Source organism: Sciurus carolinensis, chromosome 15, assembly GCF_902686445.1.
Source record: "Sciurus carolinensis chromosome 15, mSciCar1.2, whole genome shotgun sequence".
In the NCBI taxonomy this organism is placed as follows: Eukaryota; Metazoa; Chordata; class Mammalia; order Rodentia; family Sciuridae; genus Sciurus; species Sciurus carolinensis.
The window spans coordinates 17853825-17925913 of record NC_062227.1 but is presented as its reverse complement, the minus strand read 5'-3'; the positions used below and the strand labels follow the sequence as shown (position 1 = coordinate 17925913).

Sequence of the window (72089 nt, the reverse complement as noted above, 5' to 3'; positions counted from 1 at the left end):
TCATCAGCAAATAGTGACAGCTTAAGTTCCTCTTTTTCTACCCGTATCCCTTCAAATACTTTAGTCTGTCTAGAGTTCCAAGGACAATGTTGAATAGAAGTGGTGAAAAAGGACATCCCTGTCTTGTTCCCATTTTATAGGAATGATTTTAGTTTTTCTCCATTAAAAAGGATGTTAGCCATAGGCTTAGCATAAATAGCCTTTACAATATTCAGGTATATTCCTACTATCCCAATTTTTCTTGTGTTTTGAGCATGAAGGGGTGTTGTATTTTGTTGAATGCTATTTATGCATCAATTGAAATAACCATATGATTCCTATCCTTGAGTCTATTGACATGATGGATTATGTTTATTGATTTATGGATGTAAAACCATCCTTGCATTCCAGGGTGAACCCCACTTGATTGCAGTACACAATTTTCTTAATATGTTTTTGGATACGGTTTGCCAATATTTTGTTAAGGATCTTTGCATCTATATTCATGAAGGATATTTGTCTATAATTTTCTTTGCTTTATGTGTCTTTGCCTGGTTTGGGTATGAGGGTGATATTAGCTTCATAGAATGGGTATGGTAGGGTACTCTCCTTTTATATTTCCTGGAATACTTTGAGAAATATTGGAATGAGTTTTTTCTTTGAAGTTCTGTAGAACTTGACTGAGAATCCATCTGGCCATGGACTTTTATTGGAAGGTAGATTTTTAATGGCTTCTTCTATTTCATTGCTTGATATTTCTCTATTGAGATTGTTTATGTCCTCCTGGTTCAGTTTGGGAGGAGCATATGTCTCTAGAAATTTGTCTATGTGTTTGGTACTCTCTATTTGTTGGAATACAGATTTTCAAGGTAGCTTCTCATTATGTTCTGTATGTCAGTGGTTTTTGTCATGATATTTCCTTTATCATCATGAAATTTAGTAATTTGACTTTTCCCTCTCCTTCTCTTTCTTAGTGTGTCTAAGGGTTTGTCTATTTTGTTTACTTTATCAAAGAACCAAATTTTGTTTTGTCAATTTTTTCAATTGTTTTTTTTGTTTCAATTTTATTGATTTAGCTCTGATTTTAATTATTTCCTGTCTTCTACTGCTTTTGCTATTATTCTGTTCTTCTTTTCTAGGGCTTTGAACTGTAATGTTAGGTCATTTAGTTGTTGACTTTTTATTCTTTTCTTGAATGCACCCCATGCAATGAATTTCCTGTTAGTACCACTTTCAAAGTGTCCCACCAATTGTGATGTGTTCTATCATCATTCTCATTGACATCTAAGAATTTTTTTATCTCCTCCCTGATGTTTTCTGTTATTCATGTTTCATTCAATAGTATATGATTTATTCTCCAGGTGTTGGAATAATTTCTGTTTTTTTTATTTTGTCATTAACTTTTACTCTCAGTCCATTATGATCTGATAGAACACAAGGCAGTATCTCTATATTTTTTTTGCATTTTCTAAGGGTTGCTTTGTGGTATAATATATGGTCTATTTTCGAGAAGTTCCATGTGCTGCTGAGAAGAAATTGAATGCACTCATTGATGGACGGAATATTCTGTATATGTCTATGAAGTCTAGGTTATTGCTAGTGTTATTAAGTTCTATGGTTTCTTTGTTTCGTTACTGTTTGAAGATCTATCTAGTGGTGAAAGCAGTGTGTTAAATTCACCCAGAATTATTGTTTTGTGGTCTATTTGATTCCCAAAATCAAATCCCAAAAAAGGATTTGTTTGATGTACAGTGATGTACCATTGTTTGGGGCCTAAATATTTACTATCATTATGTCTTCCTGATTTTTGGTTCCCTTGAGCAGTATGAAATGTCCCTCTTTATCCCTTCTAACTTTGGCTTGAAGTCCACTTTATCTGATATAAGGATGGAAACTCCGCTTTTTTACTGAGTCCATGTGCATGGCAGGTTTTCTCCCTTCCTGTCACCTTTAGTCTTTGGAAGTCTTTTTCTATGAGATGGGTCTCTTCCAGGCAGCATATTGTTGGGTCTTTCTTTTTAATCCATTCTGCCTGTCTATGTCTTTTGATTGATGCTTTTAGGCCATTAACCTTCAGGGTTATTATGGAGATATGATTTGTATTCCCAGTCATTTGGCTCATTTGGTTTTTAATTTGGCTTTGTTTCTTCTTTGAGTGGTTTTTCTCTAAGTTAGTTCCTCCCTTTGCTGACCTACATTATTGTTTTTCATTTCCTCCTCATGGAATATTTTGTTGAGAACATTCTGTAAATTCTTTTAAATTTTGTTTATCATGGAAGGATTTTATTTCATCTTCAAATCTGATGATTAGTTTTGCTTGTTATTGGATTCCTGGTTTGCAACCATGTTCTTTCAGAGCTTGAAATATGTTGGTCCAGTCCCTTCTAGCTTTCAGAGTCTGGGGTGAGAAGTCTGCTGCTATCCATATTGGTTTCCCCCTGTATGTAATCTGATGCTTTTCTCTCACAGCCTTCATAATCCTATTTTTATTTTGAATGATAATCATTTTCATTATAATATGCCTTTATGTGGATCTGTTGTGATTTTTGTGCTTTTGGTGTTTTGTATGCCTCTTGTATTTTATTTTCCATTTCATTCTTCAGGTTTGGGAAATTTTCTGATATTATTTCATTGAATAGATTGTTCATACCTTTGGTTTGTATCTCTGTGCCTTCCTCAATCCCAAAAATTCTTAAATTTGGTCTTTTCATTATGTCCCATAGTTCTTGGAGATTCTGTTTATGATTTCTTACCATCTTCTCTTTTTGTACAACTTTATTTTCAAGATTAAATATTCTGTCGTAATTGTCTGAAGTTCTGTCTTCCAAGTGGTCTAATCTTTTGGTGATGCTTTCCATTGAATTTTTTATTTGGTTTATTTTTTCCTTTATTTCAAGCATTTTTAGTTTTTTTTTTTAGAATCTCTATCTTTGTTGAAATGACAATTTGCTTCCTTTTTTGTGTTATCATTCATTGCCTGCATTTGTTCTCTTATCTCATCCTTTGCTTCCTGAATCATCTTAACCATGTATAATCTGATGTCCTTTTCTGACATTTCTTCTACCATGCTTTCATTGGATTCTATTAATATAGAATCTAGATTTGTTTGGATCATTTTCTTCCCTTATTTTTTCATGTTGTTCATGTGTCTTCCCCTCTAGCAGTGCAGATCTGGGGTATTGCAGATTCCCTCCTCTAGGTTTATAGTGGTCCTATAGGTTTCCAAAACCTTTTCTTTAAGGGGAGATCAATATTAGCAGTGCCCAATTCAGACAATATGCAGTCCTAGACCAAATAGTCCCTATGATGACGTTAGCAATATTGTCATAATAATCAGAATGAGTTCAAATATTATCTTTAGTATAACAAAAAGATTCACAATAAGGTCTGCAGTTTCTAATGGAGGACAAAGAGAATGTAGAGGGATGTAGTATGTAGCTGTTAAAGGGATAAGACAAGAATATACAGATGTTCTCGATAATGGTTAGTGTGAGAGTATAATCAAAAGAAATTGGATAGTAGCGAGAAAAAAGGGAGAAAGAAACTCTGAGGAACAAGTAAACAAAAGGAAAAGAGCAGGAAAATGAAAGAAATAAAAACTTTAAATTTTCCAATAAGGAGAAAAAAGAAATTCTACACTATAACAGTCCTATAGTAGTGAAACCTCCCAGTGTTCAGTAGCCTGATGCATGAGAGGTACCTGACACTGAGCTTCAAGTTTCCAGCAGGCAACTCAGGATGAGATTTGCCCCACCTGAGGATCAGAGCTTCAGCTTCCAGGTCTATCCAAGATGGCTGCTCTGGTTTCCAAATGTGTTGTCAAATGGGGAGCTGCAGCTCAGGGTGTGGATGTGGTTGGCTGGAGGTCCTGGAGTTGGGTGCAGTTGGTCAGGCATGGATCCTGGAGGTCTCGTGTGTTTAGTGTTGTTGTGGGATCCTGAAGTCCAGGTGCAGTCAGTTGGGCTGTGTTCCAGATGATAGGGTGCAGGCAGTTGGTCTGGAGTCCTGGTGATATGGTGCAGTCAGGTGGTCTGGGGGACCTGGCAGCAGGGAGCAGTCAGTCAATGTGAGTGCCCCAGAGGCAGGGAGTAATTGTTCTGGCTGAGGGATCCTGAAGAGATCCTGAGGGGGCTCAGTCAGTCCAGCTCGGGGTCCTATAGGGCTTGGCTGTTGTCTCAAAATGGCAGCAGCCATGTGTAATCAAACCTGCAAGTAATGTCACAGTGAACTTCCAGGTAATGGCAGACAGCTGGCACTCCACTGGTGGTTGGCGATCAGTTTGCTAACTGTTGCTGGAAAATCGGGAGATGAACCTCGGACAGTGGTAATAGATAAGTGTAAGGCAGGTGATGGACAGGCAAGAGGCAGGCAAATGGCAGATAATAGGTGTTAGGTATAAAGCCACCTTCCTTTCCCTGTTACAGGAACCCAGCCTCCCAACCCACCTGTCAATCTGCCGTTATGGCTGCCTCTCCCGTTACAGGAATTTCCGGCTTACGTCGCTGTAAACTTCCTGCCTCCCACATTACGTTCCAATATGTCATTGGTCCATCAGTCAGTCTGTAATAATTCTCCTTCGCGATTGGTTCCTCCCAGCCTGCGAAATTCCAATATCTGACAAGAAACCCTGCACCATCTTCTTCTTTCCCTTTACCCTTTCCCCGAGCGGGCATAATTTGTCCACATAGAATAAAAGTTCCTCGTGTGGGACCTGTATCTGCGGAGTGTGTTTTTTTCTGGGAGTTATCGACGAACCAAAACTGCCCCTAACATTAACTAACATCTGGTGCTGAAAGACCGGGATGGGTTTTTTCTGCTGACTAAGCAAGCAGAATCCCATCTGATTGCTCCTGCGCCCGCAGATTCAGGCTCACCTTCCATTTATCTGGATGCCCAATTTTCTGCATACAACACCGAACTCCAAAATTGGTGAGTTCCCCTTAGGCAGGCCCCTGACCATTTAAACACATCTCAGCTTATTTAAGAAGCGGCTGCACCCCAGTTCCCTCACTGGCTCATGGCCTTTCGCTGATCGCCCTGTGGCTTCACCCCTCGCGGCTCTTGCCGCTCAACTGCCGAGGTGTGGGGGTACCTCCTTGGTCCTCATAATTGGTCTTAGTTGTTGGGTGGATGTCTGAATTTTATGGTGCTGAGATTCTTTCTCAGGGTTGGAAGCTCACTCTCTTCTGCTGCTGCTTGTCCCTCTCACCGCCCTGTGGCTTCCCCCACCCCCTCGCGGCTCTCGCTCAAAATCCTGGCCAGGTCTTCAAACCCTCTCTCAGCTTTTTTTTGCCTGGTTAAACATTGATTTCAGGTGACGACTGAATCATTGTTTTTAACCTCTCGTTGCCTGGCACTGTGGATTCTGGGACGCCAAATCCACTACCCAGGTGGGTCTCAGATTACCATGGAATTCAAAACATCCAACCCAGCAAACTCGCTCCTGAGATGCTTATTAAATCATCTCAAACCCCTTCACCTATTCCCAGAATCAGAGCTAAATTGTCCTTTAGATAGTAAGTCAGAATGGTCTATTTATGACACCCTAAATTCTAGCTTTATACTAAATAAAATTATATGCCTAATTATACTAGTTATAATTAACTACATATATGGGCAACCTGGTGAATGGAAAGGAACTTTTCCCCTTCTTGTTTTTCCTTTCTTCCTTGCTCTTCTCCCTCACCTTTTAACCCTTCTTTTCCTTGCAAATTCTCCTCATTCTGTTTCTCCTTCTGCTCCTCCATTCAGCCCACCAAGTTCCCCAACCACGCGGTCTCATACACACATTCTAGCTCCTTTACTGGAGGTGGTTGACATGGAGGGAGTAAAACCTGAACACATTCTCTTGGCTAATTCCTTATTTTCAAATCTTTTCTTTCTTATGTTAGCTCTCCTTACAGACTCAAGAAATTAAAACGACCTAAGCATCAAGTCTCTGCTAGAACATATTAGCCCCTTTCAGATTCAGATCTCAGTCAAGGGTTATATTGAAATGTAAATGAAGAAAGGCTCAGTAGGAGACCAGTTTCAAACCCAAGAAAAAAAAGTGTCCATTTTAAATTTCTCCTGGGCTACAACTCAGAATACTTTTCTCCCTTTCAAGTTTTCTCTCCTTCTCATTTTCTCATGCTTTAATTAATAACCATTATCATTTTTATTCTAGGACTTTGTTTTTCTTAAATGCTGTAGTTTTTAGCTCACAATTTTGATCCTACAGACCTAGGTTAATGATTTTTGATCAGTTCTTTTTATTCAACTCTAGAGTTATTTTTGAACATCTGTTACATTGCAATGGAGATAAATATTACAAGACCTTTGCTTTTGTGTTAAACATAAGTGCGCATAAAAATTAATTTTTAAAAAAATGGATCCAAATATTTTTAATTCACGTGATTTAATGAGGTTCAATTTAAATTGGGTATACTAATAAAAGTAAAATGTCCTTAAAATTAACTCACAAGTCTCCAAGTGGTCAAACTAATAAAATATTAATGTTTATAAAATGTCTAACATCAATTTTTCTAGGAATTTTCTTCAACAGAAAAGAGACAGCAAATACTGTTGGTACACTTGTCTGATATCTTGGTTTTTCTACAATAAGATGAGAGAATTGGAGTCAACATATATGGGATTACTCAAATGTGTTTGTTAGAGACATCTGATTAATTTATAAAGTTATTCCATGGAGTAACATACTTAAAAACATTATTCTTTGTATATTAAATGTGTTCATATTTTCCAGCTATACAAGCCTTTAAAGCAGAAAATTTATCAAGCTGCTGTTCTCCAAATTAAACTTCTCTGTAATGGTAACCCTATCATTTAATATTCTATTATATGACCTGTCATCAATAGGGTATATGTAAAATGACATTTAAGAAAGAGTGTAATATGCAGTAGCCAAAATGGAACTCAGAGAAAATTCAAGATAGCTATTGCACAAACTGAATGTTTTACTGTTGGTAATTCCATTTTGTATTTTCCTTGTAAACTCTAATTGTTGCCTGATCAATATTTTGCAGAAGTACTGCTTCAAGAGCGAACAGCTAAAATTAACTTGGAATAGTAAGCCATCACCTATAGAACAGATAATGTAAACCCCAATTAGAGAAAAGGGGGTAAATAACTGTAAAGTTATAGACATTAAAGCTAAAGTCCAGTTCTCTTACTTTTTGACTGGTGAAACTGTCTTGCTTGATGGTTAAGATCAAACTTAAAGATAGAAATTAAATACAGAGGCCAAGAAAAGCTCCATATTTGGGTCTTGCCCTCAAAGTCAGCCTGAACCCAGGGAACAAGAGGACTTCTCCAAGGAGCTTTGCAACTCTGGGTCACACCACCTCCTGAGCACGGAAATTGATGAGACTGCTAGAGAAAAAGCCACTCAGTGCATCTGCTGCAGAGGAGGGTCACAGAAAAAGGGAGACATACCTGGCACTTTCAAGGAAAGTCACATCATCGAGAAAACCCTACCTAACCAATTGCACTAATGGAGCTAAGAAACTGCTCTTAAATTCTCTATGAGTTACCCCTGTGGAAACTTAGCTGACTCTTTAACAGACAGGAACAGGTCACTTTGACCAGCTTGATCTTAAACACCTAGCAAATCAGTTAAAACCAAATTATAGTCATTCTTGGGCATTTAAAAATAATAGCAACTATCAAGAGAAACTGCTATAGTCAGAAGTTTTTAGTCAGTTTAAGGCCTACAGACACAAATTGGCTTAATCTATGTTTGCTAGTAACAGAAGTATAGAGATCTCTACTAAATGTTGTGTTCACATTCCTGATGACCTAAATAATGTTAAAGCTCCCAAATGAAGGCCTGTACTCTCCAGCCTTTGCTAGGCCTTTTTATGGTAACAACTTCTCAGTTCTTCCACCCCCTGGTGAGGAATTATTAACTTCTGTCAAGGTACAAAATCTACCAGGATAGCTGCACATTTCTCGGGTTAAGCTCTATTCTCAGTCCACTAACCCTTCTCCAGCTCCTAATCCACAGGCTTCTTGCCACCGATACTCAGCCACTCCTGTGGGACCCCTTCATCTCAGACTGAAGATCATGAAGCCCTCCACCCTTCCTCCCATTCCAGAAACTGGGAGCCAGTCGATACCAGACAACCATGCCCAGCCATGAGAACCGGAGCCCTGCTTACAATTTTCCTAACCACCAAATTTTCTTTCCAATAGAATGCCAGCTGAGGAGGGGAACCCCCTGTCTTTACTTCCATGTCAATTAATCAACTTGTATTGCAGAAATATCAGGATCTCAAAAAATTGGAGCCTGGCTGCAGATGTGCCTCCAGGATGGGAGCCTGGCTTCAGATGTGTCTCCAGAGAAACTATCAAGTCTCCAGTTCTTCCTGCCACAATGATACCAGCTCTACGTCCACACGCAGCAGGAAGTAATTACAGAAGACTGACCTTCATCCATGAACCCCCAAAAAAATTTTTTTATAAAAAAAGGAAATGGGGGAATGTTAGGTATAAAGCCACCTTCCTTTCCCGTTACAGGAACCCAGCCTCCCAACCCACCTGTCAATCTGCTGTTATGGCCGCCTCTCCCGTTACAGGAATTTCTGGCTTACGTCGCTGTAACCTTCCTGCCTCCCACATTACGTTCCAATATGTCATTGGTTCATCAGTCAGTCTGTAATAATTCTCCTCTGAGATTGGTTCCTCCCAGCCCTGTGAAATTCCAATATCTGACAAGAAACCCTGCGCCATCTTCTTATTTCCCTTTACCCTTTCCCCGAGCGGGCACAATTTGTCCGCATAGAATAAAAGTTCCTCGAGTGGGACCTGTATCTGTGGAGTGTGTTTTTTTCTGGGAGTTATCGACGAACCAAAACTGCCCCTAACATCTAACTAACAATAGGTGCCTGGCAGTGAGCAATCTGCACTCAAAAAAGGTGTTGATATGCTGGCAGACTGCAGGTGATCACAGTAGACAAATGGGGTAAACAACAGAGGATCGATAAGCAGCAAAAACTGCCTCACCAAGAAATAGATATCCTCTGCTTGAAAGCGGAGTTATGGAGCAACAAGAAAAACAGCTTCTCTCTAGTCTGCCATCTTGGATCTCCAATAAACATTAATTTAAAAGTTATTTTGTCAAGCTATCTGACCATAATTGAGTTCAGACCTTTAAAATGTTATCAAACAAAAATCACTGACTCACCTAAATCAAGTAAGTGGTTTCTTAGTGTGGCAGTATTTCAGGATATCGGTTATGAATATAGCACAGTTAATTTTTCTAAAGCAGCTAGCAGCAAAACACATTCACTCATGCATTTTCAAGACCCCACTAAAGAGAAGTATTAATATTTTTTAAAGAGCAAACTTCTGTGAAAGAAGATGCTACCTAGCAGGCTTGGTAAAGTTTAGGTGGAAAATTCAGATTTAGTTTGGAAAGTTCTTGCACAAGAGATTGCATCTCCATTTTCAAAAGGTCATTTGACATCAGCAGATCCTCCTTCCCTATTTCACAACTCACGTCTGTTTTCTAAATATAAGTCAACAGAGGGATAAATAGTGGACTGGCAACATTTTGAACACTGAAAGTTTTGCTCCAGGGATTATGCAACACCCACTTGGGATTGGAAACCAGGCCTTGGAGGACAAGGAGGACAGGGCCCAGTGTAGAGGATTGAAAGGGTGTGTTGCTGTGACTGGCACTTGACATTTGAAGTTTATCGAATGTCAGTCATCCTTAGATAACAAATCTATGGTGCTGAGACTCAGACAATTATCAACTCACCATTAATCAGAGTAATTGGATGGGTCTCTGGCATTCTTTGAGGGAGCAGTGGATGAGGTCGCAGCTTTAAAGGTTTCTCATGGGGGAAGGGAAAAAATAACAGAATGAATCAAACAACATTACCCTATGTAAAATTATGATTACATAAATGGTATGCCTTTACACCATGTACAAACAGAGAAACAACACATATCCCATTTGTTTACAATAAAAAAAGGTTTCTCATGACTTTGACTAAGGGGAAAAAAACAGCAACACAGTGCACACTCACTGGGTCAATTTCCCTCCTATGAATGCCTCATGGATTAAAGGCACACCACATCCTCCAGACCTAGTGATGTTCCATCCTGACCTGGTGACTCTGAGGAAAAGGTGGGGACCCAGAAGTTCATGTTCACCAAGTTTGTGATGTTGTGCCCAGGAGCCCACCCCAGATGGAGAGTCCACCCAACCTACACCCACTCTATGCCATTCAGGTGGCACCCTGTGACTCCCACCCTCCTGTGACCCCCACCCCATCCACCATGCCTGGCCCCAAAATAGGCCCACGTCCCTGGTGGCACCAGTTTCAAGCACACACCAAGTTTCCAAGGGTTCCCAGATAATAGCAGTTGAAGCACCAGCAGATACCATCATCTGCCACTGCCAGGGATGAATTTGGCTGCCCACCTCCTTGCACCAGCTTCCCAGGTGTTAGTGCCAGGGTCATGGTTGGAAGGGTCCCCAACACCTTACCAGTCCCCTAGTTCTGAGTGAGCATTGCTGCATCAAACCACAAGGACCCTGCATCCCAGCATTGGAGTGGGCAGGGACACAGTGGCTGCCCTGCAGGAGGTCGTGTTGACTGGCCACACCTGGTGGCCACCACCATCCCACCCCAACACCAATCATCACTGAGAAGGAGGAGTGCTGGCTTGCTGTCACCTTGACCTGGGCAGCAGCCATCGCTCCCCATTCAGGGTCCCTTCACACATGCCACCTGTGGGGAAGCAGATGGATCAGAGAGGTGGTTCTTGCCTAGACTCACACCCTCCCACTGTCCTGCAATTTTACACTGATCTGACAGCTTCCCATGCAGACTTGGACTCTAGGCACTTGCGGTGGACACTGCACACAGCTGCATCTCAGTACTCACTCAAGGAGGGGCTTATGGGTCTGGCTTGAGGGGACAGGGTTCCCAGGTGCTGTGGGCTAGGTGGGACCCATGCAGGTAAGGCAGGGGGAGGGAATACTGTGAGTCTTGGTCCCAGAGCATGTGGGTTTACCCTTGTGTGTACCCAGAGAAGTGCCCTGCACCCACCCACAGTCTCAGTACTTGGTAGTGACACACCAATTTGGTGTAACTCTTAATGAGAAGTTAATGAAAAAAATTTTTTTTATTCCTAGCAACAAGAGGCACCATGGGGCCCAACCCCACCTGTGGATAGCAGTGACAGAGGATGGGAGACCAATGACTGAGATTGGGTGTCTCTGATAACCTCACAGCTGTGGAATGCACAGAGTCTGGGGATGTTTCAGTGCAAGGGCACAGGACGCTTAGCTGCTGTGTCAATGCCTTGCATGAGCAGGCTTTGTGCAAGAGTCCTATTAGCTCTGACCTTGATCTCAGGCACACAGGTCCATGAAAGGAAGGGATTCTTATGCTAGACAACCATAATGCTTCACCAGCTCTGCTTTCCAGGTTTCTGCCTGCCTTATAGTACCATTTAACAATGGACTTTCTTGAGAGCTACACAAAGCTCCTATCATTGCACTTTCCAACTGTGGATTGCAACTAGAGAAAAATTACATAGGATGACCTAATTTCCATAACTTTCCTGAATATAAAGAATTACATTGTCTTTAACCTAATAATGATATATATATATATATATATATATATATATATATATATATATATATATAAAGATTGCTGGCATAACTCTTTAGATCTGCATCTTCATCAGAGAGCAGAGTTCCACCTGATTCCAGTTTAATCTTCAAGGTCTGTGTTTGTGAATCTTTATTTTCCAATCCCCCTTCACCCCTCACCAGACCAGAGAGTTTGGTTGAACCCACCCAAGTTCCCAGGAGTGAACATGACTTTGATAAACTTTGTTACAATTGCAAAAAACCTGGTCATCTTCAAAATGACTGTAAGATTGAAAAAAGGGGGGGGGCTGCAAAAACAAACCAATCAGAAATGTACAATGTGTCATAAAGGATTTCATTAGGCTAGTCAATGCAGATATAAAGCAGACATGTCAGAAAACTCAATTATGTGTCACCTCTGAACCCAAGGTCAAAGGAGGAGGAACCCTTCTCATCTGCAGATGCAGATGTCTCATTCACAGATGTTTCCAGTTCAAACAGAAGATCCTTCCACAAATACTTTTATGCTACTAGAAGGATTAGATTTGATTACTACTGAGGATGCTCAACTCTGTCTTCCTGAGGAAGTTTATAAAATTCTTACCCAAACTCAAGGACCTCTACTGAAAGTAGTTAAGTTTGGTTTAATTTTGCCCCACTCTCACAGTGCTAAAGAAGAAAAATCTATAATTCCTGAAGTGAATGATTCTGATTACTCTGGTGTAATATACATTCAAGTTGGTCTCATATGCCTTTTTATTCTCCCCAAGGATCCTCTATAGCTCAATTAATTGTCATTCTTTATTTTACTGCCCAACAACCCCTAAATGAAAGAGGAAATAAAGGATTTGGTTCCAGTATTACAGGAGCATGTATAGCTTTAACTGCAAATAGATAAAAATTAATCCTTTGTTTAAATGAGCAGTCATTCACAGGGTTATTGAACACTAGTGCTGACACCAGTTATACCTGTCTCAATGTAGCCTTGTTCATGGCCCTTTCACATTTTGTGAATAAGTCTCTCCAGTGTTTCTGACAATTATTCTCTCATATTATTGTTTATCATTATATGGATGATATATTGATTTCTGGACCAATATTTACAGAACATACAAAGTAAGGAAATTTTAAAATATGCAAACCATCTGTGTTGAAACCAGAACAAGAATCCAGATCTCCAGTGTTCTGCTGTAAGACATTTCTCCCAACTGGCTATGTTGCCTTTTCCAAAACCATCAGATTACTATCTTGAGGAGTGTTTAGACTACAGCTGTTGTATAAAAAAAAGAAAATATTAGAGAAACCCCTTTAAAATACTGGGAAGAGGAGCTAGCCAGGGATGGACTTTTTCTACCCAAAAGAGTAAAGTTTTATCTTAATTTTATCCTTCTGAATATTGCTTCAAAAAGGAACATTTTATGTAAAGTGAATATATATATATATATATATATATATATATATATATATATATATATATCAAGATTATAAGAAAAAGTATTATGGGTTCTTTCTGGCACTTATGAAAACTACATTTTATAGATTTGGTGATATGTAAGTAATTCTCTAGCTTTTAAAAATTTGTACTTATTGTGATTTTACTCAGTCTATATATTCAATTCTGTTTTTAAAAAAAATGATTCTGGCCTTCAAAACTCCTGATCCAACAGTGACCAGCCCTCATGACCCTGCTACAAATAGAAGAAAAAGTATACCCAAATTTCCATCATATTGGCTTAGGATCAGACATCCTACCAGACTCCCAGAGAGCAAGAAATAAAATCAAGAATCAATAAATAGGATGGATTCAAACTATAAAGCTCTTCCTCAGCAAAAACAAGAATGTGAAAAGAGACCCTATGGAATGGGAGAAAATCTTTTCCACAGGCACTTCAGATAGAGAGCGATTCTCCAAAATTTATGAAGAACTTAAAATTTTTGCAAGAAAAACACAAAGAACTTAATCAATAATTGGGTTAAGGAACTGCATACTCACAGAAGAAGTTAAACAGGTGATTAACAAATATATGAAAAAAGTGTTCATCATCTCTAGTAATTAGAGTAATGCAAAGATTTTATCTTACTCCAATTAAAATGGCTATTGTAAAGAACACAAGCAATATGTGTTGGAGTGGATGTGGGGAAAAAGGCACACTCATAAATTGCTGGTGGAGTTGCAAATTGGTGCAGTCGCCCTGGAAAGCAGTATGGAGATTCCTCAGAAAATTTGGAATGGGCCCACTTTTTGATCCAGCTATCCCACTCCTCAGTATATGCCCCAAAGACTTAAGATCAACATACTAAAGTGGCATAGCCAGAGCAATGTTTACAGCTGCTCTATTCACAATAGCTAGATTGTGGAAACCATGTAGATGCCATTCAGTAGATTAATGAATAAACAAACTGTAGTATATATATACAGTGGAATATTACTTACTTTTAAGGGAGAATAAAATGGCATTTGCAGTTAAAAGAATGGAATTGGAGAATATTATGCCAAGTAAAATAAACCAATCCCCCCCCAAAAAAAAGGGTAAATATTTTCTCTGCAAATGGGATGGTAGGGGGTGGGGGAAAGAGAGTTAACTGAGACAGACATCATTACCCTGTGTACATATATGATTTCATGAATGGTGTTAATCTACATTGTGTACTACCATAGAAATGAAAAGTTGTACCCCACTTATTTACAATGAATAAAAATACAGTCTGTAAAAATTAAAATTAAAACAAAACAAAAAAGTGAACATTCTAAACTTGTACATCTACCTTTAAAAATTCTGGGACATATGCCAGGCAGAGTGGTGCCTGCCTATAATCCCAGAGACTTGAAGGACTGAGACTGGAGGACAGCAAGATCAAGACCAGCCTCAACAACTAAATGAGTTCCTATGAAACCAACTCATATACTACCTCAAAGTTGTAATAAAAGGGGCTGGAGATGTAGCCCAGTGGTTGATTACCCTTCATTTCCATCCTCACTATCAAAAAGTATGAGAAATATATTCTAAAAGACCAAGAGGTAGAGAAATGTTACTCCATGAGCACTGATGCATTTTTCTTTTAAAAATGAGCTGTGTTTGTCTCCTACTTTCCAGAATAAGAAGTTGAGAATAATAAACTTAAGTAGAGAGATGAGGATTTGCAAACAAATGATAATATGGGATTAGAATGATCACTAAACTCACTAATATTTTCCACTTGTTAAAATGTAGAACCTAGGTATTCCTGTTGTAGTCCATGAACCATCCAATTCACCTGAAAGAACTGAATGCACATTCTCAGGCTTGACCTGGGCCTACTGAATCCAGTCTGTACTTTAGCAAGATATCCAAGTGATTCCTATGTAAGTTAAAATTTGACAGCCACTAAAAATTCCTTAATAAGCATGATAAACATCACTCTCCTGTGTTCTTTCTTCCTCTCTGCCTTAATTCCTCTTATGGCTCATGAGATTAAAAAGAAAGTTTTTCTAAATAATAGATTTATACATTTATTTTTAAGAAAAAACTGCAGCTTTCTAAAAAATTAATAGAACCACCTATTTGTAAGTTGATACATTCTGTTCCATCATTACAGATGTGGAACACCTATAAAATCTTAAATTGTTCAACAAACATATCACTTGTGTTAACTTTGAGAGAATATGTGATTAGTATGTTCACAGATTTGAATACTTAGGACTTAATGGACTAAAAATCAAAATCATCTTTATGAAAGACATGGAAAATATTAATATTTATATAACTAGCTTTCCATCAATTAGAAATAGATTAATGACTTCTATAGAAATAAACAAAGAAGATGAACAGGCAACTCTAAAATAATAAAGAGAAATAAATGTTTGAAAAAGGGACAGAGAAATTGAGCCCTTCAAAAATGAAAATGAAAGTCATAATGGACTTCCTTCATGGTTTCACTGAATAGGATCCAAGAAGTTCACCCAGAATGGAAATAGCAATCCCAACTTGACCCTGGCAAGTTCTTGACTTGCACAATAAAAAAGGAATTTCAGGGTATATCAGAAGATGCATAAATATTTATTTAGAAATACAAGGTGATCATATAGAAAAGTAAAAAAGAGCCGAATATACACTCCAGGGGAGAAGGGGTGCAGGGACTTGAGACTGAGACTCATTTTAGAGGTAATTGGCATATCTTTTTAAAAGAAATTTTGTAGATAGTGAACATGAGAAGTGACAAGGGGTAGCAGGGCAAGGGCATATCTATCTGTTGAGCTCAACACTTAATTATGGACCATGGGGATTGTTACAGTTGCCTGCTCCTTGCAGGCTCTCTATGTTGATGTCATACAGTCAACATATAATGTGTAGAAAATACTAATGAGTCTCTAATGATATTTCCCCTTCACTTTATTTAGTCTAAAGGAAACATTATGAAAACTAGCAATATATATGAACATTAATTTGATTCACAATACTCTGAGATTCAAGTTCTTTTAAACAATTTATTTCTGGAGGAGAATAATCTTGGGGAGTAAACATGAGGGTGCTCATAGCAGCTTCTCATTTAAATTTGCTGTTTCTTTGTTGGTTTCTTTCTACCTATCCTTGTTTATTCTGCCTCTATCTCATGGGACATGGAATCATGTTTTTCTGTTCTTATAAAAGTTCAAATGTGAATATATATTTTATAGTAAACTATTATAGTGTTTTTTAAAAAAGCAGATGGTGATGAATCTAATAAGTCACTTGCTACCTAACTCATTAAGAAATGTCCCTAGTGGATTCTCAGTAGGTTCTCTGAGAAAAATAATCCCCCAAATCATTAGAAGGCAAGTTAAAACATGAATGTGTCCACAATGGAATATTGTGCATTTTTCATGTGCAAACAAAAGTCCCCATTCCCCATCCTAGTGTGGGGGGTGTTACTTACACCTGGACCTGTAAGCTTCTCCTGATGAGACCTCTCCCCTCTGGATACTTCAGTGTCACTCTCAGAACCCTGCCAATATCTAATTCCAAACTTACCACCACTAAACTGGTGAACAGAAACTGTAGGAGTATAACCAGCAGGCTATGGTTTAGTAGATCCTCCAGGTGATTCCATAGCAATTTGAGTTTGATCACCAATGGTGGAAATAAAGTGCTTTCATTCTAAATTGTTAGGAAGTGATTATCAGACACTTTTTTCCAGTCCTGGTGCCAGGCAAGAGAGAAACACATATAGTAATTTTATCACAAACAATAATACTTCCTGGACATATGAGGAGGAATCTTCAGCCTTGAGGAACTAGAAAAAAGATTCCAAGAAAATAATGTCTAAAATGAGACCTATTGAATAAATAAGAGGAAATCAATAGCCAGGACAAAGGGTGTCCCTGGGAAGGGAATGCCACATTCAAAGCAAAGTTTGAATTTTAACATAAAAAACAGAATACGATGAAGGGTCTTAGGGGATTTCCCCATACAAAACATCTTTAGAAGTGGATTCAGACAATGCACTGGGTTGTGGCTAGGCATGAGTGGAAACCAGAAGAGGTACTAGAAGATGATTGCTGCAGTTTAATTAAGAAATTACAGTGGCATATTGGATAGCAGAGAAGCAGCACCTGAAGGAGCTGTTTAGGAGATAGGACGTGCATGATTTGGATCTGCAATGTTCTGCAAAACCTCCCAAAGTTCTCTGGTACAACAATGTTCAGAGGGAGGCTCTTCAGGAAGTGGTTGGATTATGAGGACTGTAATCTCACCAATGGATTAATAAAAGATGATCTGGGGATGTGTCTTAGTGTTTAATCATCCCTAGGTTCATATCCTGGTTCAAAAAAATAATTCATGATGAATTTAGATAAATTTTTGTGTAGAAAATGAAAAGGAGAAGGTAAATGTGAAATGTACGTACTATACATTTTAATTCTATACAAATGAAAAATTTTAAAAAATGATATAATAAATATACACAAGATTTGCATAAGGTCATTAATTTTCTAAAATATTTCAAATTATTATGCATTCTTTCCTTGGTTTATTTCTTCTCATAAATCATAAATAGGAACTCAAAACTATTATAAAAAACAAAGAAATAGCTTTCCACTCTAGCAAGACTAAGCCTCTTCTGTTACAGCATTTACAATTAAGTTGGGGTTTCAGCGGGCATCAGTAGATAGATACACATGCAAAAGTTAGTTATTAATTCTCTTTGAAACATTTTTCCATTGAGGAAATGAGACTTAATAGAATTAGCCAAGGTAATTTTTAGAAGGGAGTAAGTAGGTTGCTTTCAACTTAAGGATGTAGTTGTTTTTATTATTATTATTATTACTATTATTACAGCTACTCTGTAGGAAATGCTCTATGTGATATCAAAACTCAGTATTATAAAACATGATTACAAATAAGTAAATCTTTCAAATATAATGCCTTCTGAAGCCCAGAAAGTATAGAAAACATCATCCTTAGGAATAATAGATGTAACGGACTGAAAAGTTATTTTCTAAAAAACATCAAAATATCATGTTAGATTCAGTTGACACTTATTATCCACATCTCATGGTAGTTGATGCATTTTGAAGCAGTTCTGTGCTCTCATAATTGTCTGGTTACATTTCCGGATGGCACAGGGTGCAAATGCTATGAACATGTACTTCAGGAAAAACCTAGAACAGCAATTTGCTGCCATGATTAAACCAAGAAATAGGTACAAAAAAATCTACTCTAGTTTCTGTGCCAACATCAACTGATGGATAATGTTCAGCAGATGGCACCAGAGACACTGCAAGAGAAGAATTCTGCTTCTGTTTAGGTCACTGCTTGCAGGTGTCTCCAGCACCAGTCTCCTGCTCTCCACCACATCCCACAGCTTCTTATGCACACTCCCTCCTGAGCTTACAAGTCTGTAGAACACAGGTCCTGCTGAAAAACCTTCCATAAACATGTGCCCCTGTTACCAGAGAGGGTGACATTCTAGCAAATTCCATCAGCACACTTTCTCTGCTCTCCAGTAGTCATAGACAAGCCCTCTCTGATGAGGTCTACATCTCAAACCTTGTGTGAGCTCTTTGCTTGGTTACTCAATCACAGTCCTACAAGCACAGTGTACACTGGCATCAATTACTACTATTTTTTACAACTCTCTTTACTTCATACTAGGAAACAGCCTGTGATAGTAATTCTTTACATTCAACATTCTCTGTTCTTGTTACTGTGTGACTTTCCTTTCCTCACTGGACCCAGAGTAGCAGAATCCTGAACACCACCAGAAAGACAGTGGTTGGCAATAAAATGATCTGAAAATGCAATATGAAGCTTGCTAAGTCAAAGCATTCATACTCTCCTGAATTTGACTTTAACTGCTACTTGCACAAATACTCCCTTCCTTTTCGAGATAAAAGGGGAGTTAATCTTACTTTCTTGAAAAAATTTTAAACAATTAACAACAGGATCCTCTGTTAAAAAATCATCTATTCTGATCTCAAAGAAGTCAAATGCCAACAGTGACTAACAGTACTGAGCATAACAATTACCAAAACTGTCATCCTTATGTTCTTGACCTGGAAATTTAACCAACAGTCAAAGTTTTAGAAAGGAGGATGCTTCAAGGATTTCAACTACTGCAAGCAACTTGAATAGTTTTTAACTGAAGCACATGATCTTTCTGGTATCCCTATTTCTCCTTTATAGACCTCTACAATTGTTAAAACACATAGAAAGGGATTAAAAAATCTATTAACAAATTCCTTAAACTTAATCAAATAGGCATGATAGGCAGGCTAAATACAGAAATCCAAAAAGACAGGGAAATTCCTAAAAAAAAATTTCAAAGGCTAAAATTAGTAAGGGTTGTGTTTTCTTGTCAGTAATATTTCAAGTTGAAGAGAATAAGATAGTTAAAAAGAATTCTGAGGGAAAAAAATTAATCCCAGGATTGTAGGAGCACAGGATGAAAAACAAATATATAAGCAGACATTAAGGGATTCATTTAATTTGTTATATCACTTTTTCAGCAGAAAAAACAATTTTGGAATAAAGTAACAGTAAATGACACTAAATAAACCACACACTTTTGTTACTGTGATAACATATAACAAAATAAACACCATGGAACCTGTGCAAGTATACACTGGACTCATCAGCATTATCCACAATACTCTTCCTACCTTACAGTAAGCTGGTTAGCAACCATACTTCATCTGCAATCTTAATTTATCTTTTCCAAATGGTCACACATTCACTATTGGGGATTAGGACATGGACCTATTGGGGGAAGGAAGTTGCATTGTTTACCTACCAGACTACCTAAACTATTTGTTCTCTATTCTTGAGTGGTACAATGCTCTGCATGGGGAAACAAACATAATTCATCTTAAATATGTACACTAACTTGACAAAATGTATTCCTCTGTCTCCCATTTCTCATTCAGGATACAGGTGAAGAATTGAAGATCCTGCAAGCATGGGTAGCAATAAACATGCTTTTATTATTGCTTAATGAAACCTGGAATTCATTTTTGCTTATACATAATGCATGGTCATACTTTTAAAATGGACTAAAGTCCTCTAACTGAAATAACAAGTACACCAGAGATAAACTGTACAAAAACATGAAAGCCCTGACTCTCAATTTTACTTAAGCACCAATGTGAAACACAATAAGCCATCACCTTTTTGTATAATTGTCAAGCCGTGACAACATACTGTTCCCATTTTTAAAATTCTGCATTTCTGATACCTTGGAGCACTGTGAGAAATTGTTCCTAAACATAAACTTCAAGCTTGAAACTGCTTAGGGCTCATTCTAATTACTGAACTTACTTTTTGGATAGTGAAAAGATACCAAAAGGGTTTATTTAGTGTCTTTACCAAAATTCAGTACTGCATGAGTAAAGATCCTGTACAAGACAGTTGTCCACATATTTTCTTAGCTGTATGCAGGCACTAGGATATATGTAGCAGATTCAAAATTCTGAAAATGTTAAAGTATTGAGATTCCAATTTGCCTCAAAAGGAAACATCTTTTAAAAATAAGAAATCTCCTTGGAGGTAAATGCTTTTATTTGTATCACTTAAAATAAATGAGAAGATATACTAGACCAAACACAAACACACACACACACACACACACACACACACACACACACAAATATTTAGGAGCAGGACTGATTTTAATAATGTTCCCTATTAACAGAAGGCAACAAAGTGTTAGAAAACAAGCAGACACTGACCTTTACAAACCTTAAAATAGTAATAAGAAAATGTTCCAAAAGCAAACATATTTATTGAGATCTGAATTCATAACATTTACCACACCACTGACCAAAAACCTTTCTATTGACTTACTTAATTTTTTGAATTAAATTAAATAATAAACATATTCAAATTTAGTATTTTTACAATCAAGTACAATGAAGAGTAAAAGACAGCTGGGCATGGTGGCACATGCCTGTATTACCAGTGACTCTGGAGGCTGACAAAGGAGGATCATAGTTCAAAAGTACCCTCAGCAAAAGTAAGGTGCTAGTAAGCAACTCAGTGATATCCTGCTTTTAAAAAATTCAAAATATGGCTGGGTATGTGACTCAGTAATTAATTACCCTGAGATCTATCCCCAGCATGACCCCCTCAAAAAAATTTGAAAGGAATGAATAGACAGGTAACTGGTATTCAAATTGCAAAGATTAAAACCAACTAATCAAAGTCTTTCTATAGTACATGGGTTGTAATTCAAACACTTCTTGCTAGCTCAAAGTTACTATGAAGAACAGTAGCAATGATGGTATGTCAGGAACAACTAATGGGCTGGGGCTGAGTGGTAGAGCACTCCTCTGGTTTGAGTGGCACCATGGGTTCAATCCCCGGCACCACCAAAAAAGAAAGGAACACCTCAAAATTCATAGACACAGTATTAATACTCCAATGGTTAAAAATTCAAACTTTAGTCATTTCTCATTTCTTCTTTGTGTGGTCAGATGATTCAAAACTCCTACTTTTTTATCTATACTGTATGAAGTCTTATCTGGATCAGCCTCTTCTGGACTATGGAACAACTATTTTCCTTGTTATTTGAGGTTCCTCCTCTTATTTTTTAACTCCTTCCACTCACCGTTTACAATACTGATAAATGAGGTATGACTGGTCCACACTGACCTCTGCTTAAATACATATGACTGCTGTGTGAGGTGCCTCAGTTTCTGCTGCCAAGTAAGTAATCTCATAATATCTGAAAAAACAGCACACAAAATAGCATTGCCTTTATTATTGATTATTAAAGCAACTATAAAACAGTATATAAAGCTTTGGGATGTTTCCAGTACATTAATGCATTTACATCTTCAAAAAATTTTATGTACACAGTATTGTTTTCAATGGTGGAATTAAAAAAAAGATATTAAATTAACTTGCTCAAGCCTTTATAACTACAAGGAACCAAAACAAGTTGAGGTTTAGGTGCATCTCACACAAAACTCTACGTCCATAAGCACTGTAGATCACTGAGTATAATATAATCATTATTTTACAGAAAACAAAAGATTCATAAAAATGCAGTCATTTTGTGTCTGAGATCATGTATCCCATCATGTATAAAATGAGAATAATACTTACATGCCTCTTTAAAAACTTGAAAATGTTGTAACACCAAAGATATAAGGGTCTAAACATACTGCCTGGAAAATCCAGGAAGCATCACTGTTATGGTTTAGATATTAACTGCCCCCCCTAAAAGCTCATGTATGAATCATGCAATGAAATTTAGAGGTAAAATTACTGGGTTATGAGAACCTTAACTTGGTCAATGTGTCAGTCCCCTGATAGGGGCTAACTGGGTGGTACTGTAGGAAGGTAGGATATGTATGGCTAGAAGTGGGTCCCTGGCCATGGCTTTGGGGTCTATATCTTGCCTGCAGTGAGGGAAATGGTCTCTCTCTGCTTCCTGGTGTAGGACCCTGGCTGTTTTCCTCCTCCACGTCCTTCTGCCATGAGGTCCTGCCTCACATTGGGCCCACAGCAATAGAGTCAGCCATCAATGGACTGAGAACTCTGAAGTTGGGAGTTCAAATAAACTTTTTCTCCTCTAAATTTGCTCTTTTCCACAAGCAAGATCGCAACAGCAGAAAAAGCTGACTAAAACAACTCATTGAGAAATATCAGGAGTTCTCCTGAAGCAATAGAGGCTTTGTCATTTACATAGTATTCTAAATGAATGGTTCCTTCTGAGCTGTGTACCAGATGTCCAGATGTATGTGGATGTAAATATATGACTTATGAGAGTGGTATGACTGACATTCATTTTATTAAGTGCTCTACAGATACAATAAAATCAGTGATAATGATAAGTCCCTGTCAAGAAAAAGCAAACTTACTGTTCATCATAAACAATGAGGTTGTTCAACTATGATAAATCCATGCTTATTCCTTACCTTCTTTTCCTTGAAAGCCAAATCAATTGCATGAAAAGCATAATACAGAAATAGATAATAGTATAGTAAAGTAGAGTATAATGCAGTTATAAATGAATATAGAATTTCTATATCCATTTCTAGTTATCATTGTTTCATAAAAGAAGAAAGTTCAAACCACTCTATTAAAGGGAAAAATCAATCCTATTAAAATATTTTTATAATATTTAAAGAAAACTTCTCAGGATGGGATTTATAATGCATTTTAACTCACTATGTACCCTGTATTCTTTTTCTTGAAACCAGATTTGCAGTGACTTCCTTTATGTGTTCCAAAATTTACTCTTATATTTGAGTATGAAGATGAAACAGGATTTTAAAATCCACTCTAGTTATCAAAAGACAAAGAATGAAAACATGAGAGTTCAGAGTAAAATGACTTTCAGGTATCACAAGAATAAATTAAGCAATCATTCTAAACATTGTAAACAAAAGACTGTTTTCTACTAGTCTTTTAAGCTATGGCATTTCTAAATATTTTCTTCTACTAACTTAAGACCTTGCTTTTGTTTTTTCCAGTATTGGAATTGAACTCAGGGCCTTGACCATTATAAACCAGACTTTATACCAGTTATACCCCCAAAGCTTAGTATTTTAATGATTGACTACCAAGATACAATGACACTTATCACAACAAAAGTTCTACACTATTTATCAACAGGCAGTTATAGAGATACACTGACTGATCCACCTTAGGTTTCCTTAACCAACAGTTTAAGCACCAAGTGGTCAGTCATTGATGTGCAGAAATTCCCTGACATGTTAAGTCAAGGCTCTTTCACAACCTGGGTTACTAAAGTGCAAGTTGCTAGGTCTACAAAATTCAGTCAGTCATATTTTTCATAGTTCTATCACTAAATCTACTTGTTACATGGCAGCAGGATTTTAACCCAGTTTTGTTCATGTTGATGATTTTATTAAAACAGAATTAAAGGATATACCACCACTGGGTGGTAACATTACTGATAATCTGTCTCTTCCTCAAACTTTAAAGTCTTTATACAGTGAATTCCTACTGCTATTGTAGGGGGAAAAATCAAAAACCAAATAAATGACCTTATATTTGGTACATTTAAAACATTTATTACAAATTAAGGGATCAAAAGAGAATCACAGTGGTTCATAAATGGGTAAGCACAAGACCTCTTTAAAAAATATCTAAGTCACACTGGATCAATTCTAGACAGAACATAAATACCACTTTCAAAAGAAGTAGCATAGTACATAAATACCTAAAAACTAATTTTTGAGGCCTATCAGAAAAACATTCAAATCCCCTATTACTATTATGAAAAATACACAGCTTGGGAAAATGACAGTTAGACATAACCTAATCAACCATCTATCAGAAGCTAAGTAGCTATTACAGTTGACAAAGCAATACTCTATTTATAGTATCCATTATCAGGAGTCAAAGAACCTAAGTTTACCTTTTGTCCCATCATCATTTTATATCACTTTTTTCAATAAAATTCTGACTTTCATCATTCCCACCAGTTATTTTCAAGAGAATTCTGAAGTTCTTAAGACCAGGCAAGCATATTGTTTTTGTTTAAAATTAAATGACTGAAAGGACATGCACCAAACTGAGAAACCATTACTCTGGCAATCCATAAGGAACAGACAAGGATGGGAAGCCCTGCAGGAGAAATTTGATTAACTTCAATTATTTTAGTAGTTTAAATCTCATCTTAAACATATAATTTTATATTTAAAAAAGGTAATGATCATATAAAATTAAATATGTTGCATTGGATTCCATGACATTTTCTTCTAGATGATACTTGGGAAATTTACCTTATCCACAAACAGGTATTCCATGTTAAATGCACTATTACAAGCTAAATTACTCAGGTTTTCATTGCCATAACAAAATGCCTTGGTTAGACTAACTATAAAGGAAAGAGCTTTATTTAGCCCACAGTTTTGGATATTCAACTGCACAGCACTGGCATCAGTTCACTTATAGTGAAGGCTTTCTCAGCTGCATCACATCATGGAAGATGGCAGTGGTGGTACCCATTTAGGAAAAGAAATTACATCCCAAAAACCAGGAAGTCAAAGAGTTGGGAGGGGTCAGGCTAAGGTTTTTATAATCACTCACTAATAAGAAAGCATTTCAAGAATTAACCCTTTATAGACCTTACCAAGGGGTTACATGAAAACTAACTCAGTGTCTTTCTAGGGCAAGTCCCTATATGACATAAGAACCTCCATTACACCCAACCCCTTTAACGTACTATCACCTCACAGATCTCCCCAAAGACACCAAGCTTCCAACACATGGACAACTGCGGAGCAAACCATATCAAAACAATAACATAGGTCATAGTCTCACACACTATCTCTCAGGTCATTTTCATTTCAAAGTGCTGAACTTCTTAATTCATGGAGAGATGACCCTTGAGGGATAAGCAATTGACCATGGAAGCTGCTACCCATAACCACTGGCAACTTTCAATCAACAGATTCTAAGAAGTGTCTTTGCATGATTCCATATTTCTCTCCATCCAGGTCACTAGTCATCAGGTCAGAAAGGAAACCAAAAGACAGTTGGAGTAACACAGACATATGATCCCTATTACTCAGAGGCTGAAACAGGAGATTGACAAGTTTAGGGCCACCCTGAGCAAATTAGCATGACCCTGTCTCAAAAATATGATTTAAAATCAGGGGGCTAGGGATGTAGCTCACCAGGACATCAATTAGCTTCAGTCCTCCTCTCTCTTTCTCTCTCTCACAATCACACACACACATACACAAAAAGAGTAACCAACAAACATGTAGTGTGGCTCAAAAAAACCTACAGCAAAGAGTTGTAATTCTGTATGATGAGCACTTTGAACTTGAGGTCACCAGCTAGCCTCAAAAACAAATTGTCTTTCTAAATTCAGTTCTTTCCCCTACTCCTTTTTTTATTCCCAAGGCAGGCCACAGAAGTTAGAATTCCTCTTCCCCAAGGTGGGTCATAGAAACAAAAGCTCCTCTCCCCAGGTCAGTCATAACAACCTAGATATTTTACTTTAACCTCCCTCTGCCATTCTGGGTTAAGACTGGTCATAAAGAAGTTCTCAGTCCCACCTTTTCTGATAGAAGACAGTAAAACCCGTCAATCCAGAAGGGGCCTTACCCAATAATGTGGAAGGACTGTAACAGAGACACAAGCAACAAACCTGAACAAATAGGTTTTGCTGTTTCCCCCTTCAGTCTATTAAATCATGTCATATCTTTTTGTGTAGTCACACTTCTACAAAGCTGTACTATTTTTTAGCTGTAGAAAATTTTAGTGTAAAGTCTATTTAAAATAATTTTAAAACATTAACAGTAGACAGCTATATAGTCTTAAGATTTGGACTCTTTGAATAAATTTTTAAAAATCATACATTTTCACCCCTACATAATTTTAGTTCAATATTTATTCTCCCCTACAGGGAAGGATCACCTATTTTTTAAATTTTATTATTTTCCTTCAGTGCATTGCCTCAATAGCTATCATAGTAAAAAATAGAACCAACAAAAATGCCCATTAGTAGAAAATATTGTTAAATAAAACACACAATCTAAAACTGTAGTTATATATAGCATACTTTGAGGCTGCAAGTATTTTTAAAATAATGGAGTGATTCTTTACATATTGATATGGAATTTAAGAGACATGAATTCAGATTAAAAATGCAAGTGGAAATCTGCATTGTGCCTCATCTGTACTTACATGAAAAGAAAAGTAATTCACATTCACTTGTATGTATACAAAGTGATAGTTTCTATTAGATTATTTCAGAGATGAGTGACTACCTCCCAGTAGAAAAACTAGGGGATGAAGGAAGAGATATCTTCAAACTATATATTTTTGTACCACTTAAAATTTGAACCATGTAACTATTTAATCTCTTATTTAAATTAATAAATAATTGAAATGTGCTTAAAACCTAAATGTAGTGTTTGTGATTATCTTTATAAAGTTGAGGGCAGGGAGAGTGACCAACTGATTAACCTCATAACCTCACTCTACAGTCATGCATTCCAACCTATACTAAGATTATGATCCTTAACAATAATATATTTTTAATACCAAAGTAAAAATTAAGAAACTAAATTAACACAATATTGACTTCAAAGGCAAGAGAAAAAACTAACTTTTGCATGGTAGCCATTAACAATGATAGACAACCAAAATAAATCTAAAATTTTTATGAACTCTTCAGAAATCTAAAAGTAATGTATAATCTTTGTTGGACCTTCCTGATATCACCAAAAGGAATAAAACAGCACAGTAAATAGTTTTATTCCATCTTTCATAGCTATATAAACACAAAAGAAATTGTGAAGTCAACTTATTAGAATATTGTAGTTCATTAGGAAGCTTGCTCAACTCAATAACATGGAAAATACATCAAATACAAACTGTTACTTTTAAGCATTTTTACATGTAATTCCAAGAAATCACATGCATACACTCATTTTTTAAATAAATAATTGATACTAATTACTCATCAATCTGAAAAACAAAGAACCCATACAGCAGTTCACAAAAAGAAAACCTGATTGCTACAAACACAAAACTCCAACAAACTTGTGGTGGGGGATGAGTGTCAAGTAAGTAAAAGACAGAGAAAGGGAGACATCCAGCAGTTAAAGTCAAACACTACTTAAATGCCAAAGACAGGGTTACTTTACCAGTAATCATTTTAATACCCATTTATTCATATTTCCTGAGCATCTACTGAGACATACAGAAAAAATAAAACACTGTTTTTGCTTTCCAGAATCTTATACTCCAATTATAACTGTTAGAACCCTCAAAATGAAATTAAGAATAGAAATTATCAAAGATCAAGTAGCTATAGGAACAAAAACAGACTTTACGACTACACAGACTGGAAAGGGAGGAGTGGGGCATGACTATGTATGAGCTAATTTTTTACATGGAAGAAAGAGGTAAGAAAATTTCTAATAGATAACAATTCACAAAAAGCCAAAAAAGGAAAGTAAAACTTAAAGTTTACTTTCTTTTGAGGACATATGTGGAAACCTAAGTTTGATCACAAGAAGAACTAAATTTTGAGAGTGAACTGGGGCCACTTAATGCTGAAAAACTAAAACTTCATCCCAGGGTTGATGAATAGCCTTTAGGCAGAGGCACAGTGATAAAGAACACAGACCTTCAAGGAAGAAAGGCTTAAAATACAATTCTGAGTTCTTCTACCATTAGCAAATCTGTCAAGCTTATGAAGTATCCACCTGTTCACCAATAAAGTGAGGATCACAGCAAATTCCAACATAAATTACAATGATCAAAAGAGAATAAAGCACTCAGATAATGACTGACATTAATAAACAACCAATAATTGTTTCAGGATTTTTGTTCTCATGAGGCAGAGACTACGATGATCAAGGGCTCATGTAGGACTCTTTAATAGGAGTATACACAATGAATGGAATGACAAAATCCTAGGGAGTAGGAATTTCTCATTTATATGTGATGGCTGGAAGAATGGAAATAAGCAAGAAGAATCAGGAAGCACAATGAAATAAGATGGCAACAACATATTTTTTAGGAGAGAGTGAAAAATCCAAGGTGATCTTTTGAGTAACAACAAACCCCATCATAATATGTAACAATAATACACCAATAAAAATGCAGAATAAAAAAGATGACCTTTTGATTTTAAGCTTGGATGACTAAAAAAATGTCAAGTTCATTAATATAATTGAGGAAATTAGAGAAAAGAGAATAAATTTGCAAAGCTACTAATTCAAAATAATATGACTGCCAGTCAGTGTTTATCAAGGAGAATATTTAAAAAAAAAGGCAAAAAAATGAGACTAGTTGTGCAGAATAGGGAGTCTTGTCAAGTGGGAAAAGGGGGACAGCTGAAACCATGGGGCTGTGAAATCACCAGAAGAGAAAACTCAACTCTAAAAAGAAAGATGAGAACCATACCCTAGGTAACAGGTAAAATTTGGCAGGAGAAAGAACATGAACAAAGGCTCCAGGAGGACAATGTGGAGGTGCTGGCATCTAGAAGGCATGGAGAAGGTAGAACTTCACAGCTCTGCACATTCCACAGTTCTTCAATGCTCATTATCACTTCAGATTACAAAATGAACTGACCTATTGTAATATGATTATTGCAGGATGCTTATAAGAGCTTGCAAGTTACAGAAGTGTTACTTATTCAAAGTCATTCCCCATCAGAACAGTGTTAATACATGATAATGATTTTAATTACCTATCTTTTGGTATCTAGAAGCTCAAGAAACTCTAACTCAAGAAGGTTGTCCTGTTTCTTGACATCCATTGGCACATCTGATTCTACCGATTACTCCTCTTGGTAGAAACCACTTTCCCATTCTCTGACAGCCAATTCTCAGGCTCTGTCCCTTCTACCACACTTTCTGGGTTTTTTTTATCTTAACAAAAACAGAACTATCAGGGAACAGAATCATTATGTCATTGCACAATAGTTACTTAATACAAATTAGCTTTTAAATAAGAGTCTAGTACTGTGCATTGGGACTTAATAAATTTTGTGTTCACTTCTCTAAGAAAGAAAAAATTCCAGTAGATTTTAAACTCTGGAGATCAACTCTGATGATTTTAAAAAAAATTTCATAGGACAAAAAATAGTTGATTTGATTCAGACTACTCATGAATACATGTCTCCAAAAGGATATTGCAGTCAAACTGGAAAATAAACTTTCAATTCCTTTCCATCAGCAATAAGATAGCTCTTAATTTTTGAAAATACACAAAAAAGCAATATTTCCCCAGGTTTATCCCCATCCAGAGCTAAAAGTCAGCAGTCTTAATATACTGTATAGAGATTTTGCTCTGCCTAAAACCACTATAAAACCCACTAAAAACCAAAATAAATTAAGAAATAATCAGTAGCAGATATGCTACTTAGATATGACTAATTTTTATCATGAACTGCCAATAAAAGCTTAAATCTTTTATTGTCTAGGTTTCTTCTCAAATACATATTGGTCATACTATATTAACTTCAGTATTTTCCTTACTTTTTTATACTACACAATTGTCACATCTGCTAAAGACCTAAAACAAATTAAAATACTATATCATGACACATCTTATTGATGCATTTTAAGAGACTGTTAAAAGACCAAAAATTAAATAAGCAATTTCAAACTTTCTGTACTTTTTAGGAACCTCTTTGTGTTCTTTTGAACATACTAGTGTATTATAAGTTCAACTGGATCCATTAAAATAATGCTTAATGATATTATCCAAGTTGTAAAAATTAAACAGCTGTGAAAGCTACAATTTTAAATTTACCATAACATAGAACTGTGACTAAAGCAACACAATCTCTCACCTTTATGGTTAACAGCATAAAAACAAGTTTAATATTTTAATAATACATTACCAGAAACTTTATTGTTTTGTTTTGTTTTTTGCAGTACTGGGGATCGAACTCAGGGCCTTGTGCAAGCACTCTACCAGCTGAGCTATCTCCCCAGCCCTACCAGAAACTTTATATAAAAAGATACTATTTTAGTTTCTGGCTATTTATCATTTAGACAATTTTCAGTGCACATTATTATTTGCATCACTATTTTACCATTTTAAAGAAAAAAAACTAAGATGAACAGTTCTGTAAGGCAATTTGTATAAATTGTCACATCTGCTAAAAAGGAAGAGCAAGGAAAAGCAATTCAAGTTCTTGGATTAAGTACACATGGATATATGCAGATATCATTATTAATAAAGCAATGGAACCTTCAACAATTTAATCTCTCAAAGCCTAATTATTAATCTACAGTATTGGGGAAATTCTACTACTTTTGGTGTTATGGGAAAGCTACTATTATCAAGAGCAAGAACTAAAATGCTATGGGTGTTTGTGAATCTTTTCAAGCACAGTTCCCACATAAAATGCTACACAATTTAGCCTAAGATCTCAGACTACATGCTTAGATGCAGACTGCTTATGATTTTCTCAGTTCTGTTTCCCTTGAAATTTCAGAAAACTAGCACCAAGATAAAAACAACAGTACATCTGTAGAAGGCACAATATAGTGATTAAACCAGCTCTCTGTACACAAAATACAGAATTCAACAGGGATTTGCTTCCTGTCTTAATTGTAAGCAGTATAGTAACACCCTTCCACTTCTGCTTAACTCCCTATGGTTACTTTTCAAAATATTTAAACCAGGTGCTTCTCCCACTCCACTCCCTAATAAAAGCTCTGGGCCACTGGTTTTCTGCTTTACCTTTCTTTCACAAATTGGCCACTTTATATTCAAGGAATTAAATGTTTTCATCTGACCATATGATAAATTTATTTAGAAAAAATTAAACTCCTTAGTAACCATTTTTATGAAATAATTCAGCCACACATAAGCTAAACTTTAAGATTTGTGTAAACACATTACTCAGCCTGTTTTATATAAAAGTATCACATCTGGCCTTGGACATTCTAAAGGTTCACCATGTTATGTTTCAAAATACTGGTCTTTTAAAAGCAACTGATAATTGAAAATTTGTAAACCATGTTCAGCAATAAAAAATAACTACACAATTGTGCAGCTTTTAAAGAGATGAGGCATGTTAATAAAATTGAGGGATATTTGTGATGTATTATTGGCCAATAAAAGAATATACTATATATGAAAAAATATATACTATATATGAAAAAGAGACCCTGAATGACTCTATACACTTCAAGTCTGGTTACCCATTAAAAAAGAAAATATCACAGGCTGGGGGGAAGGGGAGAGGCAGGTGATTCCTTTTTTGCAGCTTCATTTTTTTTCTTAAAGAACAAATGGTACTTTGAAATTAGGTAGAAAAAATCTCTTGTTAAAAATGTACTCCTAAAGGCTGGGGAGATAGCTCACTCAGTAGAGTGCTTGTGTTGCAAGCACAAGTCCCTGAGTTTGATCCCCAGTACCGCAAAAATAAAATAAAATAAAAATGTACTCCTCCCTTTCTCAAATTCTTCTGATTTGTTCAAAACATAGTTATGATTTCTCAAAAATAAAAACAGGAAACAAGTAATAACTGAAAGAAAAATCATGAGTTCTACTCCTGGGTCCTTCCCAGGATAGTGTTTAAAGCATCCCAAGCAACAGGACAGGCATAGCACTACCCACCAACATAATTACACTCACTCACACAAGCAGAAAAAGGAAGAAAATGTCAGTTCCTGCTCTCATGTCTTGAGTCCCTCTCCAGTCTCAGGCACCCAGAGTCCTAGGTAGTTTGGATTCTTTTCCATCAAAACCAAAGGAGCAGGACTGGGATGTGGCTCAGTGATAGAATGCTTGCCTAGCATGTGTGAGTCCATGTTGGATTCTCAGCATAGAAATAAACTTGTTAATAAAACAAATGTGCATCAAAAACTGAAAACACATTAAAAACAAAACCAAACCCAAATGCGAAAGTCACTGGAGGATCTGAAAAGGCTGGGCTGCAGGGTTCTGCCACAACAGTGTTGGGGGTCTCCAGTTAAAGCCAGACTTGGGGACAGGCAGTTAGTTTAGAAATAGGGGATTGGGTCAAATGAAAGAAATGGAGACCATGAGAGCCATCTGCCTCTGGAAGTTGGAGACTGCCCCTGGGAGAATGGAATATCAAGGATCTCCAAAGCACATTGATCACCAAATTTACCTGCTCTTATCAAGGACTTCAGGCAAGGAACTTCTAATTAATGTCCTGGGCCCTTGCCTGGCTGAATCACTTTGGCCCTCCCACTGCCCCCTCCATTTCTGACTTTTTACATCTCACCTGCAAAACCGAGCCTTGTAAAGTAGGCAGGAAGGAGAGAAAAGGGGGGGAGAGAACTGGAGAACAAAACGAGACCTTAACCTATAAAAGATGTAGGGCGTGCTCACTTCATGGGATTCTAGAATATCAGTCAAAGCCCTCTTCTCCCTCCCAGGAGAAATCTGTATTATTACATTTAAATAAAACCTGATTAATATTCTTCCCTTGATGTTCTCTAATGTTCAAGCTTCAACATTTGCGGAAGCAGAACTCATCATGGGTAAATGGTGTTACGGTCCCCACCCCAGGCACCAGTCACAGGACCAGCCAAACACTCAGAGCCTGGCCTTCACCCAGTCCCTGACCTCCCTGTGTCCAGCCCAGATTTGGGTGCAGCACCTGCCAATCACCTGGAGTCCTTGACCTCCCGTCCAGCTATGCCCAGTACCTGAAACCTCCCTGCCCCGATCCCCAACCTCCAGGCCCAAACACCTGGGTTCTGGCTGTAGCGCTCCTGCTGCCCCAGACACACCCATCTGAGACCCCCCCAGGACAGTAGCCTTCCCTGAGGGCAGGGCAGTTGCCTCACCTGAAGGCGGTGATTGGTCCAGCATGTGATCCAGGCATTGGGACCCTGCCAGCTCTGAAGCAGACAGACACCAATGCTCCAGTGGACACAACACCAATGCCCCCACAGCACCAGGGTCCACAGAGTGTGCAGGCCTAGACCTGAACCAAGTGGTTGCCTATCCTGCCCTGGCTCCCTGAGAGCTGGGCATGCGCAGAAAGCCACGGTGACCTGGACACACCCTCCACGTGGCTTCAGGTCTAGACCCCCAATCAACACAAGGCCTGCTCTGCGGCCCAGAGGCATCCACCAGAGGAGATCCCAGGAGAGCAAAGCCCTGCCTTGTGCCCTCCTGCCCATATCAGGGCACAAGGGAGCGTGCAGGAGCAGCACGGGCCAGGGTGAATTGCTGCAGAGGTCTGGGGATGCAGGCGCCTCAACATTCCCACCATGCACCAGGGACAGGGCCTCCCAGTGCTGGGTGTTTTCACCATGCTTTTCTGGGTCAGGGAGGATGCTTCAAAGGGGGACTTTCAAGAGGCTTTTTTGGAGGGTCCTTGCTGAAGGGTCTAAAGTGTTCAGGGCCTTCCCATGATGGGGTCATTTTAAAGTATCCCTTCAGGGGACAATAGCTGTGCTGTCCTCCAGGCTGGGCTCCTTTCCCCCTGGTGTGGGAGCAGTCAGCCCTTGGCCCTTGACCCTTTCCAGATGTGCATGCCTACAAGTTGCCTGCCCATCCCTGAACCATGTCCAGCCAGCAGGGATCCATCCAGGAGCCCCCTCCACACCACCAGCACCTCCCGGCCAGTGGGGGTTTACTCTACCCCCTGCACCGCCCAGTCAGTGGGATCCATGTACGAGCCTTCCCCACCCCGTATGGCACTTGGCCAGCAGGGGTCCCTCTGGGAGCCCCCTCCTCTATGACCCCTGCCAGTGTGCACTGGGTGTTCTAGGCCTTAGCTGGTGCAGCTGCTGGTCGGGCAGGGCCAGAGAGAGAGATCTGCATTTTGCAGATCTATTTTTAGGGGGTGGGATGCAGGAAGTGGAAGTCCTCACCAAGTACAGGGGGCGCCACTAGCTGAACCATGCTGAATCCTGCCAAAAGAAAGCAGATCCACCTGGTAAACTATGTGGAGGATTACCTGGACTCCATCGAGTCTCTGCCTTTAGACCTACTGAAAAATGTCTTACTGATACAGGAGATGAATGTGAAATGCCAAAAAAATCCTGAAAGAATTGAAAGTGCATTATGAGAAGTTGAAAAGAGAGGCAGATATAACCCAAAATGCTGAGTGCTGTGCTGCATCCAGAGAGCCCTGATTTGGAACCAGGAGCTGGAAAATGAGAAAATTCAGATCCCGAGTCTGATGGTATAGTTGGCAGAAAGCCGGAACAGACAAATGGACGGTAACATGGAACTCTTTGAGGCACCTAAGAGATCAAGGATACCACTGGCAACAGCTGCAAAGTTGGCCAAGAGAAGGCAAAGAATGAGACATTTGCACTGGCAGAAAAGCCAAATTACAAGCTTACCCTGCAGCTACTCAACAATGTGAATCAAGTGATGAATGTATCTAATAATAATCATGACCATGATGACATCACCTCAGGAACACCGAAGGAAAAAATAGCAAAGACCTCAAAGAGGAAACAAAGTAAAGACCTTGAAGAAGAAAAAGCACTCCACAGGCTCCATGGCCAAAACAGAGAAGAAAGCAAACCCTGCAAACCTATCCAGTGACTCAAATGAGCCTACATAGTATCTGTGAATCAGGTGGCCTATGGAGAAATGATACATTGTGAAAATAGCAAGTGCCCTGTCAGATGGTTCCACTTCTGCTTGGGACTCAATCCTAAACAAAGGGCAAGTGGTGCTGTACCAAGTGTCGGGCCAGAAATGAGAAAATGATGGACAAAGCTTTGCAGAATTTTTTTTAAAAAAGAAAGCCTATAAGAGGTTTGTGGGCATTCACTAGTAGAACAGAATTAGTCAGGTATGTATCGTATTCCCACTTATGTCAAAGTGTGTGGATTGTCAAATGTATATTTTCAAAGAATGTTAGAAAAGGTGCAGTTCCCTTCTTGGGGAGGGCAGTGATTCTCTCTAACTTTTATTTTCACTGGTACATGTGTAAGAAGACAGTGGACTGTAGATCAACATTTTAGGAACTACAAATTACCTGTTCGAATTAAACACTTTAAAAAACTAGTGTCCACATGCTTTCCCAAAGTCCTGCCCCCATGTCCATGGTAAGTGCTTTCTGAGCCTGTGCCCCTCCCCATATGCCATAAGTCTCTCAACTTGAGTTTCTGAATATGAACCTTCAGATCCCTGAGACCTTGGTCTGACTGGGGGATGGAGCTAAGGACATAAGGGCTTGAACAGCCAACGAGTCACACTCAACAGACTGAAGATGCTGTGTGCTCTCAGAATGCTTAAGCATCCTGCAATCCATTACATGAAGGAAAAACTGTTGAGGAGGAGAGGGAGAATGGCATGTTGATAAGGCAGCTAGGAAAGCACTGCCACTAATGATCCTCAATCATAAAAGCCTTACTCCTGCTTGTAAGATTCCTAGAAAACAACACATTTTTTACAGTAGATTATAATTTACATAAAAGGTGTCATGTCTCTCCTAACTACCCAATGTCACATAGTTCTGCTTTTCTGTGTGTGTCTTTCTCTGTGTATTCCCCTCAAAACCACTAGTCAATTAGAGCATGATTGCATCCAACTTCCCGACTGTACTGATTTTCAGTCCTATTAAGAGTGATTGAAGACCAACCTTACAGGTTTCATAAGGTACATTAGAATTAAAACACCCTCAATGCCCAGGTTACTGGTTTACATGGAAAATGATCATGTACAAAGTATTTAGAAAGAACACATGAGCAAGGTCAAAGCTCCAAATCATAAAATAACTTAAGAATCAAGGGTTGGGGAGATAGCTCAGCTGGTAGAGTGCTTGCCTCGCAAGCACAAGGCCCTGAGTTCGATCCCCAGTACCGCAAAAAAAAAAAAAAAAAAAAAAAAAAGAATCAAGTTGCGGGTAAGGTGGCCAACCATTCAGGTTAACATCATTTGAGTCTAAGGTATGAGTTCATACCCAGGACTCTCAACTATGCAAATCTCTACCCATCGGCCACCTGTAGTGTAGTTATGGGCCACAATCTATGTAATCTCATCTCTGGGTCTCTTGCCTATGCCCAGAGCACTCCTAAGTAATGGACTTGCAAAACAATTTTACAAGATGAGTTTTCTGCAATTCCAAGCAGAAATTTTAGCACATGAAAATATTTTACCATAAGCAAACTAAGTACAAATAATAATCTAAGTTAAAAGCAGGGCTAAAGTCATTGAACATCTGTTTTGACTTGCCTTTCTTCATATATTTTCTTTTTTTACTTATTTTTATTGTAAACAAATGGGATACATGTTGTTTCTGTTTGTACATGAAGTAAAGGCATACCACTGTGTAATCATACATCTGCACAGGGTAATGGTGTTTGATTCATTCTGTTATTTTTTCCTTCCCCCTACCACACCCACCCCTCTTTTCCCTCTATACAGACCCTCCTTCCTCCAGTCTCAACTCTCTCCCACCCCATATAATGTGTCATCATCCACTTATCAGCGAGATCATTCATCCTTTGGTTTTTAGAGATTGGCTTATCTCACTTAGCATGATACTCTCCAATTTCATTCATTTGCCTGCAAATGCCATAATTTTATTACACTTTATGGCTGAGTAATATTCCATTGTATATTCATAACACAATTTCTTTATCCATTCATCAACTGAGGGACATCTAGGTTGGTTCCACAATATGGCTAATGTGAATTGAGCAGCTATGAACATTGATGTGATTATATCTCTGTAGTATGCTGATTTTAAGTCCTTTGGGTATAGGCCAAGGAGTAGGATAGCTGGGTCAAATGGTGGGTCCATTCCAAATTTTCTAAGAAATCTTCACACTGCTTTCCAGAGTGGTTGCACTAATTTGCAACCACACCAGCTATGTATGAGTGTACCTTTTTCTCCATATCCTCTCCAACACCTATTGTTGCTTGTGTTCTTGAAAATCTCCATTCTAATTGGGATGAGATGGAATCTTAGGGTAGTTTTGTTTTGCATTTCTCTTACTACTAAAGATGGTGAACATTTTTTCATATGTTTGTTGATTGCTTGTAGATCTTCTTCTGTGAAGTGTCTGTTCATTTCCTTAGCCCATTTGTTGATTGGGTTATTTGTATTCTTGGTGTAGTGTTTTTTGAGTTCTTTATATATTCTGGAAATTAGGGCTTTATGTGAATTATTAGTGGCAAAGATTTTCTCCCACTCTGTAGGCTCTCCCTTTGCATTGCTGATAGTTTTCTTTGCTGAGAGAAAGCTATTTAGTTTGAATCTATCCCAGTTATTGATTCTTGCTTTTATTTCTTGTGCTATGGGAGTCCTGTTAAGGAAGTCTGATCCTAAGCTGACATGTTGAAGATTTGGACGTACTTTTTTTTCTATAAGATGCAGGGTCTCTGGTGTGATTTCAGGTGCTTGATCCATTGTGATTTGATTTTTGTGCAGGGTGAGAGATAGGGGTTTAGATCCATTCTGCTGCATATGGATTTCCGGTTGTTCCAGCACCATATGTTATGTTGAAGAGGCTATCTTCCTTCCATTGCATATTTTTGGCATCTATGTCTAGTATGAGAAAATTGTATTTACTTGGGTTTGTGTCTGTGCCTTCTATTCTGTACCATTGATCTATCTGTCCATTTTTGTGCCAATACCATGCCTTTTTTGTTACTATTGCTTTGTAGTATATTTAAAGTTCTTGTATTGCGATACCCCCTCTTTCATTCTTCCTGCTAAGGATTGCCTTATCTATTCTGGGTTTCTTATTCTTCCAGATGAATTTCATGATTGCTTGCTCTGTTTCTATAAGGTATGTCATTGGGATTTTAATTGGAATTGCTTTGAATCTGTAGAGCACTTTTTGTAGAATGGGCATTTTGACAATATTAATTCTGCCTATCCAAGAACATGGGAGATCATTCCATCTCCTAAGGTCTTCCTCAATTTCTTTCTACAATGTTTTGTAGTTTTCATTGCAGAGATCTTTTACCTCTTTGGTTAGATTGATTCCCAAGTATTTTATTTTTTTTTTCTTGAGGCTATTGCAAATGGAGTTGTTTTCCTCATTTCCCTTTCAGATGTTTCATCACTTGCATATAAAAAACCTTTAGATTTATGCATGTTGACTTTATAAGCTGTTATTTTGCTGAATTTATTGATGTGGTCTAGAAGTTTTCTGGAGGAATTTTTTGGATCCTCTAAATAGAGAATCATATCATCTGCAAATAATGACAGCTTAAGTTCCACTTTTCCTATTCGTATCCCTTTAATTTCTTTAGTCTGTCTAATTTCTCTGGCTAGAGTTTTGAGGACAATGTTGAACAGGACATCCCTGTCTTCTTCCAGTTTTTAAAGGGAATGCTTTCAGTTTTTCTCCATTAAGAATGATGGTGACTATGGGCTTAGCATAAATAGCCTTTACAATGTTCATGTATGTTCCTACTATCCGTATTTTTTCTAGTGTTTTGAGCATGAAGGGGTGTTGTATTTTGTGAAATGCTTTTTCTGCATCAATAACCCATATGATTCTAATCCTTAAATCTGTTGACATGATGGATTACGTTTATTGATTTATGGATGTTAAACCATCCTTGCATTCCAGGGATGAACCCCACTTGATCATGGTGCACAATTTTCTTAATACATCTTGGGATACGGTTTGCCAATATTTTGTTAAGGATCTTTGCATTTATATTCATCAAGGATATTAATTTAAAATTTTCTTTCCTTGATGTGTCTTTGCCTGTTTTGGATATAAGGGTGATATAAGCTTCATAGAATGAGTTTGGTAGGGTACCCTCCTTTTCTATTTCCTGGAATACTTTGAGAAGTATTGGAATGAGTTCTTCTTTGAAGTCTTGTAAAACTTGGATGAGAACCCATCTGGTCCTGGGCTTTACTTGGATGGTAGGTTTTAAATGGCTTCTTCTATTTCATTGCTTGATATTGATCTGTTTAAATTGTGTATGTCCTCCTGGTTCAGCTTGGGAGGAGCATATGCCTCTAGAAATTTGTCAATGTCTTCAGTAGTTTCTATTTTATTGTAATACAAATTTTAGAAGGAGCTTATCATTATGTTATGTAACTCAGTGGTGTCTGTCATGATGTTTTCTTTTTCATCATGAATTTTAGTAATTTGAATTTTCTCTCTCCTTCTCTTTGTTAGTGTGCCTAAGGGTTTGTCTATTTTGTTTACTTTTTCAAAGAACCAATTTTTTGTTTTGTCAATTTTTGAATTGTTTCTTTTGTTTCAATTTCATTGATTTCAGTTGTGATTTTAATTATTTCCTGTCTTCTACTACTTTTGCTGTTATTCTCCTTTTTCTAGGGCTTTGAGCTGTAATGTTAGGTCATTTAGTTGTTGACTTTTCATTCTTTTCTGGAATGTGCTCCATGCAAAAAATTTTCCTGTTAATACCGCATTCATAGTGTCCCAGAGATTTTGATATGTTTTATCATCATTCTCATTGACCTCTAAGAATTTTTTTATCTCCTCCCTGATTTGTTCTGTTATCCATGCTTCATTCAATAGCATATTATTGGTCTACAGGTGTTGGAGTAATTTCTCTGTTTTATTTTGTCCTTGATTTCTATTCTCAGTCCATTATGATCTGATAGAACACAAGGCAGTATCTCTATTTTTTGCATTTCCTAAGAGCTGCTTTGTGGCATAACATATGCTCTATTTTCGAGAAATTTCCATGTGCTGCTGAGAAGAAAGTGAAACCGCTTGTTGATGGATGGAATATTCTATACATGTCTATTAACTCTAGGTTATTGATTGTTTTATTGAGTTCTATGGTGTCTTTGGTTAGTTTTTGTTTGGATGATCTACCTAGTGGTGACAACAGTGTGTGAAATTCACCAGAATTATTGTGTTGTGATATAATTGATTCCTGAAATTGAGAAGGATTTGTTTGATGTAGAGGGATGCACCATTGTTTGGGGCATAAATATTTACTATCATTTTGTCTTCCTGATTTATGGTTCCCTTAAGCAGTGTGAATTGTCCTTCCTTAGCCCTTCTGACTAACTTTGGCTTGACATCCACTTTATCTGATATAAGGATGGAAATCCCTGCATTTTTACTGAGTCCATGTGCATGGTGGTTTTTTTCCCATCCTGTCACCTTTAGTCTGTGGATGTTTTTGTCTATGGGATGAGTCTTGCAGGCAGCATATTGTTGGGTCTTTCTTTTTAATCCATTCTTCCAGTCTATGTCTTTTGATTGATGGGTTTAGAACATTAATGTTCAAGGTTATTATTGAGATTTGATTTTTATTCCCAGTCATTTGGACTTATTTTTGGTTTTTACCTTAGCTTGGTTTTCTCTTTAAACGGTTTTTCTCTAAGGTAGTTTCTCCCTTTGCTGACCTACATTGTTGTTTTTCATTTCCTCCTCATGGAATATTTTGTTGAGAACATTCTGTAGTGCAGGCTTTCTATTTGTAAATTCTTTCAACTTTTGTTTATCATGGAAATATTTTATTTCATCTTCAAATCTGAAGGTTAATTTTGGTGGGTATAGGATTCTCGGTTGGCAACCATGTTTGTTCAGAGTTTGAAATACGTTTTTCCAGGCACTTTTAGCTTTCAGAGTCTGGGTTGAAAAGTCTACTGCTATTCATATTGGTTTCCCCATATATGTAATCTGATGCTTTTCGCTCACAGCCTTCAAAATCTTATCTTATTTTGAATGTTTGGCATTTTCATTTTAATGTCCCTTGTTGTGAATCTGTTGTGATTTTGTGCATTTGGTGTTCTCTAAGACTCTTATATTTTATTTTCCATTTCATTCTTCAGGTTTGGGAAATTTTCTGATATTATTCCATTGAACAGGTTATTCATTCTTTTGGTTTGTATCTCTGTTCCTTCCTTAATCCCAATAATTCTTAAATTTGGTCTTTTCATGATGTCCCATAGTTCTTGGATTCTTTTCATGATTTTTATCATCTTCTCTGTTTAGGCAACTTTATTTTCAAGATTAAATATTTTGTCTTCATTGTCTGAGGTTCTGTCTTTCAAGTGGTCTAGTCTTTTGGTGATGCTTTCCATTGAGACTTTTATTTGGTTTATTGTTTCCTTCATTTCAAGGATTTCTGTTTGTTTGTTTGTTTGTTTTTGAGAATCTCTATCTCTTTGTTGAAATGATCTTTGCTTTTTGCAGTTGCTCTTTCAGCTTATTGGTACTATTTTTCATTGCCTGCATTTGCTCTCTTATCTCATCCTTTGCTTCGCAAATCATCTTAATCATGTATAATCTGAAGTCCTTTTTTGACATTTCTTCTAACATACTGTCGTTGGATTCTATTAATATAGAATCTAGATTTTTTTGGATAATTTTTCCCTTGTTTTTTCATGTTGTTCATGTATCTTCTCCTCTAGCAGTGCAGATCTGGGGTATTGCAGATTTCCCCCTATAGACTTATAGTGGCCCTATAGGTTTCCAAACCTTTTCTTGAAGGGGAGATCAATATTAGCAGTTCCCAATTCAGACAGTATGCAATCCTAGACAAAATAGCCCCTATGAGGACAATAACAAAATTGTCATAATAAGCAGAATGAGTTCAAATATTATCTTCATTATAACAAACAGATTTGCAATATGGTCTGTAGTTTCTAATGGAGGACAAAGAGAATGCAGAGGGATGTAGGATGTAGCTGTTTATGGGATAAGAAAAGAATACACAGAAGTTCTAGATTATAGAAAGTGTGTGAGTGTAATCATAAGAAATTGGATATTAGCATGCAAAAAGTGAGAAAGAGACTCTGAGGGAACAGGTAAATAAAAGGAAAAGAGAGCAAGTAAAGTAAATAAATAAAAACTTAACATTTTTCATTAAGGAGAAAAAGGAAAATCTACAGAATAACATAATATAGTAATGAAACCTCCCAGTCTTCAGTAGTCTGATGCATGAGAGGTACCTGACACTGAGCTTCAAGTCTCCAGCAGGGGTCTCAGGATGAGATTTGCCCCACCTAAAGATCTGAGCTACGGCTTCCAGGATTATCCAAGATGTCTTCTCTGGCTTCCAAATGTGTTGTCAAATGGGGACCTGCATCTCAGAATGTGGAGGTGATCAGCTGGAGGTCCTGGAGTCAGGGTGCGATTGGTCAGGCAGGGGTCCTGGAGATCAAGTGTGTGTGGTGTGATTGGGGGATCCTGGAGGCCGGGTGCAATCAGTCGGTCTGGAGTCCAGGTGATAGGATGCAGTCATTTGATCTGGGGGTCCTGGTGGCAGGGAGCAGTCAGTCGATGTGAGGTCCCCTGAGGCAGGAAGTGATTGGTTGGGCTAAGGGATTCTGGAGACAGGGCTAAGTCAGTCCAGTCAGGGGTCCTAGGGGGCCTGGCTATTCTCTCAAAATGCCGACAGCCACGTGTAATCAAACCTGCAGTTAGTGTGACAGAGAACTTCCAGGCAACATCAGGCAACTGGCCCTCCACTGGCGATCTGCAGTCAGTCTGCTGGCAGCTGTCTGACAATCTGGAGGTGAATATCGGGTGGTGAATCATGTGTAGGTGAAAGTCCCATGTATTTTCTTTTTCCTTCTGCTATAGCACTTTTTCAAAACTGTATTTCTACTGAATTAACATTAAATACAGTTTTTTTTCTCTTTTTTGTGCTGTAACCCATGGGCTTTTGCATGGGAGGCATTCATTCTACCATCTGAGTTATATCTCCAGCCTCTACTCCTTTTTTAATAAGACTACTAATATGTGCTTTGTTAATAAAATGTACCAAGTGTTATGAGAATAGTTGGACTGCAAATAATCAAACTAACAGCTCTTTATCTTTCTGGGGTACACATACCTCAGGGGGCCACCCATCTTCACCCTCATTCCATTTCTGATTTTGTCTCCATTTAACACTTTTAGCACATCATTAAATACTTGTGTATGTGTATTGCTACTCTTTGTAACCCATAAAGAGTGGGTGCATTCCTAATGTGTCCCCTCTTTCTTCCTAAAGCCTGGTACAGGATTTGCTACAATATTAACATTTTACACCCATTGTTTGCTATAATATTAATACCCATTGTTGAATGATAATTTAAATTATTTTATCTTCTAGAATTATAGATCTAGATAGACTTTGATGTAGATGACCCATGGATAATGTATTCCTAGAGTTCTTCATCCATTGTTAGAGCAAGTATGGTCATAGCCATAAAGGTAACACTTGCTCTAATTTTTCATACTGCGTGACTTCAATTTTTATTATTAATCAGAAAATACTCCAAGTGTGGTATAGCTCTTTGGCACTTGGTTGAGAGTACAGTGTAAGCAGAAGCCTTGTTATATCATAAAGACTTTTATTTAAATGCATAAGGCATTCAGCCAATGTTTAATAAACTTACTGTGTTCAACATATAAACTGTTGTCATCATCCTTGGAGTTCACACCTCCTGCAGGCATGACATTAGCATTGCCATGTTTTCTTTACCATAAAACACATAATACCTTCCTGATTCCTTTTTTTTTTTTTTTTTTTTTTTTTTTTTTTTTGCTGTGCTGGGGATTGAATCCAGGGCCTTGTGCTTACAAGGCAAGCACTCTGCAAAATATGCTATATCCCCAGGTTGTTATTTTGTTTTTAATATTTAATAATTTCCTACCACCGAGTGCTATGTTACAGGTTTCAATCATGGTTTGCTTGAGATAAAAGCAGGAGGATCCCCTGAGGTGAAAGTGTCAGAGCCTGTATCTTCCTGGCTTTGGGCTGCTTTTGGGAGAACAGGTAGAGCAGAACAACTTGGAACTTCATAACTTCTTCACCAATATAATGTGTTCCTTGTGTTTCATGATCTTAGAACACACAGGGCATTTGAAGTGAGGGGGTTAGGACTGGAAGGAGCCTGAACCTGCTACTACTGGTTTCTGATCCTAATCCATGGCCATAATCACCTTTTTGCTTAACAACCAAGTTCTGCTTCTCTCATATCCAGGTGACACTATGACATCACAGTGAGCAGAAAGGAATTGATTGGACCCCATGCTTCTCAATTCTCAGTCTGAGCATGAGACAGTGACTGAGGTTGATGTCTCCATGTCTCACTGTGCAGGTCACATTCCCTGTGTCTCATGAGGTTTCCTGGACCTGTGCTGCCCTCTTCCTGCATCGCCTGTAACTTCATACTGACACCTGCTCAAGTATTCTACCAGCTTTCACAAGTGGAAATTCTATCAGGAGAAACATTCCAGAAGCTCTCAGTCGAATTGATACATTTCCAATCCCTGTCTTAAAATATGTAGACAGATTCCTATGAGCCATTAATCACCAGGATGTATGAACCTAGCCCAAAGAACAGCACCATTTCTTCAAAATTACTCCACTGTCCTAATGATATCTAGTGACAACGTGTTCATCATTTCAACCACTTTAATGGAATAGTGCCAGGGAAATCCTTTGGGTCAAGAACTGTTGACCAGAGAATTTCAAAGCTGAGTGTATAGAAACAGAAAATTTAAAGGGGGTCAGTAGGAACAATATAGACGGTGGGAATGAATGCTTGTTTCTAAAGAGCTAATAATCTGTTTTTGGGAGAAACATATCACACAGGGTTAGTGCTTCTGAGCCTTCACCACACAGAGCAGAACAGGAAATCAACTTCAGAGGGATGAGTACCAAAGTAGCTTGATTCCTGTTAGTTTCTCCTCTTTTGTAAAATTTTTAATTTTATTTGTTCCAATTAGTTGTACATGACAGTCTCCTTCTTTTTTTATTATTATTGTATACAAATGGGATACATGTTGTTTCTCTATTTGTACATGGAATCAAGGCATACCATTTGTGTAATCATACATTTACATAGGGCAATGATGTTTGATTCATTATTTTTTCCCTTCCTACCCACCCCTCCCACCCCTCTTTTCCCTCTATACAGTCCTTCTTTCCTTCATTCTTACCACACTCCTTATCCCTAACCCTAAACCTAACCCTAAACCTAATGCTAACCCCTCCCACCACCCATTATATGTCCTCATCCGCTTATCAGCGAGATCATTAGTCCTTTAGTTTTTTGAGATTGGCTTATCTCACTTAGCATGATATTCTCCAATTTCATCTATTTGCCTGCAAATGCCATAATTTTATCATTCTTCATTGCGGAGTAATATTCCATTGTATATATATGCCACAGTTTCTTTATCCATTCATACACTGAAGGGCATCTAGGTTGGTTCCACAATCTGGCTATGGTGAATTGAGCAGCAATGAACATTGATGTGGCTGTATCTCTGCAGTATGCTGATTTTAAGTCCTTTGGGTATAGGCCAAGAAGTGGGAAAGCTGGGTCAAATGGTGGTTCAAATCCAAGCTTTCTGAGGAATCTCCATACTGCTTTCCAGAGTGGCTTCACTAATTTGCAAGCCCACCAGCAATGTATGAGTGTTCCTTTTTCACCACATCCTCGCCAACACCTATTGTTGCTTGTGTTCTTGATAATCGCCATTCTAATTGGGGTGAGATGAAATCTTAGGGTAATTTTGATTTGCATTTCCCTTATTACTAGAGATGTTGAACATTTTTTTCATATATCTGTTGATTACTTGTACATCTTCTTCTGTGAAGTGTCTGTTCATTTCCTTAGACCATTTGTTGATTGGATTATTTGTATTCTTGGTGTAGAGTTTTTTGAGTTCTTTATAGATTCTGGAAATTAGCGCTCTATCTGAGGTATGGTTGGCAAAGATATTCTCCCACTCTGTAGGCTTTCTCTTCACATTGCTGATAGTTTCCTTTGCTGAGAGAAAGCTTTTTAGTTTGAATCTATCCCAGTTGTTGATTCTTGCTTTTATTTCTTGTGCTATGGGAGTCCTGTTAAGGAAGTCTGATCCTAAGCCAACAAGTTGAAGATTTGGACCTACTTTTTCTTCTATAAGATGCAGGGTCTCTGTTCTGATTCTGAGGTCCTTGATCCATTTTGAGTTGAGTTTTGTGTAGGGTAAGAGATAGGGGTTTAATTTCATTCTGTTGCATATGGTTTTCCAGTTTTCCCAGCATCATATGTTGAAGAGGCTATCTTTTCTCCATTGCATATTTTTGGCCCCTTTGTCTAGTATGAGAAAAATTGTATTTATTTGGGTTTGTGTCCATGTCCTCTATTGTATACCATTGATCTACCTGTCTATTTTGTTACCAATACCATGCCCTTTTTGTTACTATTGCTTTGTAGTAGAGTTGAAGATCTGGTATTGTGATACCCCCTGCTTCGCTCTTGCTACTGAGGATTGCTTTAGCTATTCTAGGTTTTTTTATTCTTCCAGATGAATTTCATAATTGCTTGCTCTATTTCTGTAAGGTACATCATTGGGATTTTAATTGGAATTGCTTTCAATCTGTACAGCACTTTAGGTAGTATGGCCATTTTGACAATATTAATTCTCCCTATCCAGGAACATGGGAGATCTTTCCATCTTCTAAGGTTTTCTTTAATTTCTTTCTTTAGTGTTCTGTAGTTCTCATTGTAGAGGTCTTTCACCTCTTTTGTGAGATTGATTCCCAAGTATTTTATTTTTTTCGATGCTATTGTGAATGGGATAGTTTTCCTAATTTCTCTTTCTGAAGATTCATCACTTATGTATAAAAATGCATTGGATTTATGAGCATTGATCTTGTAACCTGCTACTTTACTGAATTCACTTACGAGTTCTAAAAGTTTTCTGGTGGAATTTCCAGGTTCCTCTAAATATATAATCATGTCATCAGAGAACAGGGATAGTTTGAGTTCTTCTTTTCCAATTCGGATCCCTTCAATTTCTTTGGTTTGTCTAATTGCTCTGGCTGGAGTTTCAAGGATGATATTGAATAGAAGTGGTGAAAGAGGGCATCCCTGCTTTGTTTCAGTTTTTAGGGGGAACACTTTCAGTTTTTCACCATTTAGAATCATATTTGCCATGGGCTTAGCGTAGATGGCCTTTATAATGTTAAGGAATGTTCCCACTACCCCAATTTTTTCTAGTGTTTTGAGCATGAAGGGATGCTGTATTTTATCAAATGCTTTTTTGCATCTATTGAAATAATCATGTGATTCTTAACTTTAAGTCTGTTGATATGGTGAATGACATTTATTGATTTCTGAATGTTGAACCAACCTTGCATCCCTGGGATAAAACCCACTTGATCGTGGTGCACTATCTTTTTAATATATTTTTGTATGCGATTTGCTAAAATTTTGTTGAGAATTTTGCATCGATGTTCATTAAGGATATTGGTCTGAAATTTTCTTTCCTTGATGTGTCTCTGTCTGGTTTAGGTATCAGGGTGATATTGGCTTCATAGAATGAGTTTGGGAGGGTTCCCTCCTCTTCTATTTCATGGAATACTTTCAGGAGTATTGGAATGAGCTCTTCTTTAAAGGTTTTGTAGAACTCTTCTGAGAACCCATCTGGTCCCGGACTTTTCTTTGTTGGTAGGCTTTTGATGACCTCTTCTATTTCATTGCTTGAAATTGATTTATTTAAGTTGTGTATGCCCTCCTCATTCAGTTTAGGTAATTCATATGTCTCTAGAAATTTGTTGATGTCTTCGAGGTTTTCTGTTTTGTTAGAGTATAGATTTTCAAAATAGCTTCTAATTATGTTTTGCACTCTCCTTCTTTTAATGCAGCTAAACTTGAATACATGTTGACATCATGGTCATGATCACTCAGGTTTGTTATTTTTCTATAAGTGAGTTGCTTTTTCCAATGGTGTATTATATAAAAATGCTCTAGCATATATTAAACCTCTCTGAAAATCTCCACATATTCATGGCAGCACAGGAATGAAAGCAAAGGCACACACAAGAATCACTCACAGCCTTCCGTCAGGGCCACTGTGGTCATGTGAACATTTGGTGTCTCTCTGGTCCCATGGCGTGGATATAATATTAGGGATCAACAGTGGTCTGCCTTCTTTGTGAGTCAAATGATCACAAGTGCTAGTGGTCTCATGAATTGGGTGGGATTAAGTTGATACTATTGAAATCCAAGCAGGATTTCAGAACATTGTTTCATGAGTCCACATGGAATATTACAAGATGACTATCTACAGTCTATGTGTTTGTTCATGCTAATTATTGATAGTTCCTGCTCCATAATGACTTTTTAATGGGAGATTCATTTAGAATGTATTTATTTAAAATTCTTTCTCATCTTTCAATGTCTGGGCATAGCTCCTTCAAAAGGACATTGTCCCTTAACTTCCCACTGAGTTTTTTGCAAGACATGATAATCTGACAAACAATTTGCATCTCAGTCCATAAAGCCAGAAACCTCAGGAGAGAGACCATAACATATTCCCAGTCCAATGTCTACAGGTCAATGTCTGCAGAGAGGGCAGCAGGTGCACATCCAAGTGAAAAGGTCAAAAACTTGGGGTTGATGCCCATGTACTGTGGGAGGAGAAAGGCATCCTCAGGTCAGAAAAGAATGTGGGAACACAAAAGATGGGTGTCCTCTGTTTCTCTTATATTCCACCTAGTACAGCCACCTACACTGAACATCACACCAACTTTCCTGAACATGCTTTACTAACACTCTACAACTCCAAGCTTCTCTCCATCCAGCCACACTGACACCACACAGTGTCCATAACACAATGATACAGAGGCAACAAGTTCTGCCCTGAATTAGACCAGGAGGAGTCTTGTCTCCTCTCTGCTTCTAGAGCTGAGGAGCAGCAAGGGAACCTTTGGGAAGAGGACCTTTCTCTACCCTTGTAGGAAATCCTCCCAGTGACCTCAGAACCTGGCTGCCCCTGAGACGTGTTCTCAGCAGGTGAGGCACCAGGAGGAGTTGTAGCAGCCCAGCCTCACACTTCTGACAGAGGAGGTTATTCTGAAAATCTTCCTATGTGAGCCTCTCTAGTGGTGCAGACTCCCTTGAACAAGTGAGATCCTTGGTAACCATGAAGGAGAGAAGCTGAGGGGAGAGGGGGAGGGACTGGTGTGTAAACATGGAGAGTTGGTTCTTCAAGTTTCAGGAGGCTGAGTGTGGTGCCGTCAGGCCAGGTTCTCCCCTATCCTGACCTGCCTTGTGTGGAAAGTGCTTGGCAGATGTGAATGAAGAATATTTACATCAAGAGATGATCCTGGATGAACCAGGTGGGCCCTGAATGCAGCTGAGTTTTTCTCATAACAGAGAGGGATGTCTAACACAGAAGAGGAAAGGCCATGTGAACATAGAGACAGACACTGGGGGAATGTGGCACATCCAGGGAATCTACAGCCTCCAGAAGTCGGAGACACAGGAGGCAGAATCTGCCCAGAGCCTGCATAGAAAGAAATCCTACCCCTAGTGGCCTGGACCTGATCCATGGATTGCAACCCAGCCATCTGTAACACCCCAATTGACTGTCTGCTGGCTTAAGTCAAGAGCCTTTTAATAACTTTTTACAACCGCCCTAAGTGACTAACAGAAACAGGGTTCAAAAACCCCAGACTGAAGGTGCTGAGGTCATTTGTAATCTAATTTTACTTTCCAGTGCTACACATAAATGGATAGAAAGAGATTTCTATGGTGGAAAAATGCACATTTTCCCCACAGTGTATGATACCAAGCAAAACTTCACTGCCCCAAGTATGCAGAAGACAGGTAGGTACACACCATTACATGGGATTGTGTCCAAATGAAAAAGACTTCATTGCAGGTTAATTAACATGGAGGCAGTAGAACAGATCACATCTTCATCTCCTCTTGGCCAGTCAAGAGGGCTTCTAAGTACTTTGGGGAGTCGATGATGTCTTGGGTGGTCTTGAATGAATGTAGTTTTATCTTTGAAAGTTTTCACTGCTGTTTTTCTGTATTATGATTTTATGGTCAGCAACCCAGCTCTTCATTTTAGTGTGAAGAGCTTCCAGTTCTTCATCTAAGCTTCTGTTGGTTTGAGAATTTTAGTTTTACCCAGTTCAGGGCCATCCTTAGGTCAGACTTCTAGGTGCCTCCCAGGACATGTTCTATAAAATGTCACACATGACAGCTGGAAATGAGAAATTACTTTAAAGTGCTAGCAGTAGGGGAAAAGGTTCAGCTACACTTTGATTGTATAATTAGGAGTCAGGGGCCTTGTGGATGTTTGGTAGAGGTAAAGAAGAAAATATACTTGGGGAGGTCAGTGCCTGTGGCTGGCAGTTGCCAAAGTCAGGATTCTACCTCTTGTGGAGTCCTGGAGACAGGGCTTATTCTTATGATGATTTTACTCTTAGGAATGATTATCAGGTCCTTGAGAGATGCTTCTGAGTTGCAATGGTTTATATTTGCAATTGTAGGCCTTAGTAAGTGTCCAGCAGTAAGCTTGACCTAGAGCAGATCTTGGTTCCATATAACCAGGTAACACTGTAAATATTGACACTAAGAACTTTTAAAAATAAAAACTGACTGGGAATATCTTTAGTAGCATCTTCATTCCAAGATATTTAAGGGTGCATAAAACTGCCCTGGGCACTTTTCTCCAATAAGTGTATATATGTCATGGTCCATGGTATGGTCCACCTCAGGACAACCTTGGGATCCTTAGTGTTCCATTGACAGATGAGGGGACATTCATAGAATGGGCATTTGCCCACAGTCATATGGAAGGGAAGGGCAGAGAAGAGGCCTGACAGAGCTGTCCCCAGTCTGCTTTCTGAGATGGCCTGAGACCTTCAGCAGCCTCCTTGTGTAGCAGCAGCTGGGGTGAGATTGCTGCCTTAGTGGTGACAGGAGGAGGCACATGCCCTGAAAAAAGCTCAGCTACTTACAGAATGATATATATCCAGTTATGCCAGGCACCACGACCAGGGCAGTGTGAGAAAGAAAGAGATGGATCCAGGCCTGGTTTCTGTTACTGCCAGGCTGGGACATGTTGGTCCTTAGGTAGGTCTTGCAGAGGATGAGACCCTCTCTTCTGAGACAGAAGGAGGAAAACTAGAGACAGGGTCAATTTTAGGAACCCATTAGCCTCTAAGTCAGAAGAAACATGAAGACCCTCAAACATGAACAGCAAGCAAGTGCTCATTCCATGTGAAGTGATTCTGGTCAGAGGCAAAACACTTGAACATCATCCTGTGCAGGAAAACATCATGTCCACACACTGAGGATCAGCATCCTCTTTCCTCATGAGTCAGAGCAGCAGAAGAGGAAGGAGCCAAAATGGACCATGTCCATGGGGTTGGTTCTGAGGCTGCTCCTGCTCAGGGAGGGCCAGGATGCTGGATTAATCTGTGGCTGCCATGGGGAGTCATTTCACCCTGGTCTCAGTGGTTCAAACAGTAGAGATGTGTCTTTTCAATGTTCTGGAGATGGAAGGTTCAAGATCAAGGGGCAGCAGATATATTTAATGTTCCCTTCTTTCTGTGTCCTTAGAGGCTCCTCCTTGATGCCTGAGAGTGCTGGAGAGATCTCCCTAGAGAAAGAGCTCCCTCAGCTTCTACTCAGAAGGATATTCTCCTGTGAAATCAGCATCACATGGGTGACCTTGTTTAACCTCCTTTCCTTCCTGTAGACCATTTCTCCAAACACATCAACAATGGGGTGGGGCATCAACATATGCATGGAAGTGGCATTATCAACACTTAAGAGGTGACCTTAGTGACCCATTAGAGGCAGGTGCAAAGGCAAGTCTGGGTTTCCAGTCTCAGAGCACTACCACAGAGAAGTTTTGCTGTACAACTCAGCTCCCTGGAGGCTTCTCCATATTCTCCTCAACACACAGACCCCTCCCCAACTCAAGTCTGCAGTTCTCTCTGTAGTTAAGGAACAGTATCACTCTATTACTTATCTCCTATTTCCAAGATCAAGCTTCTTTTTGCAAATTATGGTCTCTTCTCCCACCTAATGGTGAACCTGTGTCATTGCATCTCACAGTGAGAGTCAGGCCTAAGGAAACTTCAGTTTCTTCTCTGTTCCTGATGCAGCTCATCCTATTGCATCTGTCACCAGAGGCATTCTGTAGAGAACACAAAATCATTACTCATGTGATCCAGACATCAAGTTGAGGACACAATATTAAGAGACAAGTCTATATTCCGGAAAGTTAATAGTCCTGTGACAGGGGTTGGGCACTGGGTTCCGTGTGAGATGCCACAGGAGTTGATTCACAAAGACTTCTGAGAGCATAATGGCAGGGGTGGCTGGAGCCCTGTTCTCCCAATCTAGCTCTGTCAATGTAGCCTAGTGCCTACCATTCCAGAAGTCTTCCAGACCTGACTCTAGACCACAGCAACTACAATAGCTGGGGAAAGACTTGAGGGCACCAGGCCTGTGCCTAGCAACTGGAGAGGATTGTGTTCTGAGTTTCAGCACCAAGAATGAACTTGGGAATCTTTCAGACCAACACTGAACATCAGAACCTCCTGCCATGATAAAAAAGATCTACATGTGATCTATCACACACAGGGCCACACATGGCCTTTGAGACTAAGCACTCTGAATAACAAAGTACAAATGAAATGCTTAATGTAAAAGTCAATTTAGTCTATTTTTATGGAGTCACTGTGGCTAGCGTGCACCACATGAGACAGCACAGTTCTAAAAGCAGTAGCAGCACAGTCACCGCACCCATCAGAATACTAATTGACAGGAACACAGACTGCTGCATGACACGGCAACAGTAACAGACATTGGCATGGCCTGCCTCGAGGATACTTTTTTGAGGCTGATGTTGCCATCAGATCCACAGTCACTGAACCACAGGGATCCTGGGACTCAAATGGAAGCATGGTGAGCTCAGGTAATCCAGTGGTCTGTTGGACCTAGTTCAGGTACATTTCCCACCTGTTTGCTACTATGGGAGTTGAGTGTCCCCACAGATCCATGAGTTGAAGGCTTGACCCTATGGAGGTGCCATTTGGAGGTGCTGTGGACCTTGGGGTAAGGGGACCTCATAGGAGGCCCTTAGATCCTGATGGCAATATCTCAAAGGGGATTATGGTTACCCAAGGCTCTTATTATGCCTTGTCCTCTTTGTTTCCTGGTTTATAAGGTAAATGGTGGACATTTTCTCACACCCTCCCATTATGTGCTGTCCTTGCACAGGGTTCAAAACAAGAGGGACACCTCACATTGGACAGGAACCTCCAGAATCTGAGCCAAACCAACATTTCCTCCTTATAAGTTATTTTCTGTGGTGTTTCATTTTAGTAAGGTAAAATGAAGTGCAGCATAATAGGTGAAGCTCAGGGAGATGCAGCAGGCACTCTGGAGATGGAAACAGACACTGCCCTGAGGTTTGAACTCTGGAACACCTGTCTCTGCCCTGTGTCCTGCCTGCCTGTGCAGATATCCAGAGAAGGAAGTGTGAGGACTCCCTTCCCCAGGGTCCACAGGAGCCTGCAGACTCTCAGGAGACTCTGAGTAGGCATGGCACAGAGCACACTCTTTCCAGCCATTCTCTTCAGCTGAAGACCTGACCCAAGAGGATGCTCTACTAACACTCTCCAGAGGAAAATGGGTGAGTGTCCACCTACTTCCTAAAGAACTTAAGCCACTGTCTCAGGAGGTACATCTGAGGACTGTGATTCAGTTTTTGTGTAACAAGTCCTAGGACCTGTAGGGAGCACTGACAAGGTGGATTTGAAGGAGTTTCAGTCTGGGTATCACCAGCCGAGTCTCCGATACACATATGCTGTGTGTGTTTTTTCTTATGTTTGACAGAACCTGAATCATTTCATAGAAAGAAATACAGAATGCAAAGTATCTACTGTGTGTATCCAATGAAATATAAAATTCATTACAGTATAATTTATTTTGATCATCAAGAACATCTAAATGGGCTTTTTATATTAAAGAAATCATACCATTAGAGTTGAACTGGAAACAAATTGGATAATAGGTCAGCAGGTTCCCTTGCTTCCTTAAGACCCAGATTTTCCCTTCTTTATTTTGAATATAAAATGTAAGATGCTTAACTGACTGAAATAGGGTATTGAAAGTCGTATCTTTGAAGTGGAAGATGCGATAGTAGAAAATAGCCTAGTTGAACTAACCCTAACAGAGAATATAAAGCATGGTATCCTCAGGGAATTCCTTGAACAGGAGGTGAGGTCAATAACTACTTTAGTTTTGCCATTTGGAGGATCAAGATGTTTATTTCCTGAGATAGAGACTGGATCTCAGAAGACTGGGATCACCAAAGGAATCAGATTTACCTGCACCTATGGTCAGTCAGACACCTCAGAGACACCTCAGGGCATCTGAGTGTGTGGTCAGTCAGGTTCCTCCGGAGAAAAAAATCCACAGGAGATAGAGGACTGAGCATGTTATCATATGTAAGGGCCTTATTATGAAGATTTTATACACACTTTTCAGGAGGCTGAGAAGTCCCAAGATCTGTAGTGGGAGAATGATGGACCCAGGAAAACCAATGATGTGTTTGAGCCTGTGATAGATTCAAGATCCATAAAAACCCATGGTCCTGTGAAAGTTCTCATCACCAGTGTAGGGCTCAAGCAGTCAGGCAGGAGAAGATCTTCCTTACTCCCATGAAGGTGGGCTTGTGTTCTATTTGGCCAAGTTGTGAGGTTCACCCACTTTAGAAAAGGCTCTCTGCATAACTCAGCCTACATATTCAAAGGCTAGTCTCATGCAAAACCCCCTCATGTATACACCCAGGATACTGTTTCACCAGACACATGGATGCCCTATGACCAAGGCAAGAGAACACAGAAGACTGATCATAACTGTTTTGAAGTGAGTGGCCATCAACCCAGCTGCTTTAAGTCTGCTCCCTCAAACTGTCTCCAAGTTATTTCCTTCTTGGTCCTCCTCATGGGGTGATGAATTTATAGACAGTTTACTAGGTGTTGAGCTTTGAAGATGCAGCTGCTGAAGGTCAGAATTGCACCATTGTTGCTTATCACCACTATAACAGAAGCTCCATAGGGGAGATGGGTTTAATTTGATCTTGTGTGTGTGTGCATAAAGCAATGCAAATTATCTGAAATATATTAAATAACTGTTTGTCAGGGTTACTCAATACCAGACCATATTCTTTTCACATGGGGCAATGTCATTTCCCACATTCACATTTTTTACTACAATTAATTTTGTGTAACACAGTTTTTAATGTTTTAAATATTTTTAGGGTACACCTGTGTCACACCTGGTGTGCACATTCTTCTACAATTATCAAAGCCCCATTCTCTGGAATGTTTTTAACCTCCCCAAACTAAAACTCTGAATTCAGTAAGTAATAACTCTTTGTCCAATTCCCTTTTGTTTAAAACCAGCAGGTACTTGTCCTCAGGACATTCTACTTTCAGGTTTCTTATAAAAGTGGAAATCATTCAGTGGATGTCCTGTTACTGGCAAAACACTCCTTACTTGCTGTCCTAAACTTTCCTCCATGGGTAGAATGTGCCAGAATTTTCTTCCTCCTAAGGTTTTTTTTTCCTGATGTATACTCTGCTGTAGTTGATCTCCTCATTCATGCATGGGAACTGGTTCCTTTCCACCTTTGGCTGTTTTGAGCAATGCTGTGAACATTGGTGTATGAAGTGTGCTCAAGGTTCAGCTCACACATCTCTGGTGCTTCTTAGAAGAGCAATTGCAGTAGCCTGGGTTGATTCTGCATTCAACATTTAGGAGTTCCAGGATGTGTTCCACTGTGGCTGGACCACTATACTCACAGTCATGCCCAAGGCTTCTAAGTCATCCACATTCTGCCTAAGGCTTGTCATTTGTTGGTGTTTTCATGAAGCCATGATAATGCAGGTGCAATGGGATCTCACAGGGGCTGCAATCTGGCTTCCTAATGATTACTGATGTTGCACATTTGCTCATGTATTTATTAGCACTTCGTGAGTCTGGTGCAATGCTTGATATTTTGCCCATGTAACTGTTTTTTATTGTTATAGAATTAAACTTCTTCACATACTGTGAACATCTTTCCTCACCTCATGTATGACTTGTCATTTTTTCTCTCAATTTCCTGTTGCCTTTTCACTCTGCTCACAGTGCTCTCAGAAGGGCATTTAGTGTGTGTGTGTGTGTGTGTGTGTGTGTGTGTGATGAAGTCCTATTTATCATGTTTTCTTTTCTTGCCTTTTCAACATTTGAGAAGTTGAAAACCATGATGGTTTCCCTTTGGGTTATCGGTGTAAAGTTTTACTGATTTGGTCCTTAAATTATGGTCATTCATCCATGTGGGGTCAATCCTTGTGTAAGGTGTAGGGTTAGTGTCTTACCTCCTTGTTTTCCACATGGATATTCCATTTTACGCTATTTTTCAGTTTCCATCCCTAATTTATTGGCTTGCTACTTCAAATAAATTGAACCTGTCTATATGTGAATTCTTTTCTGTGTTTCCTTTGATGATATGTTTACATATGAACCTGTATTGTGGAGTGTTGATATGTAGGCACAAAGCAAGTTTTGAAAGGAGATGGTGTGAGACATTCAAATATTTTTTACATGTTTCAAGATCCCTTTGCTATTCAGGCCCCTGGGGATTCTACACAAAAATTAAAGTGAATGTTTTCATTTCTTCAAAAATTATGTTGCCATTTTTATGGTTGAGATAGCAGTGTCTCCCAGAATCTCAAGTGTGAGATAACACAGAAATGTTCAGAGGTGAGAGAAGTAGATAATGAGAGGGGCAACATAAACTGTGGGTTAATCCACTGGTATGGATTAACTGGGTGGTAACTTAGGTAGGATATGGTTGAAGGAGGTAGGTCACTGGGATTGGACCTTTGGGGTTTACATTTTGTCCCTGGTGAGCAGGGTTGTCTCTCTGCCTTCTGGTTGCCATATTCTGACTTGCTTTCTTCTCCCAAGACCTTCTGTCATGATGTTCTCCCTCACCTGGAGCCACAGAAATGGAGTCAGCCAGTCATGAACAGAAGCTCTGAAACCATGAGACAAAATAAAACTGTCCTCTTCTTAGTTTTTGTTAGGTATTTTCATCTCAACAATGAAAAACTTTCTAAATCAGTCACTTTGATAGGGATTGAATTCAGTCTGTAAATAAGGGTGCAAAGCATTTGTGCCTTAACAGATTCAGTTTTCCAGTCTATGAATGTGACTTGAATTTCCTTTATTTCTGTTATTGTTATTTTTTTAAATTTATTTATTTATTTTTTTAATTTTTTTTACATTTACATAGGGTAATGATGTTTATTTTATTTTTCCCCTCCCCCCACCCCTCCCACCCCTCTTTTCCGGAAAACCATATGCAATAGAATGAAATTAAACCCCTATCTCTCACCCTACACAAAACTCAACTCAAAATGGATCAAGGACCTCAGAATCAGACCAGAGACCCTGCATCTTATAGAAGAAAAAGTAGGTCCAAATCTTCAACTTGTTGGCTTAGGATCAGACTTCCTTAACAGGACTCCCATAGCACAAGAAATAAAAGCAAGAATCAACAACTGGGATAGATTCAAACTTAAAAGCTTTCTCTCAGCAAAGGAAACTATCAGAAATGTTATTGTTATTTTTATTCATTGAAATTTTGTACTTCAGATTCTAAATGTCTTTAACCTCATTGGGTAAGTATATTCTTAAGTATTTATTTCTTTTTAAACATCTTGTAGGTTTAATTTTTCTAAAATGTCTTCTTCATATTGTTTCTTTTCAGTGTGGAGAATGCAGCTTTTGATGACTATTGAATTTTTATACATTTTGCTCAGGAGGCCCTGAGTAGACAGGGCACAGTGTCCACTCTCCACAGTCACTGTAGCTGGGACTGTTGAGAACTTTCTTGACTGGTAACCCACCTGATCTATAAACATCAAGTTCTTCTTCTTAGGACCATCCTCCTCTTCCAAAGTTTTCCTAGATTTGGGTAATTTTTCCACTCTTCTCTATGGCTAGTGTAGTCTCAGTGCAAACAATTACTTTCCTTCCCAAATTTTTATTCTAAATAGACCTCTGGCTTTAAGGCAAGTAAGCATATTTCTAGCTGCTATGGAGCTTTTTCACTGGCTGATGCAGGATATTGTCCCAATACATGATGCTGTTGTGATAAGCATCTTAAAAGGAGAAAAAAAATCCCATTCATTTCAGGGAAAGTAGTCTGCACAACTTTGGTTGAACAGGCAGTGACCATCTTCCTTCCCTGTGGCATCCACAGTGACTTTGGAAAGTACCAGGAGGACAGAGGTGCTGGCAGCATAGAACTCTTCCTCAAGTTCTCAGTTCTGGCTGGGTCTCAGCTTCACTGCATTAAATAGTCTTAGTAAACTAGGCTGTGGCCTGCTGATGGTTGTGCAGAGAGTGGTAACCTTCTTCATATTTCTAAACCAAGAACATCCTGGATATCAAAAAGATTGAATCCTACATGGATGAAAAGATTCAAATATTTCCATTATTTTTTTGACTGCAGCATCTGAATGTTCACTCTTCAGAACATAATTGCATAAATAATAGGTTTCCAAGTCTCAGTAAATGGAAATTGGCAGTGTAAATAGTGGTCCTGATACTGGGTTGTTTTCTTTGACATAAGCCTGCTTCCATTTCTCTTTCTCTCTCTCTCTTCTCTCTCTCTCTCTCTCTCTCTCTCTCTCTCTCTCTCTCTCTCTCTCTCTCTCTCTCTCTCTCTCTCTCTCTCTCTCTTTTATCATACTTTGCTAAAATCAACTCCTTTACAAGCATTTTTCAAGGCCCTAAGCAACTTAGCAAGAGTCTGTCTCAAAGTAAAACATGAAAAGGGCCCAGGATATGGCTCAGAAGTTAAGGGATCCTTGGTTCAATCCCAGGTGCCAAAAATAAAAAATAATTACAGACATTGCTAAGGTTTTGACTCGAACTTTTCACCATGATTTCTAGATGAAGATCAGTTCAGTGTGGCCAGTGAAGAGGTGGTGGACCTTTCAGAAGTGGGACCCAGTGAACCTTGACAGGTGACTGGGGCTGTGGTCCTGGAGGGACTAGTCCTGGTCCCATAGAGAAAGGGAGTCCTCTCCAGAGAGGGTTTTCATAAAGCAAGACCACACCACAGGAATGGCCACTGCAGCATGCAGCTGGTTTTCTTCCCACTTACACACCACAGTGTAACCAAGGCCATGAGTCCTCACCTGATGACAACAGGTGGGACTGCCAAGTCATGCACTTTCAGTGTGGAAATCCAAGTTAGACCTCTTTTGTTAACTTGGGTCAGGTGTTTTATTGTAGTAACAGAAGTAACACAAATATAAATTTCCTGTTTTTACTGCTAAAATGACTTTTAATTCAAATTGTCTCATGTGGATTCATTGGAGCTACAGAAAACTCTCTTAAAGTAAACCATTCTAATATTATGTTGAAACTTACAATCATATCAGTCAAAATACTTGCTGAAATGCATGTCCTTACCCAGCACATTTGAGGTGCTTCAGTACCATGAGGACTCTGCTGCTGCTGCTGAGTTCTGGGCAGATTCTGAGTAGCAGGGCAAACACTGCTACATCAAGATTTAGCTGGTTTTGCTTTTATTTTTGTCATGAAGAACTTTTCAGTGGATTGTGCAAGGACCTCATATGCTGCTTGAAATTTCTTTCTTTTAAGAAGTCCTCAGGGCTGGGCAGAGCTGGGCAAAGCTGCAATTCTGGCTCATCTGTCACTCAGCACAGGCCCCATGTTCCAGGTGTCCCAGGTCAGATTAGGACAGCATAGATTTCCCTGCAGAAAACATGTTTCCCCCCTGGGGGCCACAGGACAGATTCATTCCACTGTCCTGTTAGTGGTGACCTATCACTCTATTTATCATTAAGAAAATGGTTTACAGTATTTCTTTTTCCATTCTTCTTTCCTTCCTTTCTACTTCCCTCCCTCTCTCCCTCCCTCCCTCCCTCCTTCCTTCCTTCCTTCCTTCCTTCTTCTTTCTTTCTTTCTTTCTTTCTTTCTTTCTTTCTTTCTTTCTTTCTTTCTTTCTTTCTTTCTCTTTCCATTATTTTGGTGTACTACAGATTGAACCCAGGGATTTTTAACCACTGAGCAACATCCCCAGCCCTATTTATGTATTTTTAAACACTTTGAGGCAGGGTCTTGTTAAATGACTTAGTACATCACTAAATTGCTGAGACTGGATTTGATCTTGAGAGCATTCTACCTCACCCCCCCTAGCCAGTGGAAATTCAGGTGCACACCCATGCATCCAGCTCTAAGATTTCTTAAGGACAATTCTGTTACAGCCTATGAAGACAGGAATACAACAGGGAAGGAGAAATTCTATCATAATTCCAGCCCTTCCTGCCTCAGTCTCTCCAATGCACTTAAACACAGGACACTGCCTCTCTGCAGAAGAGCTGGCCACAAGCCCAGACAGGTGTCCAAGCTCTTTTCTAGAGAAGTTACAATGATTTTAGAAGCAAGTTTTAGTTTCTTTCATCTCTCTTGAGAAGGTTTAACAAATAAACCCATAAGGTCCGAGCATGTGGGAATTTGCAATAGTTCAGTGAAAATGGAAAAGACACAGGTTCACTCTATTTGGGTTTTACAGTCTTCACCACATTGGATGTTCAAACTTGGGCTTAATGCCTCCTGGGCCAGGGAGTCTTATGTGAGTTTCAGTTCATGTCCTTCATATCTGTTCCATGGAGATGTGCTTGGCCAAGAGTTTCTGCTAAATTCTATTCATTAGGATCAAAATCCTCGAGAATCTATATGAACTCTCACTGCTTTTATAGGCCTCTAAGCAGATCCCATGTGCCCCCAATGTCTGCTCCTTCCCTGGGCTGGGAGAGGCTTACCTGTCCTCACCATGCACAGTAGCATGGAACTTGTGCTCAATAAACTGCAGAAGGCACAGTTGTGTGTGTGGAGAACTTGGCCCTGTGAACTTCACTATGCTTCTAAGTGGAATTGAACAGAAAATTAAGGTCCCAAGGCAATCTTTGTCTGGAGGGTTGGAGCAAGCCAGGACCCAAGGATGACTATGGAGTCACATTCTGATTTTCCTAGTGGCAACTTTAGTTTACATTTGTGGAAATGAGCTCTGTGCATTAAAATTCAGCACATTCCTTCAGCCACTGGTCTAAATGGGAGAGGCTGGAGCAGGGGCTCAACCAGGGCTGAGCTCAGGCTGGAGCTGCCTGAGAGCTGCAGGCTCTGGCCCTGGGCTGTGAGAAAGCAGCTGATCTCCAGAGAAATGGTGCTAAGGACCTGGGGAAGCACAAGCCCTGCCCTCAGGCTGACTGGCAGAGGATCTAGTGAAGGAAGGTGCTCAAGACCCACTGTGGCTGCTGAGCCAAGCAGAGAGCCCAAAGCCAGGTTGAGGAAAAGATAAGGAGTCATAACTGGGCCTGGGTCTCTGGGTGACTGTGCTCAGTGCTGACCTCACTGGTCCTGAGGGCAGAGACCCTGGGTGTGCCAAAGAGGAGGACAGCAAATCACAGCCTACTCTCACTCAGAATTCAAATATTCTTGGAAATTAAAGGAGTACTGTACACCATACATATACTACATAAATTATAATTTGTATAGCTATATCTGTATAAATATGCATCAGTCATAAAATTATTTGTATATGTACACATCGTACTGTGATTATTTTTATAATGTATGATTTTCAGGTATTTTTATTTTTGATTTTTTATTTGTTTGTTTCAGTTCTGGTGATCCAATCATGACCTCAGAATTGCTAGGCAATCTAGAAACTCTATAGCAAGTTTTTAGAAATTTTATTTGAGATGGTATGTAATTTGCTCAAACCAGCCTCATACCTGTGATTCTCCTCCTTCAGCCTCTAAAGCATATGGAATTAGAGTCTTGTGCTACCAGTTATGGATGATCATAAATCTGCTACAGTGAGGTTGGACATTGACATTCCCAACTCATGGCATCCTTCCCACCCCAGAAAACTGAGCAATATGGTCTGCCCTGTGCTCCTGCCTCCTGGAACAATGGCCTTCCAATTGTTCAGGACACTGGGTAACCTGAGGGGCTCTAGTTGTGCATAGAAACAGGTATCATAGAGTTGGGTAGAAGTTCTTGTCCCCAAGGGGTCAGAAGTTCTGTGTCCAGAGCTGGGCATGGACCACTCCTCCCTGGTGGCTTTCCCACAGTCAGGGCAGAACAGCTGCTCAGTGACTACATGGCCACAGGACAAACCCATCCACAGCTGCTGGTGGTCACCCCTCTGCCTGGAGAGGCAGAGGAGCCTCTGGCAGCTTCACAGCTCATATGATGCAAGGAGAATGCTCACAATGGACCATGTTGACCACACATACAGTTTCTGCTGCTGCTGTCCTATCTGGTCTCTAAAGATCACCATGCACCATCTTTGACTTTCCCATGAGAATTCAAGGAGTGGATTCATAAAGCAGGCCAAGGGCCAGGATGTGCAAGTAAACAGTGTTGTGACCCATATGAGGACAGCCATGAGTGGGATAAGAATTGACAGGTATGGATTCAAAGTAGGAGGGGGCAGGACACAGAAGACCCAAGCAGGAGTGCAGAGGAGAAAGTCTCGAGGAGCCCAGGAACAAGAGAGAAGGGATGGAAAGGGGAGAGAGTGTGTGATTTCAGAGCTGCCCCCAACTGTGCCCCCTGAGAAGTCCCCAGATTGTAAGCAGATCCTGGGTAGGAGCAGCACCTGGAGGGAGGTTTGTCTGCTAGTGGTGAGAGGAAGACTTTCAGACCTTCAGGGGCCTTGAAGGAAGTGTGACTGCTAGTGGCCAGAATGACCCTGCCCACAGCCCTTCCAGTTAGGCAGGGTGTACATAGGGCAGCAGGAGATTCCGGAGCTCAGCATTCAGGCCATTCATGGGCCTCTTCATTTACTCAGGACATGATTTCCAGGACATGTGGCCATGAATGGGACCCCTCTTCTGGCCACATGTGCAGAGAAACCCTGAGAAATTTACTGTTAGTTGATAGTAATATGTTCTTTCTTGCACACTTGCACACTTACAACACATTCTGTTATTTTCTTGCTTTAGATGTAAAAACCATACATATTTTTCTGAACTGTTCAGGGTTGAGGTTAAATTAGGTAGTTGTGCACAGTTTTCAGGGAGATAGTGACAGCCATCAGTGGGGATTCTGTCACTAGGACTGGAATTCAAGTGCCGCATCACATCTGTCTCTTCCATATGCTCTGTAAGCAGCTGAGTAACCATGGAGTCATTCCTGGAGTCCAAATCATTTAGCTCATCTTCTCTTCCACTGCACTTTTATTGACCACTTCCAGTCATTATTTTTGAGGCATAAGAAAATAAACATTCTGAGATGTGCTAGACTTAATTACAAGGTCAGGAGCATGCAGGGGAAAGAGAGTAGTAGAGTTAACCAAGTGAGAGTTACAGGCAAAGTCAACAAGACTGGTCCATTTTTCTGATTGTGAAAATCAGGGGGCCAAACACCAGGGCCATGGAATCTTAATTCCTATGAATTTCCTTGGCTGTTAATCCAATCCATAATCAACACTGCTCTTTGGTACTGCCTTTTTATCCCTAAGATTTTCTCCTTTTATATAATCTTGCTCCTCATTGTTATAACCAGCATAGGGTCAGCATAGAAAACACAAGTCTTTTTTCCCCAAAACATCCATGAAAATCTTTTCTGTGGCTTCATGGTCAAGATGGCATATCTCCAGCTGCTATAGAGCCTTGCTACTGGTCACTGCAGGTGCAAGTCCCAGGATCTGGTGCTATCCTGAAGATCACTAATCTCTTTTATTTCAGAGAAAGTACAGTGTTATGTATTCTGATTTAAAAGATGTTGATAATTTTGCATCTCTCTGGCATCCTCAGAACTCTTTGGATATATCTGGAAGACAGAATTGATGATCTCACAGGTGATCCGGTAGTCCTGTTTTCAGTTCTGACAATATCTCAACTTTGGGGAAAGAATAAGAATTATCCCGTTTCTAACACCAGCTTCACTAATCATCATCTCAAATAACCAGAGCTTCCAAAAATTTAGTTTATAGTCTCAATTCACTGTACTGAAATACATGTGGCTTAGGATGTGATTATCAGATTACTCAAGGCTTCAGAGGTGAACCAAAGAAACAATAACTTCCAGAATCTGTTTGTGCTTTCCTACAACTTTGACCACCCTCATCAGATTACAGTTTTCCTGTGCACCACTACCTAATTTAACCTCAACCCTGAACAGTTCAGAAATATTACAGTTTTCTCTCTTTTCCTATATTATAAAGTTCATAACCAGGATACCTAGCATGGCTTGTCCATCACTCTCTGAACTTCCATACTCCACAGTTGTGGTGATCTACTTTTTCAGAATTGGTGTGGTCATCTCTGTCCTGCTGGGACTGAGAAGTGATGCAGAGGACCCTCCCTTTTCCCTTCTATCAAAACCTTTCAGAGAACTTCAGAGCCTGGCTTCTTTTGAGAAGTTCTCTCAGCAGGTGGAGATAGCAGAAGGAGCAACTGGTACAACTCAGCCTCACACTTCTGCTTCTCTGGGAGGATTATGTCATGGTCTGTATTACTATGGAAGGGGGACTCTTATACTGTTGAGAGTAATAAGTGGCAACATCTTAAGACTGCAGGTTGCTGGTGGTGACAGTGAAATCTGTCCCAGTTCCACTACCAGTGAACCTCCATGGGGTCCCAGAATGTAAACAGGTTGCATAATAGATAATGAGCTTAGGAATTCTCCTTCATTTCTGCTGATACCAGGATGTCCTCAATAGATGCACTGTGGAAGTGGGAAAAGCATATGTTGTTCTCATGTTTATCATGGATCTGGGAATTATCGGATTGTGCTTTGAATGATAAAAAAATAAATAAAGAGACATTCATTGTTAGATATCACACTGAAAGAAGAAACCAGTGATATTAGGCATGTTGCAGGTTGGAGGTGGTTGGAACCAATCCAGAAATAAAATGCACTTGAAAATTTGCCAGTGCTTGTGGTACAAGTTTCCTGCTCAGTAAGTCTGATCGGATATTCGGATAATCTTGAGCCACTCCAGTTTTGATATTCAGGTTTTACCCAAATTGGGTCTTCACTTTTCCCTTTTAACTGAGCTGTTTCTGTTTACATTTGTGATATTGTGGTGTATTCTTTATTTCAAGAGATGGGTCTCATGGTGCATATTCCAAATTCAACTCGTTTGAATTGTACTTCATGGTTATAAGTGCTGTGTTTTGAAGAATGCCTTTTCTCATGGTTCTGTGCCAGAAAATCTATGAATCAGCATATGTATAATCAGGTGTCCCTTGAGAGCAACAAGAAAGAGCCACAAATTTGCAAGGGCTTTGAGGTCCTTGCAAGGGGAATTAGGGTCTGTAATGATGACTGCTTACAGGATGAACTAACAAGTACTACCTCCTCTATTAATAGAGTATGTTGAACCTGAAGAAGTGTCATGGAATTTGAGGGTAGACCATGATTGCCTAGTAGTATTAGAATGTCTCTTCATTGAAGAAGGTTTTCAGCACCAGCATCCTTCTGCTTCTGCTGTCAACAAAATATCCTTGCTCTCCCTATTAGAATATTAATCTTGGAAGCTTTTCATCATAGCCCTTGTAGCATTGTGCATGCTTCTCTCTGGAATTATGCCATGTAATCCTGTGTTCCTTGTGCCCTCAGCAGGCTCTTATATGATCCACTGGCTTGAAGGTGGTATCTTCCTGGGGCTGCTAAATGGACTGGGGGAAATTTTCCACAAGGCCTTGTGCCAGGCTGGCACTAATCTGCTCAGGAGAATGAAAACATGTGGAAGACAGATAGGCCAGATATTTCTGCATCTACAGATGAGTGTAGGTGGCCCTGGAGTTCCCATGCAGATAAATATCTGAGTGCAGTCTAGTTGTAATGCCACAGACAAGTAGGTGTGGCCTTGCAGGTGTAAAGAGCACAGAATAACACTCCTGGCATGACAGCATCCTCCTATCCTCTGTCCAACATGCTGACTGATTGACCCACATGCTTCCATATTAGCCTTCAGAAGAGGCACCCAACTTCACCTAGAGCACCCACTTCCCAGTTTAAAGCTGTCACCTGACTGAACTTTCTAGGAAAAAAGGAGCAACCCTAGGATTGGGTGTGAAGTGACCCAATTCAAAGATTACCTAAGCCACTATGCTCACTGCATGTTCCACTGCCCTAAGCTCTCACCAGTCATGATTCGATGTGGTTGCTAAGGACCTAGGCTAGTTTCCTGACTAGGTAATTCTGGGTGTGCCCAGTGTTGGAGGAGTGGGATCAGAAGGTGTTGGGAACTGTGTCAGCCAGAAAGGTGGCTGATCACATCGGCAGTAAGGAGGTTAATTGACATAAGCACACTCAGTTGATTTATCACTGTCTGGGCCTACTCATTTTGACCCTTGCCATGATGGGGCAGCTGGCTCCTTGCCTGATGGCAACTGACTGTGGCCATGCACTCCGCCTCCTGGAGGGAATATAAGTGGGTGGTGGGTGGGGGCACAACAGTAAGGAGTGACAGTAAGCAGCAGCAGCTAGCAGCAAGAGGTGGAGAGAAGTCACTAGCAGAAAGGAAGAAGAAGAAGCGGCAAGCAGATAGAAACAGCTAGCAGAGAGAAGCAGCAGACAGCAGGGGAAGGCAGATCACAGAGCGGAGAATTGAGAACACACCTCTGGATCACAGATAGGTAGATTGCTGTATGCAGGATGCATCACTAAGAAGCACCTCAGATAGACGCACCCTTAGCTCACAGGATGCAGGATGCACCTTTAAGAAGCAGCAGAACTAAGAAGATATAGATCTCTGAAAGTGTAGTCTCCCTCTCTTAAGCAAAACCTCTCTTTCTCTCTTATGCAAAGTCTCTCTCTCTCTCTCTCTCTCTCTCTCTCTCTCTCTCTTAGAAAAGCCTTTATTCCTCAATAGCCCAGGGAACAAGTGAATAAGTGAGAAAGCAGCCCACTAAAAGAAAGATAGAAGCAGTTCGTTTCCAATCCATCACTGACAAAGACCCGTAAAAATTTTTGCTGCAGGCAGTGACAAATACCCGCGAATTTGGCAACGCAAAGAGTCAGTGACAGGAAGGAAATAGTCTGGAGGTGGTGCTCAGCTTGGTGATGCATGTGTCTCCAAGCACACCTCCAACCAACCAGGCCCACTGGAAATGGTGGGTGATAGTTGCCCTGTGTCATGAAGCCCTGTGGGGCCAAATAAGTGTAGTGATACCTAGTGGTCTTGCAGCTTAGTGTGAGCTGTCAGGCTTCAGAGGAGTACCTTGTCCTGCCTGCTCCTGGAGGGATCCACAGACCACGAGGCATTGCTCTACTGGACGAAGAGGTTAAAATCTCATTTTGGAAAGCCTGAGTTCCCTGGCACTCAATAACTTCTTCTTGCCTCTGACCTTCAAAACTGAGTTGGGGCATGTTTTCAATCTTTGTGTGAAGCAGCCAGGAGCAGAGGTTTCTCTGGTTTCCATGGCAACCATGATGCCATCATGATGTCAGACCTGCGGTGCTGGCGGCAGGTCACTGAAGCCACTACTTGAACTCCATGTTGCACAAGGCTCAGAAAAAAAACTGTGGAGAGAAACCAACTGATCTCCAACTGGATCCTGGAACCACCCAGTCATTCCCATCTGACCTGCCCAATGACTACCCCTTCCACCTGGATAAAAAGAGTTCTCCCATTTTTGCTCTCATGTCACAGAAGCATTAGTAACCAAGTGAGGCATTGTCCTCAGTGCAACTGAATGCAACTGAATTATTGAGAGATCAGGGATATGAATTTCAGCCCTTATCCTACTCTAATAATTCTTGAGAGTAAATGCTACAAATATACCAAGAGGAAGATTAAAATTGGATGAGGAATGTTTACTATCTTCTAGCAAATATAGGTTCTGGGAACCCATAGGTTCCATGAGAACCATCACCACTTGACTTTGCCTGTTTATATTTCCTGACATTGTCTGGCTATGTTGATGAGGCATTCCCTCATTGAATGAAACTGGCCTTTCCCGGGAGAAACACCTTCCTCTAACTCACCCCTACTTCAAATGATAGGCAATATCCACAACCATCACTGGCTAGTACATTTTGCACAGCACTCTGCTGGTCAGAGCTTTCCAAAGTTAAATGTCAAAAGGAAAATGAAAAAAAAAATCAAGGAATGTTTCAGATGATTGTGAACGTAATGTCTGGGGATGCAATGCCGAATGTTCACCAAAATCTCCTTTCATACTAACAACTTGAGCATATTCTAAAACCCACAAAGACCTGCCTCTCCTAGTGCCCTGTCCTTCATGGATAACTGATAAAATTTTCTGCTCAAGGGTCAACTATAACCTGTTTCCTCCTTAAGTAAAGATGGGATATTTATTTTCTTCAGGACAAACCCCTAGATTGTATGTCTTGAGATACAAAAAGTTTCATTTGCAAGATTGCTGTAAAAAGGAGAATTAAGAATTACCTAGTCATTGATTGACTTTGTCTATGGTTATTTCTCTGCATAGAAGTGCACAGACACAGAACCTCAGTGGATCAAGTCATGTACCTTAAAGGAGCTCATCCTGTGATGACAATATAGGTCATCCCTTGCAGTGCAGACTATGCAAGCTGAAAGGTTGGGGTTTGAATCCCCAGCACCTAGGACTGGGAGAGAAAAACACAAGAAAAAAACTTCTGAGGGTTCCAAACTTCCATCCTCTCAAACTATTTCTTTGTTCTCCTCTGTTATTCAGTGAAATTGACACTGTTTAGGATATACTAGCTTCACCTGCAAGCAACTTCCATTGACACCTTTCAGCCCTTTGAGTGAGATGCACTCAAAGGGAGCACTGAATCCCCATTCCTCTGCAGTGCTTAAGGGTATGTGTTTCTTCACATCTTTCAACTCTCATTAGTTCAGATGTTACATCTCACATGTGACTATGTTATCCCCTTCTTTTCCCAGCAACTTCTCTAGATAGGCAATGTGCACCAGGTGGCAGTGGCAGGAAATTCAAATGACACCTCATTGGCCCTTGCCAATTTTGAGACTTTTTGGACACAATCCCACACTGCCAATGAAGGGGACTTCCACACCTGAGCACTTTCCATGTGAAATGCAAGGTCTAGTGGAAAAGCAACATGTGAAGGCAAAAGACAGCCACCCCTGGCCCTGATTTTTCTGGTCAGTTTTACTTTGCATTGGCTTCCTTATGACTTGAGGAAAAACAGGAAGATATGGAATTGAATCCATGTTTGTACAATAGCATTCAGGAGAAATGGGGGAATTTACCACCTACTCTCCCACTATCACTGGAGTCTCAGGATTTAAAAGAGCAGAGCTAATGTAGAGACTCTGGTTAATTTTGATGCATGTCCTCAATAGATGCACTGTGGAAGTGGGAAAATCATATGTTGTTCTCTTGTTTTCCATGGATCTTGGAATTATTGGATTGTACTTCATAAGGAAAAAAAAATCATTCCAGGATCTCACACTGAAATTAGAAACCAGTGACATTAGTTATGTTGCAGGTTGGTGGTGGGTAGAAGCAAGTCCAGAAATAAAATGCACTTGACAATTTGCCAATGCCTGTGGTACAAGTTTCATGCTCAATAAGTCCAGTCCCACACTTGGATATTCGTAAACCACTCCTGTTTTGAAATTCAGGTTTTGCCCATGTAGGGTCTTCACTTTTTCCTTTTAACAGAGCTGTTTCTGTTTACATTTGTGATATTGTGGTACAATCTTTATTTCAAGAACTGGGTTCAGTACTGCATGTTCTGAATTATACACATTTAAATCCTAGTTTGTTGGTGTACGTGCTTGTTTTATTTAAAGACTTTCCTTATGGTTTTGTGCCAGAAAAAAATAACATTTAGTATGTGTATAATCAGTGTACCTTGAGAACAGCAAGAAGGAGCCACTAATTTGCAAGGGTGTTGAAGTCCTTTCAAGGGGAGTTAGGGTCTGTAATGATTGTTTCTTACAGAATGAACTGGCAAGTACTACTTCTTTTTTTTTATTGTAAACAAATGGGATACATGTTTCTCTGTTTGTACATAGAGTAAAAGCATACCATTTGTGTAATCATAAATTTACATAGGGTGATGTTGGTTGATTCATTCTGTTATTTTTCCACTTCCCCCCACCCCTCCCATCCCTCTTTTCCCTCTATACAGTCCTTCCTTTCCCCATTCTTGCCTCCCTCCCTAACCCTCACTCTAACCATAAAAACTAACCCCTCCCATGCCCCATTATGTATCATCATCCACTTATCAGCGAGATCATTCTTCCTTTGGTTTTTTGAGATTGGCTTATCTCACTTAGCATAATATTCTCCAATTTCATCCATTTGCCTGCAAATGCCATAATTTTATCATTCTTTATGACTGAGTAATATACGATTGTATATATATGCCACAGTTTCTTTATCCATTCATCAACTGAAGGGCATCTAGGTTGGTTCCACAATCTGGCTATGGTGAATAGGGCAGCAATGAACATTGATGTGGCTGTATCTCTGTAGTATGCTGATTGTAAGTCCTTTGGGTATAGGCCAAGGAGTGGGACAGCTGGGTCAAATGGTAGTTCCATTCCAAGTTTTCTAAGGACTCTCTATACTGCCTTCCAGAGTGACTGCACTAATTTGCAGCCCCACCAGCAATGTATGAGTGTACCTTTTTCCTCACATCCTCGCCAACACCTGTTGTTGCTTGTATTCTTGATAATCGCCATTCTGATTGGGATGAGATGGAATCATAGGGTGGTTTTGATTTGCATTTCTCTTATTACTAGAGATGTTGAACATTTTTCCATATGTTTGTTGATTGTTTGTAGGTCTTCTTCTGTGATGTGTCTGTTCATTTCCTTAGACCATTTGTCGATTGGGTTATTTGTATTCTTGGTGTAGAGTTTTTTGCGTTCTTTATAGATTCTGGAGATTAGTGCTCTATCTGAAGTATGATTGGCAAAGATTTTCTCCCACTCTGTAGGCTCTTTCTTCGCATTGCTGATAGTTTCCTTTGCTGAGAGAAAGCTTTTTAGTTTGAATCTATCCCAGTTGTTGATTCTTGCTTTTATTTCTTGTGCTATGGGAGTCCTGTTGAGGAAGTCTGGTCCTAAGCCGACATGTTGAAGATCTGGGCCTACTTTTTCTTCTATAAGATGCAGGGTCTCTGGTCTGATTCCAAGGTCCTTAATCCATTTTGAGTTTAGTTTCATGCATGGTGAGAGATATGGGTTTAGTTTCATTCTTTTGCATATGGATTTCCAATTTTCCCAGCACCAATTGTTGAAGAGGCTATCTTTTCTCCATTGCATATTTTTGGCCCCTTTGTCTAGTATGAGAAAATTATATTTATTTGGGTTTGTGTCTGTGTCCTCTATTCTGTACCATTGATCTACCTGTCTATTTTGGTACCAATACCATGCCGTTTTTGTTACTATTGCTTTGTAGTACAGTTGAAGTTCTGGTATTGCAATACCCCCTGCTTCATTTTTCCTGCTAAGGATTGCTTTAGCAATTCTGGGTTTCTTATTCTTCCAGGTGAATTTCTTGATTGCTTGTTCTATTTCTGTAAGGTACATCGTTGGAATTTTAATTGGAATTGCATTGAATCTGTACTAGGCACTTTTGGTAGTATGGCCATTTTGACAATATTAATTCTGCCTATCCAGGAACATGGAGATCTTTCCACCTTCTAAGGTGTTCTATAATTTCTTTCTTTAGTGTTCTGTAGTTCTCATTGTAGAGGTCTTTCACCTCTTTTGTGAGATTGATTCCCAAGTATTTTATTTTTTTCGAGGCTATTGTGAATGGGGTAGTTTTCCTAACTTCTCTTTCTGAAGATTCATCACTTATGTATAAAAATGCATTAGATTTATGTGCAT

The 72089-nt window shown here is 39.4% G+C and overlaps 1 pseudogene; it reads left to right on the top strand.

Moving 5' to 3' along the window:
• Positions 1–34393: 34393 nt before the first annotated feature.
• Positions 34394–35246, top strand: LOC124965315 (inhibitor of growth protein 1-like; annotated as a pseudogene).
• The last annotated feature ends 36843 nt before the right edge of the window (positions 35247–72089 follow it).